General features: G+C 33.3%; 2 protein-coding genes across 4 annotated transcripts; one reads left to right on the plus strand and one right to left on the minus strand.

Annotated features, from left to right (window-relative positions):
* Nucleotides 1–33,505: 33,505 nt before the first annotated feature.
* Nucleotides 33,506–36,160, minus strand: LOC124362331 (low-density lipoprotein receptor-related protein 8-like). Of its 2 annotated transcripts, none has more exons than XM_046816748.1 (5): nt 36,073–36,160; nt 35,502–35,667; nt 35,195–35,428; nt 34,713–35,103; nt 33,506–33,889 (listed from the first exon to the last, which is right to left on the minus strand). In XM_046816748.1, the coding sequence occupies exons 2-5, from the start codon at nt 35,609–35,611 to the stop codon at nt 33,818–33,820; spliced, it is 807 nt and encodes a 268-aa protein (XP_046672704.1). In that variant the 5' UTR covers nt 35,612–35,667; nt 36,073–36,160; the 3' UTR covers nt 33,506–33,817. The 2 variants fall into 2 exon arrangements, with proteins under 2 accessions (XP_046672704.1, XP_046672703.1); XM_046816747.1 differs by having other exon boundaries at nt 36,038–36,155.
* Nucleotides 36,161–46,850: 10,690 nt separating this feature from the next.
* Nucleotides 46,851–54,827, plus strand: LOC124362332 (low-density lipoprotein receptor-related protein 8-like). 2 transcript variants are annotated; one of them, XM_046816749.1, is made up of 5 exons: nt 46,851–47,006; nt 48,258–48,429; nt 48,780–49,013; nt 53,885–54,296; nt 54,633–54,827. In XM_046816749.1, the coding sequence occupies exons 1-5, from the start codon at nt 46,964–46,966 to the stop codon at nt 54,705–54,707; spliced, it is 936 nt and encodes a 311-aa protein (XP_046672705.1). In that variant the 5' UTR covers nt 46,851–46,963; the 3' UTR covers nt 54,708–54,827. The 2 variants fall into 2 exon arrangements, with proteins under 2 accessions (XP_046672705.1, XP_046672706.1); XM_046816750.1 differs by having other exon boundaries at nt 46,885–47,014.
* Nucleotides 54,828–60,948: the final 6,121 nt, after the last annotated feature.

Genomic DNA, 60,948 nt, shown 5'->3' on the forward strand with positions numbered 1-60,948 from the left:
GGCGACAACTACAGGGAACGCCAGTCAGCCATCAAAGACGGAAAGAACACAGGAGCTAGAAAGCAAACTAGAAAACTTAACATCTGAATTTGCCAAGTTAAGCATGCGTCTTCTAGAACAGCAGGAGAAGAATCGAGATACACGAGGCCGCATGACTGAGAACAATAAGCAACAGCCAAGGGTTCAGTTCGAAGTTCCGAGGGAAAGAAGAGCACAAGATGGTGAACAGTATGGAAGGTGGAACCGAGGGAGAGCAAGAGGAGCCTACTCCACCTCGAATCGTGGAAGAACTAGTGACGGTCGAGTGATATGCTACCAGTGCAATAGACCCGGTCATTATGCTGTTGCCTGTCGCTCAGGAAATCAGGGAAACGACAGAGGGAACCACTAAATCAGGGAGCGAGTGGTTCCGCTAGAATGACAGGGAGCTCCCAACAACAGAGGATGAGCGTCTTGTGCCAAGAACATGAGCGCCGAGAATGGCATGACACATGGAGGAGATACAACCGAAATCCACGCCATGAGTATCGCCGTGGGGATTTTACCAACGCTATACCCAAGGAATTCCCTCGTCCCGAGGCCAGTACTGTTAGGACCGTGGGAGTATTGGAAATAAAAGGAAAATTAAATCAGAGGACAATGCCAATAATATTAGATACTGGGGCCTGTGTGAGTTGTGTTGATGAGAATCTAGTAGCCAACGTGAGAGACAGGATTAAAGCAGTACAAGGAATGAATGTTAAGACAGCCACCGATGAGCCGGTACAGATTTTGGGTAGAATAGAAATTATCTTAGAAATCAGCCACTGTGTGATATTGTTCCCAGTGTTTGTGGCCAAAGGAGTGGGTGACTGTTGTATCCTGGGTAACGATTTCCACCTGAAGTTTGGTACAACAATAGATTTCTCGAGGAGAAGAGCCCAATTTATAATCGCCAACGGAAGAAAAATCTCAGTAGATTTCCTCAGCGCGGAAAAAGACGCCAAGTATTTGCGTCCACCTCCAGACCCCTCGTGGTTGAAGCACATACAGTTTGAAGAAAGACAACAGATACAGGCGAGAGTAATATGTGATGATTCTACTGAACTCCCTCCAAGAAGTCAGAGACTCCTGAAAATTAAGTACGAAGGTTTGTTGCCCACTTTAGGAGTTATGGAACCAAAGGAAGGAATATTTAGAGAAAAAATCTGTTCTAGTGCCCTACGGATTGACTCACGCCGAGCCACCTAACCAAGTATTGGTGATGAATCTGGCAGATGATAAAAAGTGCCTACAAAGAGGCGAAGTGTTGCCAGAGGTCGATATGGCTCATTTGTCACTGCCAGAGAATAATGGTTTTTGTAACAGAGTATTAAATGATCCCCAATGTATGTTGTTCGCATGGATTCTTCAGGCCGATAAAAGAATAGGACAGCAAGTTAAATGGCTGAACTCGAGCCTCAGTGGGAAATCCGATGTATATGTAAAGTCTAATAGTATGTCTGCTAGAGTCCAGAGGAGTTTAAGTGTGATAGGAGATTTCGCCCATTGTTGCTGTGGAGTAACGACTAAACGACAGTTAAAACCTTTATTCACTAATCAATATTTAATGTCAAAATTTGAAAATAGCTTAAGTGAGCAAGTAACTGAAGCCTTTTCAGAAATAGAAAATGTCAATTTAGGTATGAAGAATTACAGTGCAGAAGTAGAGAGGACCTTCGCACGTGTCGTCGATGTTGGCGTTAACATAACCAAGTTAATCGATCGATTTCAGAAGCAGGAATTCACAAACGAACAGAGAAATGATCACAAGAGTTTTAGTTTGTTACAGGTGAGCGCGCACCATACAGTACGTCAGTTACAATTGTTACAACTTGTTACACGCCTAGAGATATTGAGTCAATGTCGAGAGGGGAAGATCCCGAATTCTATAATAACTGTAGATAAGCTAAGAGAGGATTTAACAAAATTGACAGTTGCATTAAAAGCGGACAGCTATGACCTAGCGATACCAGTGGAGGAAGTGTCTAAATACCTTAAGTTAGAAGTAGCTGATTGTGTAATTTCTGGTAACTCAATCTTAATAAATTTGCAGATTCCAATCAAGAAACTTACGTCCCAATGGAGATTGTATACCCCTTTAATAATACCTTTTGCGTGGAATAACCAGACTTGTACCATTAAGCAGGAAACGTCATTTTTTGTTAACAGTGAAGACAGTATGGTAGTGATACAGGGAGCAGCCTTGCAGCACTGCCTGCCGAATATTAATCCACTATGCTATGTCCCTAGATACGCCGGTGACGCTGTGTCCGGTTCATGTTGCCCTAGAAAAACATTTATGGGTGCGACCATACAAGAGCTGAGCTCACTATGTGTTATTTTCATGTGTGTCAGGTGACGTGCCACTTATCACCCAGATAGACGACTTCACCTATGTACTAACCCATATTGTTGAGCATTTAGAGTTTGTGTGCAGATACACTTCGAACACTACAGTTAAGATAACAGAGCGTAAGAGCCTGGGTGCACTACACGTGAGAGTGCCGTGTGATTGTAGCTTAGTCGCTGACTCCCACATTTTGGTTTCAGAAAGCTATCCGTGTAGACAGGAAGCGGATAAGTTAGCTGTGGCACACATACTTCCAGCTTCGTGGTCAAAATTAAAAACTTTGAAAATCACCTCTAAAATTAATCATGTTTCCAGCACTTTCGAGACACTGGACGAATGCTTAGACAACGAATGGCCTAGTCAGCTGCCGCACTGGAATTTATCTTTTTCAGAACATAGAAAGTTAGAGAGCCCGACGCTTAAGGTTTTGTCAGTGGAGAGGGACATGTATACATCACTGTCAGCCGTGCTGCACTCCATTTATTTTTGTTTACTAACCATAATTGTTGTGAGAAATCCCCATCTAGTAGGCTTAGGTATAGGAGCATTTGTGAGAGCAGAAAATGAAATATTCTCCCCGAATCAGGAACAATTTATTGTGGATTTATTTTGTGGCATTATAATAATATTGGTTCTGATTGGTTGTCGGTACGTCGTGGGATTATGGGTAAACTGGAGATCCATGGTATCGAGACGAAAAGGCGACGACATAGCGATGACCGCCAAACGTGACGTCAGAGACGATGGCTTGCCAAAGAACTTACCTATCACGGAGGTCGATGGAAAGGAGCTGAGAATCACTCTTGAATGGTGGGACCAAGTTCGTGATCAGGTATAAAGGATACCAGGTAATCGTTGTAACCATAGGTAAACTTCGAGGTAAACTGTATAACTGTGAACGTTATAGTGTATGATTAATAAAATGTATAAAATATATTATTTCAGGAGATTATTGTTATCATGAATTCGTAAACATGTAAGTCCAGTGTGTGAATGAAAATGTGGGGAGTGTGAAAGTTTGAATGAAAAAAAAACCGAGTGGCCACTCAGAGTGAATGTGAGTGAATATGAGTATTAGCTAATATAAGAGTTTATATCCCAAAACTGTTTATTATGATTGACTAGGTGAAATACATGTTCTGTTTTCAGCGGTACGTATACATACGCTAATATCAGCGTGGAATGGTTAGAAGTTGATTTTGACTAATAATAATTAAATTGTAAACTCATAATTATTCTGTAAATACAGGGGACCCTTGAAATAGTTTTAGAATTCCTAGATTAGGTTAAGACTTAATGTTTAAGAGGATTGGTACGTCGCAATGACATAATAATTTGTTAGTAAAATATAATTGCCTATTGTATTATAACACTGATGTAAAACATTTAATAATAATTTATGTTGTTCTTCCAGTTGTGATTAACGTAATTATGAATTAAGCGTTGACAAGTTAGTTTCTAAGATTGTAACACCGTATACGAAACCAAATGTTGTATATGGTTATGCTAACCAATATTAAGAACTAAGTAATTACTTTTGTAATTTGTTTGTAATTTGGGGAATAAAAATAATCAAGTATTAACTTGTCAATGCATACAAAGTAACTTATAAGTTGTTCGGGTATAGTTAGCTATTAACATATTCTTGTGTGGTATTGAGGTAGTTATGTTAAAAGGTAGTTAGATGTATGTAAAGAATAAAATTTAAGAGATAAGAGCTTTGTTGAAAAACGAAGTCATTTCTTGCTAAGTCTTAGAGCACCGGTGGGAAGTCCAGTAGCTCAGAGCCAGGCCGGTGACCCGAGAGGTCAGGTGACCAGAGAGGCCGGACGGCTACTGCTGACCACAGCTACTTTCGTCACGTAGACACTGCCGCTGTGCACAACTTCAGTTACAAAACTTTGTACCACCTCTTGCACTGTAAAATATCTGTATCCTGTAATACATGGTTACGCTTATAATGTCCTACTATAGTTTGTTTCACTTGTCTATGTTAATGAGTAGGAAGATGTCAAATATCTAGAATAGCCTTGTCGTGGACTTATAATTACAATTATTTAGTTTGGGTCCCTATAATAATATCCACTTTGTAAGGTTATTATCTATAAAAAAAGTGTTTTTGCAATAGTAAGTTATAGTATGGGTAGATAATAAGGATTAATGTACTAGTTAGTAATTTGGTAAATAGTTCTAATAATAATATTATCATGTTTGAATTGGAATATCGTCATTGTACTAGATCATAAGAAAGGGCAATATAGAGGATTAATATATTTTGTTTTGTATGACTCGCACAGAACAGCTGAATGGTTCCGGAATGTGTCATGAACTCATTTATTCATATACAATTATAATTTCTCGCTTCAAGTAATTATAAAGACATGTAAAGTTGATTAATGTATTTTTAATATATAAAATGTCGAATATACCTACACGTAAGGATAGATGTATAATATAAGGGAATGGACACCACCGCGGGTATTTAAGAGTAAGTTTCTATGAACTAATGTTTCTGTCAAATAAATGCGATTACACCAATAGCAAACATTGCTAACTAGAGTAGGTAGATAGGCTCTCGTAGGACAACATGTTTTTGTAGAAGGCAAACCTTTGTGAGGAACGATTCATTGCCTGTTGCTGGAATATCATTAAAATTAATAAACTTTCCCTGGAAATGTATTAGTGAAGCGGGTACCGATAGGAGCGAACGACTGAGGCTCGTGATCGGGCCGTCCCAACTTCAGAGACTTTATGTGTGATCGAGCCGTCCCAACTTCAGAGACTTTATGTGTGATCGAGCCGTCCCAACTTCAGAGACTTTATGTGTGATCGGGCCGTCCCAACGCCAGAGACTTTATGTGCCAGTGTAAATGACTGTCCCTGAGAAGTGGCTGCCGCAGTGTCGTTGTTCCCCATGTGTTTCCTCCACATCTAAAGACAACCCCGACCGCTAGCCACACTGTTAGCGATACGCGGCGAAACGTGAGGGTAGACGCCATGGTAACTTGTGCACGTGACCCAGCCGCCCAGCTGAACACAACCAAGGGACCAGCTGCCAGGGCCTGAAAGAATGAAGAAGACGAACTCCTAGAGGGCATCCACCCCAACAACCACCCTTAATTTGGCTGGGGGTGTGTGACGTCGGGGCCCATGTTCCCGCCGTCTGGAAGTACTGGAGGGGGAGGTCAGCAAGGTGAGCGCCCGAGGCGGTGTGTACGCGAGAGGACTCCGGCGCGAGTGGACGTCCGAGCTCCCTGAGGGCCGATCTAGTGTAGGGCTTAGCCTAGTGATGGTCGTGACGCGTGGTGTCCATGGGTTCGGGAGTGTTGTCGTTTAAATAAAGTTGCTGTAATCTGAGCTGCGTTTGATTCCTGAGTACACCCCCTTCGCCCCAGCTGAGCAGGAGGCGTGACAATATATTGACTAGTTGTAAGATGTTAGATATAGTTTGATATGCCTGGCTATTTTCAAATAATTGATAATTTGTATATAAATCAGATATTTTAGATACCTGAATTTTAAGTACCCCTAAAGAGTTCCGAGTTTAGCAGCAGTGTCAGACATAAAGAGGGATCCCACGGTGAACTCCATGTATCTGTCGCTCTTCAATACCCGGGAGTTCTGTAAACCAGAGGTCCCGATATAACTTGGCCTAGATTATTGTTGGCAAACAATCTTGAACATAGAGAACTAGAATTTACACTATACAAATACTGTCATTTCAAATCAGTTTTATGTGTATATTAGTTTGTGCATAAATAATAACTAGAGTTGAGATCACACGTATTCTGCATAAATAACTGAGGTTCAAAATTATGTGAATTATTGAATTTAGTTGAAACCTTTATATTCACAAATATATTCAAACTAATATGGTTATATTTAAGTAGTAACTAAAATAAATTAACATTATAGCAACTTCGTCAAAAAGTAAGCTTTCACCCGATGTTATCAAAGAACAATATGCTTCAATTTAAGATTTCCATGTTTTCCTCTGTGGGCCGTCCCCCCATGGTTGGTATGTCATGGTAATACCAAGAAACAATAGTTTACATAGCTATATGACACTGTGCAAAGTTTATAGATGTTATCTCCTATGGTTTTTAAAATATTAAGCCGTACCCATACTTTTCAAACACCCTTTATGTACTATCAGTGAAGAATGTACGTATCTTTTAACTTTACATCAAGACATTTTGAAACTAAGGAAAGTTCACTCATAAAACTTGAAATAGTTTAATTCATTTTGATGATTTTTATATTTACTGGATATTCAAATCATTATTGAACTCCAAAACTTATCATATGAGAGTGCGTGTGTTAAACTTGTTTCTCAAAAGGCATCCAAACACACTATATAAAAAATTTACACACTTAATAGTCACACGTAAAACAAGTTCACTACATAACGATGAGGTGGAGACATTCTGTGAAGCACGGAGTGTTAAAAAAAATAGGCGTTTAAACACAAAGAGGAAAACTAAGAGCCTTCTCAATATTCAGCGTATTACGAGAGATTTACGGTGTAAAGCTTTCATGGGGACGATCCTCAGTTCATTCATGCATTGGGAGGTGAACTGTCACATTCTCACAGATTTCCGTTATTAAGTCGTACATCATGAACAATAGATTTACTTCTGTAAAAACACTCCCAAAACCATTGATCTGAATGTAATATTATTATTTATATTAATTTTATTTAAATTAATTAGGAATTATGCTATATGCAATGTACCTTAGACCAGCATTACGTTCAACCAAAATTGGTAATAATGAATCATTATGTTTTTATCTTTGGAGATTTTTCAACTTCATCTTATTCTAGTTTTTCTATTGTAAATTTTCCTTTCTTTATCAAAAGCACAGTTTTTTAATATATACTTTTGTTTTAAAACAACCTAAATGGACATTATAAAATCAATTGAAGATTGAGAACAAAGGGACGTGTTCCTTGTAACTCAAGAATCTTATATGCATGTGAAAGGTACAGTTGGCTTTCTCTTTATCCAGACTTTTAGAAAAGGTTTTAAAAAGAATGTGTTCACGTTGACTGTCAACTGCTTATAGGTCTTTATACTTGTATTTCAAGTATTGAAACAAGAAATAAATAGTCATAAAACCAAACTTAGATTTATTACAATGTATAATTTTTATTCGTTTAGTTTTGATAAAGATTGCACAAACAAATTAGGTACTCTTAATTATATAACTAATATTCATTTTAAAACCGTCGTATATATTTTTTGCTTCGTATACATTTAATTAGAGTACACTGTAAATAATCAATTAGGTATTGGTTTACATAAGGTTAACCTCTTTATTATTAGTCATAAAAATTATTGACATGGTTCTTTCAGGTTTAAAACTACGTATGACCAAACAGTTTCTTAAAACTGGAAATTATACGGTTTTTACAAGATGCTCAATAATAAATGTATTGATTTTAGTGGCCGAGTATCTATAATATACTTACGACGTTCATTTATGAAGAAGGTGGATAAACAGATATAATGTGTCTTGTACCTTAATAGAGTCAATAAAATTATGTATATGTCACAGTTATATGTCATAATAAAAATGCTTAATTCAGGTTCTGGCCCTAAGTTAGGACGATAACTGAAGGTTTAAAATGAATGTGTTAATCAGCTAAGCATTACCAAAGCCTATCACTCGTGAGGGTAAAAATGTCATTATTGTCTGTCTAGCTATCTGTCTGTTTACACGATATCTCGCAAACGAACTGACCTGTAGACTTGAAAGTTTGAAAAACGTTTCATTTTTATATGAGCTACACTAAATTCTAATGGTGCATGCCACTCCATGGGATTTGACTAAGTTAATATTTTTACATCGGTAACCTTGATGGCAAACGAGAAACTAAGTGAATAAATGAATTTTTAAGCAAACTTAGTACAATCATAAAAGGTTATAACATGTTATATATTATTAATTCATAGAGTTAAAAAAAAATAATTATGTGGAGAGTCAATGTTCTTAATCCGTGTCAATCAAAGAATAAGACACCTAAGTCACATCCCTATCGTTCAGGATCAGCGGCAGCGTTGCCGGTGCCCTAAAGAATACCGAGAGTTGATAGATGGGCGATATTAATATTATTACATTTCTTGAATGGGGATATCTATCTAGATACACGGCATATGTTAGAGACAGAAATTCATTGTCCTCTTGGTCAGAGACCAGATCTTGTGATTGCAATTTCATTTTGCTATTTGAATAGGTAATTTTTATTGTATTACATATATAAACTTAGCGGATTTCCTATATGTTTTCATCGTCATTGTATTATGGGCTGAGTGTTAGAAAATCCCATCATTGGAAGGGACTAGGAAATTTAAATTCTCTCTGTCTGTCTATCTGTCTGATTATCCGCACGAAATCTCAAGAACAAACTGATCTATATACTTGAAAGTTTGCATTACGCTTCATTTTTATATGGGCAGCACTAAGAACGATGATAGTGCAGACCACTCCACTGAATTTAGCTGAACGTTTGTGAACATTTTTACATTGGTCTTTAGAGTAACCATGATAGCAAGGAGAAAATTACAGGCATCCTAACTACAACAATATGAGACTTCTACATGTGATGAGTTAAAATAAAGCTAATAGTATGAAAGGTCAATGTTAAAAATTGGGAAACAAGATTTGATTTCAGCGCGCTCTTGTATTTTAGTACTCTCCCTAGCTCACAGAAACTTTTATTATTTTAAGACTGTTGTAAAACGTAGCTTAACTACTAAGTTTATTTCTAAATAAACAAGAATGAGTTTACGATCATGCGTGTCCAAACGTGAAATCTGGCTGACCTTTCACTAAAGTTTTCCACTCGATTTCTCCTTTATAAGTCGGCGGGTTGTAAATACATTTATATATGATTGCGTGTATGTCTATCTGTCCTCAAGATAACTCATCAGTTTAATGAGAGATTTACAAAAAACCTTGGCGAAGCCTGTTATACGACACGTTGTGTGGCTTACTCCTATATTTAGTTTAAAAGAAATTATCACTTTAGTTAAGCCCTTTACTGGGTTTTAGAACTACAAACTAATTAATATATACTATACCTATCCTTATGCAGAGGTTTTCTAAGTAGAAATATTGTGTAAAAAATATCGTTGGTCATTCCTATTAATTGTGTTGTCTGTACAGAAATCATATGCTATTTTCCATTCCAATAACATTACAAAAATAGTTCCATCTAGATAAATTTATTCCTTTATTTTATTTATTTTTCCAAGAACTGAATTCACAGACACGTAAAATTCCGTAGTAACTTTTTAATTCCAAAACTGTAAATATGGGAATAAACGTAGTGTATAGCAGTCAGATACTTCTTTACCTGGATACAATTATAAAGTTGATGAGATTTTGGAGTGGTTTTTGGAGAGTATAGGCAATTTTCTATCTACTGTTCCTTTTTTAAACTTCAGGGAGACCTTTTTAGACATTTTCAAATATTTTTTTATTTTTATTTTTTGGTTTTTTGCCTATAACTACAATAGTAAAATAGGCAAATAATATATTTGTAATTATATAAATATAAAGTAATAACAAATTTAATCAATTATAAGTTTATTCAGTGAAAGTCAGACAAACATGTTATGTTCACCAATTAATGTTAAACAAGACACACTGAAGTTGAAACACAAATAGGAAAATCAAGTGGCAGTAAGGGTTCGAGAATTCAGCGCCTTACGGAAGATTTATGGTATAAACAGACAATCTTTAATTCATTCATTGTATTCGAATGTGTCATTAATAAACTCTTTCATCAAAATTTGGAGATTGTACTAAATTACTTACTGATTATTTAATTAACAGAATAAAAAATGTGTGTACTCAGCATATATTGTTATATTACAGAATATGTGACCTGCATGTTAACATACCGAAATATTATTATTCCATAATTTTGAAACAGAGTTATAAACACTTTTTGATTAACTCCTTATTAAATTTTTTTAATTAGAAAGTAAATTTAAAATTTATATAAATAAGGTAGGTGTACACTACGCCACGTATTGCATAACAGGATTTGTTGAGTTCAGTACTACATATTAAATGTAATGCTCATTTCATTGTTACAGATAGAACTGCGAACAATCAAAGACATTCTTAAAGATTGCAGCAAACAAACAAAAAAATTTGCCATCCTTCCGAGTGATAGTATTCAACAACACCCAGCAAAATTCCATAACTGGACATGCAAAATCATATCATTCATTCTTTTCAATGTATAAATGAAGTTTCATGCAAAATTTCAAGTCTACAGATAAAATATTTCTCCATGTATCTTGCCACATGATGCACTTAAAATTTTTCCATTAAATTAGGTTTCATATCAGTGATTAAATATAAGAGTATACACACCGAGTCACCATAAAATATATTGTATGTGTTAAGATAATTTAGCTTTATGTGTTAAATATGTCACATTTTTCAATCTCTTATTATGAGTGTAATGTCTTTCTTTACAGGTTTATTTACTCTACTATGTTTTAGTTGCTACCCTGGGTACTCATAAGACCAATTTTAAAATATTCAATAACTCTCAGCCAAACTCCATGGAGTGGCATTATGTTCAAATTCAGTGGAGCTAATATAAAAATGAAGATTCTTGTAAAGTTTCAAGTCTATAGGCCAGTTCGTCGTTTTCTAATATCGTGTAGAGAGACAGAGAGATAGACATTTTTGCGAACACTCAGGCAAAACAGTTTGTAAACAAGTGAAATTAACAAAAAGGTTGTAAAGCCCTCTTACGTGATGTGTATTATTTTACGTAGATCTATTTAGTATACAGTTCATGCAAATGCCAAAAATCATTTGAATTACTCAACAGTCTAGTTGGCAGAGGCCTTTAGACTAACGATTATCCAGAAACTTAAAGATAGTTCTTATGATTACGGGTATTTTCTTTTTAAGGCTGAAGTTATCCTAAGCCTTGAAGTAAAAGTCAGAGTTCACAGCTATGTCAATGACATCAGACCTCTATTGGGTTTCATAGTGTAAGCAAGAAACTCATAATATACACTAGTGACAAATACTCATAAACCTTGATCTATTAAGACTTGAGCAATTTAATTGTATGTATTATCTTAACTGTGCAAAACTGTTGTTGATGCCTCATCATAAAATAAATATGCAATAACATCAGGTCCGTCTGATACACTTTCAGCTTTGCTCTCTTACACTACCCTAAAAATTATTTCAGAAGAATAAAAATATAGATAGTTTTGGAAAGTTACTGGTTGTTGTTAAAGTACATATTGTATATGTTATATATACGAACATATATTAGAAATAAACAAATAAATTAAATAATATTATGGCAGATTTAGTTTGCAAATTTTACGTAATATGAAAAACAATATAGTATGCAGTATTAAAATCTTTATCATGCTCTATACATATACTTTAATTTATTATCAACTAAATAGCTCTGAAAATATATTTCTCAATCATATTCTTTTTTCCGCTCTTCTTGGAATCATTCCAATCTGTGTTCGTATTGTCCCAGCAAGCCAATAGCCAATACTGAAAATTCTCCAGAGAGCATTCTCGAGATTGGACAACGATGTAATCATTTTGCTCTAAACTGCTTCATAATTGGCTGACTAACTCAATACTGTGTTAACTTATAAACTATTACGTCAGTGATATTAAAGTATTGTCGTATAAACCTATATTCTAGTTATACGGGATAATTAATGTGAAATACTACATTTAAGTTGTTCGTTTGCTCAAAAGAATATGACTAGTCACATTACTGTTTAAATTCCAGTTAACCATATGATTATTCTTTGTTAAACACGTTCTGAAGCAAATTTATTGACTTCTCTAATACTTCTAATGATCTTCTAATCATTAAATTAGTCCTGGATTTAGACAATATGATTATAGGTAAACACCTTTTAAACCAAAAAAAATAAATAACTCATTTATGAACAAGACAGTGCTTTTCGTTTAACAGCACCATAATACATTTTGGTTATATAACCTTGGATTAGATCTTTATTTTTAGTTTCGTACCATCGTTTAGATTTGATTTGTTAATGAAAACAACAGGTTAAAAGGTTCCAAATATTGTTAACCATGTGATTAGAGTAGCAGTGAACTAACGAGACTGTAAGCTATCCACTCTTTTCAGGCTCTTGACTAAATGTGAAGTATGCCGGATCTGAATCCTTCCAGTATCGTTGCGGCATAGGGATTACACCAGATTTACAGGTACGCTTGTTTCAATCAATTAATATTTTAACTTTTCTTTATTTCAATTTTATTCTGTATATCTATTACGGATACAGTTTTTATACAGTCATATTAAAATCAATATGAAGCTATAATTATTCTCTCTCTTGATTTTAAAACTAAACAGGTTTGCAAATGCAATAGGCCAAATACCCGGATGAAAACCGTTTACATTAATTTGCTATAATCCTTGTTATTTAATCTTAACAGGACAATAATATTATGATCAGATACGTATTTCCTCTAAATATAATAGGCACCAAAAATATCCTTTCATCGACTGCTTTATTCAAATTGCTGTTTGAGCAGACAACCAACAAACGAACAGGTTCAGTTTTGATCTCTTTTTCTGTGGGCATTGCATAAGATTCTTTGCATCATGACATTTGAATGAAACAACATATTGAGACCATCCCCCTGCAACTATTTGATAATTGATTTAGTTTTTATTTTTTAAGCAGTTTAGAAAATGTATCTATAATTACTATCGTGAATGAAAATATACTTATAACTTGTTTATATAACCATCCTGGGACGAGCCCCAAGCGTTTTTTTCTTAATATAATACACATGTATTTTATGGAATGAATAATAGCTTTGCACCTATAAATCAAATAATCTGTTTGATGCCTTAAACACAGAATAATTAAAAGAATATAAAAAAAACAGAATTATGATAGTGTAGCATAACTTGTAAATATGTATATTGTCTAATAAATATTGATATAATAAATCTATGACATCTAATTGCTATCCTCCTGATAATTGATGGAAGAAACACATTCTTTTCTGTGATATTAGAAAACAGCAAGTTTCTTTCAAAAGTTAAAATCTAAGATTCTGTTTGAGAGGTAAAAGGTTTCTCAAGTAGGTAGGCCTTATTTTATATATATATATATATATATATATATATATATATATATATATATATATATATATATATATATATATATATGTGTAATAGTCGGATTGTGTCAATATCGACGAAGCATCGTTTCTCAGCTCCGTCAAGGGTAAAAATGTCAACAGTCAATGTAGAGGTAGTCTCAAGAGAGGCTGGTATGGGACTGCAATATCGGAGAGCTGAGCTGGAGTTGACATTAAATTCTATGCACTCTGTCGTAATATGTTTGTAGCAATAAAGGTTGGTTCGCCGCTTACTTCATACTTATATTCGGGTTTTAAATTTACCTCTATCTTGTATCTTTGTATTTCGTATGCTTTCATTAGAAACATTCAGTAAATTGTCAGTAGGTAACATCATTTAATTCGTAAATGATACCAATATGTGTTTATACATAGTAATATTTTGATTATAGTTCAATAACAATCATAGAAGTATTTATAAGTATTAACTCTGGAATTCACGTAACATAATTGAATCAAAATAAATAAATTCTGATTTAAATGAACTTTATAAAATTCTAGCATAACGCTCAATGGCACTTTATAATGTCATAAATATAAAGTAATCTTTACTTTATGGATTTAAAATACTTTAATATAGATATTCAAGGATTGTATTTATGCAATAATTATAATTAAAATTATAGCCAAGCAAAATTAAAGTCTAAACTTGTAATACGAAATATAGGAGTGGCATTTATATCGTTATATTAATTATTTGGACTTATAGTCATATTAGGGATCCTAAGAATGTCCAGTACAATCATACGGTAAAATTACAGTACAATCGCTTGATTAGTTTACGCGTGAATACAAAATAAACAAACAAAGGCTCTTTAACATTTATAATATTATTATAAGTTACAATATTTTATAAGAAACTTACTTAACGACCATTTTAGTAAGCATTTACAAATATTTATTATCATATGTTAAAGTTTCAATTATCACAACCTTAACGAGTCACTAAAAATATTCTCCTGTGGATCAAAAGTATCTATCCACTCACCAACACTTAACTAACTCTTAAACACTCTAAACTCCCTGCCTGTATTATATCTCGACCTTTGAAATCCCCTGGTCTCAGACAGTTACTGGCCTATGGAAACATTAGAATATTGGACCTCCCTTCATCTAAGGAGAAACGATTTTGCAGCTTGTGGCATTTAGATCCCCCAGTCTTTGAAAGATCCCGGCCTCGTATTGATTAAAAAGTCTAGGATACTGTTGCCTTTGAGAGTTCGTAATCTCTGGGAAAACTAGGTCTCAGAGTGCTTCCAGCCTTTGGCAATTCCAGGTAATAGCAGGTTCCTCCTTTTGGAAGTTAACGGTATCTGATATTTTACACACTTTAGATGTACTCGTATATGGCTGTTGGCATCTCTCAGCCTGTGGAGCGAGACCTCTAGGCACTCTCGACCCTGGTATCTCCCAGTCTTTGAAAGCTCTCCACCTGAGATAAATTACAGAGAAAATAATATTTTTTTAGGGTTGCAACACCAGTTCAACTTACACTATGGTTGGTTGACTTTTATTTTCTGTTGTGAACATAATTTACGTGTTTGGAATTAAATCTTTCCCATTTGCCCCATGTTTAAATGTAGGAAATAATTGGTATTTACATGCTCCAACTCTCCTTACGCTGCCATTTCACTATTTTATTAATCAATTCACAAGTGCCGAAAAACTATAATGACACTTTGACAATTATTTCTCGAGGAGGTGAACAGTTGTGACGTGCTGTGTGGCAGATGAAAACAGCTTCAGTGAGTTTGGTAGTCCTATGTTACATAATTATTGAACCCCACTCCATTTGTATACCTGCTCCTTGCCTCACCACAAAGTATTTTAATTTAGTACTGTTTCCTCGGCATCACGCAGTCCAGTTAGTCTGTTTCTGTTATCGTGATTTAGTTCTCTAGTATTAACAATACGCTTGTCTAGATATTCATTTTGGTTCATAACAAGCTGGGTTATTGTGTGGCCTCATTGCCTCATGGTGTTTAAATGCAAATGTTTGTTATTTTTACGTAAGAATTTTGTTTTTGGACTTGATAGCTGCCGAATAGTTGGTCCTAGATTGAATATAAAACGATTGTATCTATAAAATGATGATTTGTACATTAAATGTCAAGTAGCTTTATTAAACCTCCTGCTTATCTAAAATGTGTTTAAATACAAATGTTTGTTATTTTTACGTGAGAATTTTAGTTTTTGGAGTTGATAGCGGCCGAATAGTTGGTCCTAGATTAAATATAAAACGATTCTAACTGTAAAATGATGATTTGTACATTAAAGGTCAAGTAGCTTTATTAATCCTCCTGCTTATCTTAATAAATTAATACGGATTACTGACTTAGATTCAATACTCTTCATGTAATGACATAGCTTGTCTCATAACTCACTATGGGGCAAACTTAGTCACTACCCAGAGTCGAATCCACTTTATGTTATGCTAGAAATTTAAAATATTGCATAATTCTAGGTTAGTCAGTTTAATAACTAGAAATAACCTGAAGGCCAGCAATATCTTCATGGAATTTACTCTAAAAAATCAGAAGGGCTGACCAGTGCAGTCTCTTCTCTCTAGCTCCATCAAATCAAATCAAACCAAACCTCAAACCCTACAAACCTAAACCTTAAATCCAAATCCAAATCTCAAACCAAAAGAAGAGATCAGAGATGAGATGAGTTTTCAGATGATCTCATCTGAATCTGATATGATTCAGAATTAGATTAGAATCTAATCTTTAGATTTTGTGCTAAGATTTGATCTGTAGCTCAAATCTAAGAACAGATTTGAAAGATTAAATTAAATTTCCTACAAAAATAGGTTGTCACTTTTTCTCATATCTCTATCGGTTTAGCCGCAAATTATTGTATATTATACATATTAAACAATCAATAAAATAGGTCTACTTTAAACATCCCCAGATCTCTAACACTGAAATGCTGGGATCCCCGAATTCGACTAACAGCCTTATAAATGGGGCCTGGGCCCCAGCGAGCCGAAGGAAGAGTATATATATATATTTATATATATATATATTAATATAAACAGAATATTAGAAATATAAATATTATATATTATACAATGCATAATATGTATAATATAAATATTTATATTCTATGATGGTAAATTATCCACCTGATGTCATAAATAAATATAAATTATTAGCAGATTTCACATATTATCTTTTATTCTGGAAACACAAGGGGTAAATGTAAATACATCATTTATATGGAAATAGTTTTTAACTGTTAGACTAGAAATTAACATTTGAGGATGAATAAAGAATATATAAACATGAAAATTCTTGAATGGAAATCCACCTGAGTGTCATTAAACCCTAATTATTAGCAGGATTTCACAATTTATCTTTATCTGGAAGAGGTGTAAAAGCCTTTTCTGTATGATTATCTGTTCGCATGACATTTAGGATGAAATGAACAATAGACATGAAAATGTTGAAAAATACCTCAGCGAAGCCTTTTCTGCGCTAACACTGTGGCGTATTTCCTTTTTAAGGTATGATAGCCTATGTAAAAATATACAATCTGAACCGTTGCAGTAGATAACTGGTATAACCCTATGTTGCAAGCTACACTAAACATTATTATTCTTTAAGTATAATATGTATTTCCACCCTTTTCTGTGACATATGTGTAATTTCCCTCAGAGAGTAATGTAGCTTAAAAGTTTCAAGTGGTTATGATTGCATAAACCAAATGAGTGTGACTATAGTTAGTTCATGTTTTAATACATACGCAAGTATGTTATTCCTGATATTTACTTCCATTCAGTGCAGACCACTTAAAGAAAGAATTTTGAAGTTAATAGATAGAAATAATGAACCCAAACCTATCTCGAGCAGTACAAATATAATTGGTCTGACTATGACAAACTAGTTATAATTCCATTAAAATGTAATCGAGCAGAATATGCAGCTGGAACAAAGTTGTCAGGAGCAGCCCAAATTTTAACCTTTATATTACGGCTCATTATTGGGAAGTAGTTTGAAACGGATTCCTAGTAAATAGAAGTTGTTACTTCTCTGCATCTATATTTAAAATAATGTTCAAAATTAAAAGCTCTATTTCTTACTGATAAATCATGTTTTTATTAATGAGAGAATTTTAATCAAATGGATATATCTTCAAAATATACTTTATGTATTACATCCACTATATAAGAAATTAGTTTAACTTGAAAGGTAATATTAGGTGTAAATGCAAATTGTTGTGACAAAATTGTGCCATGTACATCTATGTTATCCAGTTCACGACGCTTCGCAACATAACTTGCACAGTACCATTATTAATGTTTTTCATGTAAAGTAGAGCGGAAAACTTTAATGTTAGTCGTAAGCCTAAGAAATAAGATTGTGCCACGTTTATCTGCTAAATACTCGTAAACGGAGTCCCTAAGCACGCTAATTCACTCTCATAAGTCCCTAAGCAGACGGGAAGCTTCAAAATCCCTCCGGGTAGATTGAGAGGCTTAAAAATAGCAAATAATAATATGATTAACGTGAAGGAAACAGGATATTTCCGGATATTTGATATCGTTCAGTGGTGCACAAAAAATTAGTAACACTACGTTTCTCGATCTTCAATCTGATCTCTTCTGTAGGTAAATAACTAACCTAAGACATAATTAAAACTAGGTTAAAATAAACAAGACATACCAGAGCGTTGTGACACGCGTAAGTCAGGATTCACAACCACCATGTTTTGTGTCAACTTCACTAACTCTAAAACATGTACTTAATAAAAAAACTAAACACAACGCTAATTATCAAAACTGAACTACAGATTATAGGTCACAATAGGTCTGCATTCATCGACCAACCACCTACGATTCTGTATCAAATACAATCAAAGATATACTCTAGATTTAGTATGCAATATTACCACTTTGACTTCGGAGCGGGTCATTGTCTAGTACAGTGACTATCATCAAGCATTATTACTGTAACCTTCCATAGTGAACGTGGTTATCATTTATTTAACATTTTATTTCTCTTTTGAAATACAAATGGTACTATTTTTTAAGCTCACTTCACTTCTTCTTATCTTGGACTTATTAATTTTTTAAACTTATTTATTTAGATTGCCTAAAACAATTCTTCATTTAAAGACATTTTTCAAAAAATTAACTAAAATCGTGTTCCTTTCATCCATTTAATAATGTCATCTTACAACTCCTAAATTATAAAACACTCGTCTGTATTTTTTACATCGTAATAACTAATGTTTATCGTATTAAATAAATTTAATTTTAATTTTAAATTCAGATATTTGAATAAAACGTTAGTTACGCAGATATAATGTTTTTAAAGCATTTTTTTCTAACTCATTGTAAAGACACATTTAAAAGCTTAGAGATGGGATGTTATGAACGAGGTTTAAACGTTTTTGTATTAAGTGACAAGCCGATAAACCATTAAACGTAAACGCTGTTCTTGCGCCATCCCTTGGATTCAATTATCTTGAGCTCTAATCTATATATAATCTTGGCGTTTACTATGGAATATTCATTCATCACGTTCCTCGTAATTATATAAAGGTCAAAACAAAAGTGTTCTAATATTGCTTTAACACGGGCATTAAGGGAGTTTTAAAATTGTTAAATATATTCTAACATTATTATTCTCTTTCCGACTAAATTTGAATCAAATTTTATGTATTTATGGCTTCACAATAATCCAACGAAAATTTGTATGCAATACGCTGATTGGCAATAAATCGCATCTAACACATTTGTAATCTAGGAACTTATTATTTATTGTGGTCGTTATTATGTACAAAACGTAATTAATAATAGTATGCACAAAAATCTCCGCTCACGCTAAATGGGTACTTTCTGGTACATTGGAAAGAAATAGATGCACATCTCTTCACAAAATGGAAAATACTTCATCTTGATGGTACGAAGTCTTATAGACTAATTTAATTTTCTAATAATACTTTTAGTGAGCCGAAACTTTAGACGTCTACAAGCTCAAACGTGATACATATTTATCCATTCAGACTGTACTTAGTTTTCATTTCATTATTCAAAGAACCCTTCGTATGAAGAAAATTAAATAATCTACAAAGAGTTTAAATAATATGAGAATTAAAAATCTAGGAAGGGTACTACCACACGACAGTGTACTAAAATAAACTCTTTTGTCTGACTTTTAATTTTGGCACTATATTCTGTTCCTATTAAGTTATGAACCATTTATTTCATCTTGCTATATCTCGTATAATTGTACTTAGCGTATTAACTAATTTATTTATTGTGCTATTTTCTCGTAGATATAATGTTAACCATAAGACCAATGTAAAAACTTCACTAATCCTCACACATGGTATTAAATGCACCATTATTGAAGTCAGTGTTGCTTATATATAAATGAAAAATTCAAGTTTATAGGTAAGCTTGTTGTTTTAAAGATCGGTGGACAGACATAAAATATATACAAACAGAGTAATTAACCTTTTCAGCCTATCGAGTGACAGGCTGAGCGATCGCGAATGTGTTAGCAAAAAACTTTATATAGGTACACGGAAAATTATTATATATTAAATTTTTAATTACTGTTTCAGTTCTGTCACATTAATACATACACCCATATTGTAAAATGTTTAAGGCTACGTAAAATCTGAAAATACGTTCCTACTCACAGATCATGTAGTTTTTTGGGGAATTTTTCACTGTATATGTAATGTGTCTACTGCTTTTAACATATAAATAAAAAAATTTAATGTAACCTATAAATCGAGCCAGACACATCTGACACTTAAAACAAACTGTTACAAACTGTATGATACTTATTACCTGTCACAGACAAGAAAACAATTTGATGTCATTTCAGGTTTTTAAAGATATACACGCCTATTTCAATTCAAATATTAAAACAATTCAAGAGCACGTACTTTTATTTATTTATAAACCAAGGTGTGAATAGAGACACGATTTACGCTCCACAGAGAATAATGTTTCCACAGAATCGGTTTATGACGTCAAACCCTGAAAGTTCTTTCAAACTGGACACATCTCTCTGAGGTATTTATTCCAGTTATTTACCTTCAGTAATGAGTTCTCAAATGAGATTACTCTTTGTGTTTCATGTACACAAGGTGTTACTAAGTTACACGTAAAGCATTGAAACGTCTATTCATGAACCTAAACTACTCTTTCTCTGTTATAAACATAAATTATACTATTATAACATAATATCCTACAGAATATATATTAAATGAACGTGATCCAATGAGATAAACAACGACTATTTGGATGAGCATTTCAAATAATTATAACCTATTGTATCGTTTATGAAAATGTATACCTGTATCATTTGTAACCATTTATGAATAGGTTTGACAAATACTCGGTGTTTATTTTATTGGATGATGATGATTTAAAATGTATTAACTTATGTAACGGCGAATTTCAAGTCCATCCAGCAAAGTATTTCTTAAAATATGTCAAGGTTTAATATTTTCAACCCATTTCATACCATTCCAGTTTAGACTGGAAAACTAAATGGTAGTTTAGTTTCCTAGTTTAGAACCTCCAGTGATATTTAGTATGTTTCATAATAAAATCAGTTATTTTATGTAGCAAATATATTTTATACAAGCAGTTTTTGCGGCTTCACACTCAATTTCTTATTGAAAAGCAGTGACACCATTGAAATAGTTTGTTTAAATTGTATTACCAACACTTCTAAGATAACTCACAGTAACTTAAATTATTTAAATCTCCTCATCCTTTGTAGATTGAGTTTGAAGATCATTGTTTTGGTATCCTGAACTCGTAGAGTAACCCAGTTTTTTATAAGTACCAGTGAAATAACTCGAATTTAACTCCAACATGCAAAGATATTTTATTAAGTTTCAAACGTTTTCACTAAAAAACTGCAGTGTTTTGAGCACCTTTGTATCCTGTGTATCAATATCCTTTGTAGATTGAGTTTGAAGATCATTGTTTTGGTATCCTGAACTCGTAGAGTAACCCAGTTTTTATAAGTACCAGTGAAATAACTCGAATTTAACTCCAACATGCCAAGATATTTTATTAAGTTTCAAACGTTTTCACTAAAAAAACTGCAGTGTTTTGAGCACCTGTGAAATTTCACTTTTATTTGCGGTAGTTTTTTAAGTTAGAAACATATGAAGGTAGTAGCATATTTTCAGCACATATTATATCAGTGTTCATATTTGACTGCTTCAGATGTTAGGCGAAATTGCTCTTGACTCTTATTAATCTTTGAGGGGACGGCTCGATTACTCCACTGATCGTTGGCCCAACGACCCTCCTGGAAGAAATGTAATTTGTACAGAGGGTCGTTGGCCCAAAGACCCAGTTTACAAACATATAGAGGTTCGATTACTCCACTGGTTCGTTGTCACAACGACCCCAATTGTTTCATTTCAATGTATATTGTATTCAATATAAGGTTGGCCCAACGAACCTTATATTTTTATTTACTGGTATAGGTTCGTTGGGCCAACGATCAGTGGTGTAATTGGACCATGAATTAATATTAAGCAATAATATTTAAACGGGGTCGTTGGGCCAACGAACCTAAGTGAAATAAATCGTACGATGTTCAAAAGAGGGCTGATTACACCACCAGGCGTTGGCCCAACAACCCACGCCGCTACATTAGCTCATTTCAGCGGCCAGAGGGTCGATTAGTCCACTACTTCATTCTCCTTCTCCTTATAAGTCCTCTTGCAAGGCAATGTTTTACTTTTTTAGCACTCCAGTTAATATGTAGTTTTAGTGTTGTTCTCGAGATACTAATGCATGTAGAAAATATGTCATAACTGATAAAGTAACCACATATTTAAATACTAAAAAATCAAATATATACATATTAGTAGGAGTATGTACTATTATATTAGTATTAGTACCCACAAATGCTATTATGAGATGACATTTTGTTTTTATCATTACCTGTTTAATATTTATATAACAAGGTTGATATAAAGTATAAGTGGTTTCATATTTAACCAAATATTATATTATTAAATTTCGTTGATAGTTACTGTATATTTTGCATGGTTAATAAGAAGTCGGTAAAATGTATTGAAATCCCGTAAACGTTGTTAGATGCGTATGTTTTACAAGTTTAGGAATAATTATAACAGTAATATCATATAACATCTTAATGCTATTTCAAACCCGATTATTTTTCATAATAAAATGTATCGAGAATTATTTTGCATCTTAAAAACCTATTATTGTAGGATTTCTCAGAGTCCATAATCCTTAATATCATGTGAAAATTAATAATTGTTAAACAGTTATAAATACAGTTAGAAGCGTTATTTACATATTTTATGGTGTTTGACATTTGACACAGGTTCTTAACATATTATTACACAAGAATTCAATTTTAAACGAACGTTATGTATAGTTCGATAGATGAACCACTTTCACTTAAAGATATTTTGTAATCATTTTAATTTGCAATCTTAAATCTTTGGAATCAAACAATTATAAAATACAAATAGCATAACAAGACACACAATGGAAAAATATAACACAAGATTTATACATAAATAAGAAAATATAGTATTTTTCGATTACTACATTGCCTGTGACATAAAATAATTAAGGTTGACTGAGGTTTTCAGTAGGACGTTATGGTGTTAGCTGAATTATTCAATTAATTCAATTTAAATAATTTCGATAAGATGGATATTCTTTTGAAATAATCTATAATGAATAACTTGTATAAACTATATCAGGACTCCTCCTTAATACAAACACTTATTCATTGATAAAGAAAATAATTATGCAATAAATCTACACTATTTAACGATGTGTTATTGTTTGACCACAATAAATCGGTCCTGGAAGTATATGAGATATAATCTAAGTAAAAATATATTTTAAATTATCAAGAATTAGTGCAGATGGTTTATACCAGTTTATTCATAAAAATAATTCTACGAAATATAAATATTTTATATTTTGCTTACGATACTTTGATAAATTTTCTTTCATGCATACAAAACAATCAGGTAATACAGTTTTATTTGTTAAGCCTGACCGTTTTGGAAGCAACGAAATATATAATTTTATTTTAAACATAGGTCTGTGGTAAAAGAGAATTGGATACAAGCCAAATATAAACATCAACTGTGATGTGTGTAAACTGTTGATGGTTTTTGAAATTTCAAGCAAAGAGAATAACAACATAATAAAAGGGTATAAGCAATTTAAAAAATATTACAGATTTTAAAAGAAAACTTAATTTTAAATTTAAGAATTACATCAGATTATTGGTTTTAATATCATACACATTGTACATTTCTGACTACTACATTTTAAACTCAATTTAATATTAAATCTGCTCAAATCAACAGTTAGACTAGTGTTGTAGTTTAAATTAATGAAATCGCTGATTTTTTTTATATACGTATTATAAGTAATATATAGTTCTTTTAAAAGCATTAATTAATAAACTGGCATCAACTGGTGAAAAGATTGCAATGCATATATAAAATTGTAATACTAATCTTAGAAATGAAATGATAGACGTTAATTTTTATGGAGAGGCTGGTCTCTTTCAAATCCTTATTCTGCTCTTCCTCATGTGCCATTGGCCTTTACGAGGATTTTAAAGATTATAAGGAGAGTCGATACAGTACAAGACCCACAGACTGGTTTAAAATCTTACTTCAGTGTATCTTGCCATTTGAAAATAGGTGTCGGTTTTGTTTTGTATTTTTTTGGAAACTAAGGATTTTAGGGGCTGACGAAGCCAAACGTATTTTTTTTGTAATTACGACATCTATCAACGGCAATCACTGATGTCAATTGTTATTCAAGACAATTATATGATTCAAAATATAGCAATGGAATGTTTTCAAACAATTGAAGTGGTTGTGCAGTTCCAGGGTTTATGCTTGAGATTGGACGAATGAAGGGAAAGAATTTTCAAAGCAGCCATAGTTTATGTTATTGATCTAAAATTATTATTATGCCCTCGTTCCCGGAAGCCAGCTTATCCGTGTAGCCTTACACTTACTTCCTGGTCTCTGTGCTGTTGTCTTGTCTTCTAAATCAATCTTCTCTTCTTCGTTTGATTGACAGAACATGTCGTCATCACAATTTATTGGTTACTAGGGAAATACTTCAGTTTCCTCGATAAACGGCTCCGTGAACTCGTGCACAAACGTGATGGAAATATTAAAAAACATCGAGATTTTGTATTAATTTTGTGCCTTTTTTTTCCTTTGGGATATTGGGGTGGATTCCTAGATCCTCACACGTCAACCTGAGCTTATTGTGTGCCCCTTTGATGTTAGAGGGGTAAGCCTATCTTCGTGCCCTTAATTAGGCTAAGAAGCTTTTCCCCGATACTAGCATCTGGTTCGTCGCCTGGTTGTTTATCACCGAAAAGAGCCCTTCTCCTTGCTCCCAGTCTCTCACAGTCCAGTATTATGTGTTTTGCAGTCTCTTCAGACTTATTGCAGAGTCTACACTCCGAGTCCTCATTTCGTAAACCTAGAGTGTTTAGGTGTTTCCGTGTCCAGTGATCAAGGCAATCACTTGCTTAACCCGATCCCTCCCCAGCCCCATCAGCCATCTGGTGAATCCGGAGCTAGAATCGGCAAGCAGTCTTTTGCCGAGTGCTTGTCCTTGGTGACTCTGCCACCGCAAGCGGTGTGTGTCTTCCTGGACCATAAAGTTAATAAATAGTTATGTGTTTTAATTTGTAATCAAGTCTATTTACAAATTTTGATTATAAAAATATTTTTTTTTCGTTTTCATAGTGGTTTCTCATAAGATAAATATATAAACATGTTTCCTAACGCTCAGGCAAATCACATGGCATCATCGAACCAATGTTCCTTATGCAGAAATGAGGATTCAAGCAAAATTTCAAGTCAATAGGTAAGTTAAGCCTCACAAACATTTATGCACCCACTCCCATTGCCATGCAGGGGATGTTGTCCGAAAAACATTTATGATCTTGAACTACGCCCCTTATCTCCAAGGGAAAGGGGATTAAATAAATCTCCATGTCAATTTTTGAATCCATGGGTCCCTAAATCCTCTAGGATTGTCGTAAAGAAATGTGGAGTTGGCCCTAGAACTTCGTATCTGTAGTTCAAAATTTGGACCATGTCAGTGTTGGTTAAAATCTAAGGATCAGAACACCGTCCAGCAGTATTGTTCGAATATGGATTTAGTTGGAGGGATTTACTATACTTGAAATAAGAAATAGGTTTATGATGATATATGTGTATGTGACAATAGTTCCACATAGTTCGGTGCCTCGTAACGAGGGTTGTTGTTATTATAAAGACAGTTTACTTTGTAATATTTTGAACAGTCTATCAGTTATACTCAATAAATACACATCTCGTTAACCTATATACAAGTTTTATTATTTAATAGGCATCAACCTAACCTTTTCCAGATCAGAAGGTTAAGTATTCAGGTCAAGTCGAGGACCAATATAGGAAAAGGTTTGGTTGATTTCTATTAAATAACAAAACTTGTATATAAATGGTAACGAGATGTGAATACAATTGATAGACTGTTCAAAATCTTACAATTTAGACAAAAAATTGTCTTAATAATAGCAATCCTCGTTGCTAGACACTGAACTATGTGAAAATAAGGCCACATGTATATTATTTTTTATATTACATATTTCCACTGTACTTTGCACCTGCAGCTCCGCTCTCCCCTCCACGTTTTACTACATTTCAAGAGCCCGACAACCCTAATCAAAAACACACCAAGAGTAGTGGTGTTCTTAATAGATGTTTCTCTACACCTATTTAGGTGAAATTTCACATATAATACGAAAAATACCATTTAAAGCAAAACTAGATGCTCAAAGATTAATTGTTATAGTAATTTGTTTAACAATGAAAAAACCTAGATAAATAATTTGATAAACATTGCAATTTATAGTCTGAAAAACAAAATACCACATCGACCATATAAATGCATTCACTGTAGTTGTAATCCGGGGTCAAAACCCCCAGGCGTTCCACTATAAAGTCTGTTTGTGGAATGAAAGATTGACAAATCAAGTTTGAGACAAGTCAAGTGCCTATTTTCCATTCAATTTTTGCTCCATGTTAAAAATAGAGCCTCGGATGAGCAGGCAGCATCCACTAGCGTGTCCTCTTACGTACGGGATGCTAGCATAATCAAGCAACATTAGATACCGCTAATAAAAATTACACAGACTCGATAAAAAAAACCCTCAAAACTAGCCTAATGATTGATCGATCGTCCGACTTGAGTAAAGGTTTAGACAAGTAGTAGTAATGGGGTTATAGAAGCGATGCGACAATATGCTTTTTCGAGGCCACATCACGCCCAACTCCGAACACAACACTAAAACTGTTGCCGTCTTCAATTTCACATAGAGGGTAACTACAAAGGTTTCTTGTACTATATTTAATTTACCTAAGGTTTACGCTGACACTCTAAGTAATGTTTGATATGATAAAGGTTGAATTTTAAAGTGAAACAAGCCTGTTTTATGTATTTTTTGGCTCGGTTTCTGTAAAGTAATTTATACACATTCTTGTAATTTTTCTTCTTTTAGCCGCCCCTTAAAGCTGCCGTCCTCGGTGGCCGCCTAGTTTGCCTAATGGCCACGATTGATTCTCCTTCTGTACAGGTCCACTGCTTCACTGTCTAAGTCATACTGGACAATGATATAGAGTAAATGTAAATAATGTACACAAATTTGAAGGTATTAAAAATTTCATTGAACACTTCTCGATAGTTGTTAAATAACCTTAAATACTAAAACACGAGCTATAATATTTGATGTGTTGTGCAGTTTACACCTCGTCGAAACGATGCTTACCCAATTAAATTCTTACAATGTATCGGGTTTTATGTAGGGAACTATCTTAAACAACAGATCTTAAACCGGAACAATATTGTGTCGGAGGGTTGCTTTCCACGGTTAGGCCAAAACAGTTGGTTATGACACAGGCCGTGTAAACCGAAGACCTAATCCGTTTACCATCTTTTATTATGTAAATAATTAACTGTAAAAGTAAACCACCGGGCTCAATGAAAACTGAATAAAATCATGTAAATGACTGCGACTTCATGTTACGGTCGACAGTTATCACTATTCTCATCAGCCATCACAGCGTACAAAGCTACAATGAAGACGCCAAAGAAAACGTTTAATTCACATTAAAACTATTAATAATTATAACAACGTTTGTCAATTCAAGTTTGCATGTTCAACTTGGAAAGAAACTGAGGAAGACCTCATCAAAAGAATAATGTTGAACTTATGGGAAATTAAAGCTCTAATAGTACTGTACTTTCACAGTTGCATGTGAAATTTGAATACTGTTTGCGACATCACTAATAACATTATATTTCTAATATATTACCACAAATTACACTATTCTACTTATAACTAAGAGTCTAAGAGCTGCATTACGTTTATAGATTACCTCATATAGAATACCCGGTATAAGATAATGTAATGCCTTCTCTCACATCCCATTAACCACACATCAACATTACTTCTTCAGAGGCTTCTATTTTAAAGTTGGCAACATATTCTCAATTAATATTGATAGTTATCTTTAATATGTACTGTAAATGTAGTTTATATCCATCTGAAGAAATGTACCTGATACACGAAAATGTGTAAATGCTTCAGAAAATTATACATTGGCTTTTTGAAGAGAATTGGCCAGTTATTTTACTTGTACAGTTGTACATGTATATGTATATGATAAAAAATCGATACTAATGTAGTTTCAATAAAGATTAAATCACGATTTTGCCGTTTATATAAAATTTTATATAAACATATATATATATATATATATATATATATATATATATGTTTAGTCACGCCAATGATGTAGAAGAAATTAGAACTAAAAATATATTAGGCCTACGTTTATATTAACCAATGTAATTTTTTCTTTACTGACAAAAAAAGTGTACAAGTTACCTCATACATGCATTTAAATAATATATAATTTATAATAATATTTATAGTTATATATATATATTTATATTTTATCAAATGTATTCACGCTCATAATGAAGATAAAATTACTACAGTGCAGGAGGAGCGGCTGCCGTACCGCCTGCCCTTGTTCATAGTGGACTAATCGGTCAGTGGAGTAATCGACCCTTTTCATTTGAAATGCAATGTTTATTTGATAGGGTCGTTGGGCCAACGACCAAGTGGACTAATCGAACCTCTATAAATTATAAAACGGGTCGTTGGCCCAACGAACAGTGGTGTAATCGAACCTGTATTCTACAATTTAACTTGTTACTGCAATAGGGTCGTTGGCCCAACGAACCATATACGCTATTAGTATTTGTAAGTAAATTTTGGATCGTTGGGCCAACGAACCTTGATTGTAAATTTACTGTTTAAATTTTAAATACGGTTCGTTGGGCCAACGACCCATTTTAGTTATGTTTTACTTTATGAAACAAATCAGTCCGATTACACCACTGATCGTTGGGCCAACGACCCTCTTATTTAAAACTAAACTAATGTTTGGATCGTTGGGCCAACGATCGGTGGAGTAATCGAACCAGACCCTTGCGCGTGTTTGAGCACTTCTCATTCAAAAAAATTGTATTTCCGACGATATGATTGCGTTTGCCTTCTTTCCCAAATCAATAAATAAACAAATCTTCGGCCATTGTACATTACTTCCAGTCTGATATTTCTGGTGCCATAGTTGAATTTGCTTTGCTGTCCCGATCAAGAACATTTATACATATACAGGTCTGAGAAACCTACTTTCAGAGTAATATGCCTTGTACTGCACTCCCAGAATCTGACTTGTAAGTTAGAAACATAATGAAATATAATTTGACTTGGTACTAACATAGGTAATGTTATTTAATAACAACACAAGGATGGTTTACTTTTTTAAGTTTAATGTCTAAGTCCTTAATTAAAGTTAAATAGATAATAATCAGCGTTTCTACAATCAATATTAGACATTTGTAGGAATTGTAGAGATAGTAATAACTCGGGTCATTTTGGAATGACCTGTAAAACCCGGCCGAACATTTTTTTAATACGGATTTTTAAACTATGTGCAAGAGATAGTTCAAAATACTCAAAGGAATTGCATTTTAAAATGTATAATCATAATTTCTATAGTCATATTTAAATTAAAACGCAATTACATTAAGCTATAGTTCATTAAAAACATGTCATTCTCTCTAAAGAAAATTATACATTATGCAAATAATATTTGAGTCGTTTTTCTATAAAGCCTTGCAACGAAATTGTCCCATGATATTGATTTAAATTCCCACAGTTCATCTGCAGTTCAGTGCAGTAATAAAGATTTTTTCCTATTTTTCTCTCTCGAGGAAAGTTATTTCAGAAACTTTCCCTGAAAATAAAACTTGAACACAACAGAAAATTGTATCACACTCATCACCTTAAGGTATAAATAAACCTTAAACTATTCACAACTATCGTTCTTTTTTTCAATATTATTAACGTGAATGAGGTTTCTTTATTTCCAAACGCAGTGAGTGCGTAATAATAGAAATTCCTTCAGCCTTGATAAGAAGGAAACGACTTTAGTCTGATATTCTATTTGCAATACCCTCATTATTCTCTGTTAAATGCTCGTATTTTATGTTCATCTGTATTGTACAGCTACCTAAACTTAACTGTTAACACTTTAACTAGTTGTTTAGTACCTGGAGAGCTACACGTAGTAGTAGTTTACTACTGCTAGGAGTGGTTATAGACAAGTTTATGTGATGTGTGCGCAATACTTTGCAGTTAACGACTGTTTACTTTAAGATGTTACCTTCCTTCAGTATAAAAATGTTTAGTTTTTGGACAAAGTTGTAAGTAGCATTATAATTCCGGCATTTCATTTAATTTCCTTACTTTAAATTCTTAAAACAATTATTAAGTGAGGAAAATAATGGATACCTCTACAGTTTGCATGAACTTCCTTTAAATCAAGGAATCATTTGTAAATAATCCTCAGACAGCGTATTCGAGACTTTTCAGAGGGTAACAGTGGTTTCTGTCGAACTTAAAAGTAGGATTGCCATACGAAAATTTTCCTTCCGTACTGAGTGTTAAAGAAAATATTAGAAACATCACTTTCTGTGCAGTCGGAAAAAATATATAATTCTCTTCACATGATTCCGTCGTCTTGAAATGTCAAACTGAAGATGCATTATTAGTTTACCACACTAATGATAGGACAATAACCCTCAATTTTAGCATGTTAATATAACTGTAATATTTTCAAACGTTTAGAAAGTCCTCATAATCTTGAGACCTTACAAGACAAGACATTGTATAACCATATGAATTTCTTTGTAAACATTTTAAGTTTTTTTAGTTACAATTAATGAGAAACTATTGTTATAATCATATTTACTTACAACCGTTCAATCGTATACTTCTATACCTTCAAACAACCACCACCTCTACCCAACCACCTACCTCTGTCCAAGCGTGGCTGCTGCTTGGACAGGTGACCGCTGAGCGATCCTGTCCTTGCAAGCGGCCCGCCTGCCCGGTCATTGGTGGTGGTTCGGAAGTCACCTTTAAGCCGTTGGTCCCCAGGTTAAATGTTAGAGAGGGCTTCTTAGCCCTAACTTCGCCTGGTAAAATAAGACATTCTTTGCTTTTGCTTTTTCACCTCTAAACCTTAAAAGTATCGAAATTAAGTAAGAATAGAGCTTAGAATTACTTTCAAAGTTCATTAAAAGTTTCCATTTTTCTTTCTCTTGATAATATGCTTGATATTAATACAAATGCCCACCATTTTAAGGTTTATTGTTTATGACTGGCTAAGAAACTTAGCTAAGCAATATACAAATACTATTTAGTTACCAAGTTTTGTCTGATATAAAAAGTTACGATGTAAGTGACCAAAAAAAGGTTACCGATTATAAAAAATGCGCAATCTTAGCGTTAAACTGGTTGGAACTTAATGATACAATGGGATTTAACTGCAGATTAACATAACTTCTCGACTAACACGTCCTTTATGTGCCCCTCTAGCAACTAACCAAGCTACTAACCCGACTATTGGTATAACTGAAGAGATGGCTTTCTAATATTTATACACTGGTAAATAATAATCTAAATCTAGAACTACGGTAAAATCAATGATCAAACAAGACACCAGTATCCTAGTATTCGTTGAGACAACTTTTAACAACGACTCAACTTACAAACGTAAAATCAACATATTAATAATAGGAGAATTAAAATCAACTTACAAACGTAAAATCAACATATTAATAATAGGAGAATTAAAGTGAAACTATTCTGGTAAACTGCCTCCTGCAGTTTGTGTCAGGCAGGGAGAGTTTAATTACATCTAGGCCGTAAAACATGAAATATGCAACCCGCAATACAGCACAAGGACATTTTATTGGTAGGTATTGACGTCATGGCATTTTTCACGGTGGAATAGAGGTTCAAGCATTGTTTAGAGAGACAAAAATGTACATTTGAGTATCCAGCCAGTCTTATGGCGTTCTTGAGTTATATATTAATGGATGATTAAATTGGTTATGTTTTAATTATTGTTTTACATTATATTAACTTAAAATATCACCTTATAAGCCTATTAATATCAAACGTAATTTTCTTTTTTAAGCCAGCATTAAGCATGGCTTATATTGTGGGAGTTTAATATTTTATGTAATTTTACGCTAATATAAAATTATGTATGATTCTATATTCTTAACTTATGTATATATATATATATATATATATATATATATATATATATATATATATATATATAGATAAAGGTATTTTTATATTACTAAATTACATTATAAATCTTTCCACCTTCATTCCAAAGTTCAAATTAAAATAATAGATGTATTGGTTGAGTAGCTGAAGCATTTCTTTCACTTTAGTTGCCTTTAAGTAACTTTAAAGAGTTTTAGTTTAAAATTAATCTACTATTATCTTAATTCATTTTTAAATTGTTACTGCTTCCAAAGTTTACTCGACTAAAATATTAGGAATTTATTTAAAATTTGCTTCCAATTCAGGTTACAAAAACTTTACGTATACATATTAGTGTACTACAAACATCATTGGAAAAACTTAATTCTCATTTATAACTTCATTTATACGAAATCTGTTATTCAAAAGAAACAAAAATCATAAAAAATAATGAGTATACATAATTTGTATTCATAACTAGGTCATATGTTATGCCAATTGTATCTTGAGTTAGATCTTAACACAAAAAACGAAACATATGCAACACAAATTAAACATTTTCAAAGCACTCGTATAATGACATGCCTACAGCAATATTTCCAGTAATTTATGGATATTTATTTCATTAAGATTCCAAAACTGTAACGCATCAAGAATAAGAATATTTAATGTATAAGATGTTTTAAAACTTATACAACAGTTCATTGATATCTTCACGTGTATAACACTTTAGACATTCATTAAAATCGATAAGTATGAATCCATAACATGGGATTTTCCTGATTGATAAATTTTGAATAAAGGGTTATAGAGAGGTCATAATCTCTTCGTGTCAGTATTCAAAGCATGACATTCTTATTAGTAGTAAATGTAATCTTCCCTAGAGAGCCCAAAGCTCATTTGAAAGGGTTTTTTTATGATCATTATAACATAAATATGCTTTACTTCTTAAATAAATGTAGAAGCGGTACGAGACAGTGTGGGATAAAATATCAATAAATTGGGAAATTATCAATTGCAAAAATGTTATCACAGTGCTATTCGACGACCAGGCCTATGTAAAATGTACAGGCCTATGCCCTATGTTGGTTGGACATATCACATAATTAGCAGATTCTGTTGACTGATGCTAAGTATTACCCTCATTAAAATACCTAGTTTTGAATTAAGTCTTACAAGAAGCAATTATAGTAATTTACAAGGATTTTGTTGTTACAAAGTATAAAGTTATAAAGCACTTTGAAAGGGGTTTATTTCTCTTCTTCAATAGTTTTTGTAAATGTACAGGTGGTAAATGAATAATAGTATGAAACAGATATTCGTACAGTAAAGAGAATCATATAACTTCTTTACCCGTTTACTACCATGATTATTTATTGGTTTTTGAAAATTACAAATCGAAGTTTTAATGACGATTACAGGTTGTAAACACCTAGAAACTTCTTCCAGCCAGCCATGCGGAGAGAACCTTATGTAAGGAATGCCGCAAACTGTGAATATTTCAATGGCATGCAGCCTATCATACTCGTACAAGTGAAGTATCCTATCATGTGCACATTCCATGTGAACTGTTTCCTTCCATAAGGTCTGACTGAATCACTCGTAAATTCCATACAGGCTAGAACAAAATACATTTTATACTTTATTACTCTGAGCAATACAGTTATTGTTTTAAACTAATTTACAACAAAATGTACACGACATCTAAACAATATTCAACGACATACAAATTCAACAATACGTGCAACTAAACATCAGTCTTAGTACTGTGTTGAATAAAGTAGTAAGATAATTAAATTTAGCAATTTATGTAAAAAAGGTTTCTCAGACCGGTCAAAAAAGTTGTGGAGTGGGTGAAAATGTAAATTTAATACATACGTAAGGTTTGAAAGTCTGGTATGGAAGGACAAAAATAATAGTAACTCATTAATTCAAACCCAGTTTTAAGTTTTTCAGTATAATTTATAATTATAATAATATATCTATTCCATTCGTAAGACATAAGATAGCCGTATTAAAAATGTGTTACATATAGTACAATGTGCATGCATACATTTAAGAGAAACAATCCAATCAAGTCTGATCTAAATCATAGTTAACAATAATATGTGTGTGTGTGTGTGTGTGTGTGTGTGTGTGTGTGTGTGTGTGTGTGTGTTTGTGTGTTTGTGTCTGTTCAAAGGCTCACATTATATCTTAAAACTTTAAACGGGGTGTTTTTTATATGGCTCACGATGACACGCTAATATTTTTAGATAGTTATATTATAGTGAAATTAATTGAAATAAATGGACAGATTTGTAACAAAAATTTTAAACACATCTAAAAATATCATGAGTAAATGTAAAATAATGATACATTCAGCACTTTCTTTCAGTAGACTTTGGTAATGACTCGGAATTTTCTTATAACATGCCTTTTATAACATCTTATAAACTGACCTCCGGGAACATTAGCAATGGGCGAGCAGTTGAGTTATCCTCTGTAGAAGCTGAGTAGAGAGTGAATCTGTGCCGATACACATCGTTGCCCTCCCAGACGCAACTGTCGTCGTCATGCGGTATCCAGTAGACTTCATCTCTCTGAGCTCCGAGCCCGTACATTACTCTTGGAGCCTGGACATGCCTCTTTAGGTATCCACCGTCGTATCCGCTTGATGTTACGAACCACGTGTCGTCGCCACTAAAAGCGGCCAGAAAGTAGATTCTTTGTCGATACACGTCTATGGCAATGTCCCTAATACTGCTGATTTTTGGGAAGATATCTTTCTTGTATTCCTTACCTTGAAGATTAGCGGAATGTACTTCGTTGTTGGTCATCCAGAAAAGACGTCTGTAACAACCCTAAGACAAGTTTTCTTTTTTAGTATCAAAGTTACAGTCTTAAATTTATTATTTACCAAGAAAACGTCTTACGCACCTACCCAACATAGGGATCCACCAAGAGTTTGTTCAGATGTTTCTCGATGTAACAGCACCTGAGGATGATCCGCTGTTCAGAGCCGTTAAGACAAGCTTGGTGGATTACCAAGATTGGTCCACTCGTCCAGTAGAGGACTTCGTGAACCCAGTCTACAGCCAAGGAGGTGAAGCGGTACTCGTCTTCAGGATCTGCTATAACGGTGTAGTTTTGGGTGGAACGCCCTTCCAGAGGTGTTCTAAGCATCGTAATTTGGGTTAACGGGACGAACTCTGTAGAAGTTAAAAACAGCTATGTGTCCTTAAAGTTACCTTATTATCTGCCTATAAGTCATCACATAAACGTCATTCCGGGCGAGATGGTAGTCAACATCCTTGACCATGTCCTGCAACAGGATCACGTTCTTGTAGCCTCCGGCCATATTGTACAGCCTCACCCCATCGTGTGTAACGATCAGGAACTTCACCGCGTTTGCAGCTAGAATGGACACATTCCTATTTTAAAATTATATCTCAGTAAATCTGTAGATCATTTTAATTTACTTTGATAATAGATGTTACACTTTATTTTTATTTTTTGTCCTGCAGTATATGTAGTGTTTTACAATTGACTATTATTTAATTAAAAATACAAGTATATTATACAAATTATGTGGTAAAGATGCCATTTTTACTGTTTTATGTTAGTTATGAAAGTAAAAATAATGTAATTGTTTCACTTAAGTGCATTAACAGTTTTAATATTAATAGTATATCTATTATAATGTAAAATCTACTGTGGTGTTAACTAATTAAAGAACAAAGCTGAAACATTAACAGTCACAGATGTTGCCAAACACCCCAAATACCAAGGATTAAACCCGTGATTACAACACAAACACACCGCATAACTATAAGCATCAGATGTTGCGGCTCTGTTGCTAAACACCAATACAGTATTAATCCAAGCTAAACACGTTACTGGTGTGAATTATTAGTCGATAAGCTACTAAAGATAAATCACTCTGATAGTGTTATCAGTAGCTCACATATAGTATTACAATGCATCAACACTATCCGTTACGTACGGATATTTAATATTACGCACTTTAAAAGTAAAACCTTTAATTACGGAGAATATTTTACAAAGTAATAAACCAAACAGTTTAATAATTATAATCTTATACAAAGTGAAAAATATATTTCACTTTTAAGTCAGTATATATATAATCATTATATCCGTTTTTAATATTTTTAACGCAAATGTGTCATTTTTAATTGATTCAGCTAGTGCGTGTTCAATAATATTATATTTTATTTATAACATTATTCAATTGATAATAAACCTATCGGCACTCAATTATTCTGAAGAATGACGTTTTTAACAATTAGTTTTATGTTACAGCTTTAATAATATACAGAATGGAACATTTCTTTATTGCGCATATTCTTGAAGATCAGAGCAAATATCATAGATGTTTATATTACAGTTAGTGTGTTTAAAGGTTTGTATGTCCTACATTGATTAAAGTCCTGGATGGTGTAGGTTAGACGCTCCTGCAGCCATTTGTTTAAGTTTTAATTTCTTTTCTGGAATTCCTCTTAGGGACAGAATGAACGCTCCTCGTCATGACGGATTCTTCTCAACTAATCTGAGATTATATTAATTTAGGAGGAAGTTGCTCCTGTGTTTGGTGTTATAGGAGTAACTATCATCTGTTCTTGCTTCTATTGTAAAGTCCTGTAACATACAGGATTCTCAGTTCCTTCCTGAGCTGGTGTTATAGGAGTAACTATCATCTGTTCTTGCTTCTATTGTAAAGTCCTGTAACATACAGGATTCTCAGTTCCTTCCTGAGCTGGTGTTATAGGAGTAACTATCATCTGTTCTTGCTTCTATTGTAAAGTCCTGTAACATACAGGATTCTCAGTTCCTTCCTGAGCTGGTGTTATAGGAGTAACTATCATCTGTTCTTGCTTCTATTGAACTGAGAGTCCTGTAACATACAGGATTCTCAGTTCCTTCCTGAGCATGTGTCCAATGATCGATATCATTTTAAAACAGTCTTGAAATATTTCGATGTCGCTGATATCGATATTCTCGATCGACAAACGTTAAATTCTGTTTCACTTAAGCATCTGTTGACTTAAGATAATCTCCACAGTGTAGCCGAAATACTTCAAGACTTCAGTTGGGTAAGGAGTGTTAGGCTCAGTATTATGCAAGAAATCAAGATGTTATTTACAACATGGCCGCGTAAGCCTAGCACCTAGCAACTAAAAATAATCTGTCTACGTAATAAACATTGACACTTAGAAAGAGTGTGACCAAATGAATATTTTAAAATCTTTTGACGCAAATGAAATGTTAAAGTTGTTTTGACCCACATAAACAGTATAATCCAGCCAAATACGTGTCTAAGTGGAAGGTTCTGGTGTAATTGTTTTTTCCTGATTTATATTTCGGGGTTGCTGAATACTATAGTCTGTATGATTTAACCTGTCTCCTGGACCCTCAGCTACCTGGAACTGGCCCGGGCCATTTTCCGGCACTCTCAGCCGTCAGCAGCTGTTTCCTCAATTATTCATCAACTAGCTTCCACACTAGATAGGTTCCAGGAGGCAGGTTACATCATACAGACTGTAATCTAGTTTCCCATGAAAATGTATGTCGGAAAAAATCTAAAATATAACACATGAAAAATGTAACTTATGTGTCCTGTAAGTTGTAACTGTAAGTTTTTAACTAATTACATAAAAAATTACACATTTTTACCGAAACAAGCTCCTTTATTCATATAAAGAATATAATATTTCATAAAATTTAATTATTTTTTTAATACCTATATGCATTGCGCAAGGACGCGTCCATTGTAAAGCAAAATTGGACGACTAAGTGTAAAAGGAAAACCTGCATTTTATTAAGCAATATTTCTTAGAATATATTCATTTAGGCATTTACTGTTCACACTCTATAATGCTATTGCATTTTAGGAACTTTACTCTGTCGTTGTGAATTTTTTGTGTAGACTTACATTGGTTTGATCGGTGGAGGGGAGTGGGGTGAGGTCACCGCGTGGTAGGCTTTTTATATGTCATTGTTCGTTCACTACCAGGACTATTTAATTATAGAGTAAAATGTAAAATTCTGGTGTATCACTTAATAACTTTTTCTGTGTTTTCGGGCTTTATCAATACCTATCTGATATTTTCCTATAAAATTACGTCGTGAAACGTAAAACTTTATTTAAAATACACCAAAACCAGATTTTTTCTAGTTGTTTGCTCAATACTTAAACACTAGCAACAACCCCGAAAAAATCAAACAAACCAAACAAATTACACCATTACCTTCCAATTAAAGATCTTTTTAAATATCGTTTGACTATTATTGCTCCCTCCATTCATGTGGCCTTAAAGGTCCAAAACAATAGATTATTTATGGAAAATTGGGTATTAAAAGTTGGACTACACTTAAAATAAATCTTTAGTGTCTGATATCTTTGAAATTGAAACACACAGTCTACTCGCATTACCTAAAGTCTTGTTTTCCTAATTTATAATAAATTGCATGACCTTTGTTATTTTCCATGACATAATACATTGCAGGTGATTGGGTCTATTTTATATTTTTAAACAAAAATGTTATATAAATATTTATAAGTCTTACGTAACGTGAATTCCTTTTTTTCTTTCTCAACTTTACACTTACGTAATTCAATATAATGGTGTTTTATTTCTCTCATCTATAAAAATACCATTTAGCGTTATATTTATTTTTTTTTTCAGCAATATATTATTTTAAGGTGTTTAAATATTTTATACATTAATACTTTATAAAGTTATATATAATTAATACTATGGGATTTAAATTCTTTCAAGCTGCATAAATATTTAAGACACGTTATCCTCTTTTCACTGAAATGGATAATAAACCATTGGAAACGTTATATTTGAATATGAACAGTAAACTTCCAGTATAAATAAAGTAAAACTTAGTGTTGTTAAACCATAATGAAGTTTATTCGAGTAAGATTAAAAAGTGTTGACTCTCCGAAACTATCCGTTTACCAAACGCTTTGAATCTATTAGCGGAAAGTTGTTTGCTACTAAAACGATATTAAAGTTTCTTCTGGAAGTTGCGAAATTAAAATTGTTAGAAAGCAATTTCCAAACAGTAATATTAAGAACTTTCTTTCTTCTCCCGCACACTGGCTATAGATCAACGAGGTTGTTTACAGTTTGAGTTAAATTTCCTTTTATTACGCGGCGGAATTTGTTGCTTTCAACTTCGTCTATTTATTCGGGCTATGTTCCTGAATGGAAGTTCTAAGTTAAGAATCATTATTGTTTCATTTATTTTTAATAAACTTCCTTAATATTTTGTAAAAATTATAAATATTATAAAGATTACAAAAACTTAGTTATCAGATTTCACCCCGTGCATTCAGAATTAGAGACTATGTTCGAAAATTTCATTAAAGCGAATGCGCAGACAAATCGAAGACATTTAAATTATATATAATTTAGATAATTACTTATTTAATTACATCTAAATAACATAAACACTCACACTAGAACATAAGAACAACCGAATCGGTGAAGGAGACCTTGAACATCCTATACTGCTATAATCGTTCACAATATATTCTTTACAACCTTTCTTGCATTGACACAATATAACCTTTTTGCAATATAAGAGGAATAAAGGAAGCGTTATAACAAGGTTATCTTTCTATGAAATTTCACATTCCTTAGAAGCTTATTATCTCAAAATGGTTAAAAACAGCATTTTCAATGTCAAGGACAATGACCTGTATACTCCATTAATACAATAGCGTACTTCACAACGCAATTTCCTAACCACTAAACGATCCCACTATTGATCAATAACAGGGATTAATTTAAATTAAATTACTTGGTATTAGTAATTCCAATTTGTTTTGCACGATGTTTGACCGATTTGAATGTTTGTTTTAAAATATATATTATTCTTGAATTGTTTTGTACTGTAGAAATGTATAGAATTATTATACTTTAATTTGAATTTTTTGTTTTTGTTTTGTTTTGTTTTTTATATTATAAAATGAAAATGTTTTGGTGTTGTAAATATTAAGTCTGAATAATATAAGGTACACTTAGATTATCTTTAAGTCTAGTTTTATAGTTCCTTTACTTTCTTAAATATTTCGCAAGTCAGTCAACCACAACACACGGTCTTCGGACCATCTTTTATGCAGTTTTTCATTATTCTAATGGAATTGTTTAAGAAAATAAAATACCAATAGTGTACCCTAAGGGATATACGAAAGAAAAGTTATTTTGGCATTTTCCGGAGACCACTATATTTTAATCTAAAATGAAAATGATATGGCATTATGACGATCAGTTATTGTTTTCTGCCTCCCTAAAGGAAGCGATGTCACCGAGAAGGAGGGCGCTCTGTCTCTATCTACTTTTTAGGCAATATAAGTAGGTTTAGATCAGGTTATCATAATATGTCACTATTAGTACCAAAGTTAAATACAACCTTTACCAGGGCTCACGTATCTGAGGGATCTGAGCTTGAATTTGGTTACTACTCGAAAGATGTTTTTGTTTCTTGAAGTACAGGAAGGCACCACTGAAGCTAACTTTTCCGACGACAGATCACGTTGGATAATCAGGCACGTGATCTGAGGTCGGATAACCACTGACTGAAAATGGCCCTGGCCATTTGGGTGCGGATTTTGGTGGCAACCTCCGCTCTTCTGGCGAAAAATAAATCCTAGAGATAGTACCTGAATTCAAGCTCACATCACGTGAGAGCTCGTTTACTTTTTATATTTATAATATTTATGTATGTATTTACCTACTTATATAGCCTAATGACAAATAGTAGATAAGGGCAGAGTGGCCTCCTTCTGGGAGGTAGAAACAAGGACCGATCGTCATTATGACATGTAATATTCAATGTAAGTCCAAGAACGTCTGTTATTTCTAATAATGTTGGATTTTAGTTCCCCTGTAACAAAAGCTCTTCCAAAAGTAGTAACCTTCAATAATTCCAAAGAAACATATATCTTTAAACTAATCACATAATTTTTTTTTTATTTTAAGATGAGCAAAATAATATATAAAGTTCCTGTGTTGAAAATATAATAGGATTTCAGACATTTGTCATCACATGTTCCAAAACATTAAATTTTAAGTATTGGAATTTATATTCTTTTTCAGGTATCACAACACCTAAAGAAGTCCCTTCAGCCTTTCGTTTTCCATGGTGTGTGCCGCATGTGCTGTGCTGTGTGTCTATTTTGTGTGGTGACATGTTTTTCCCTCTTCTAACCATTATGAACGTTTAGATAAATGCTTGATTTTTTTAATACTTATTTTTGTGTTGGAAAGCTTAATTTTAGTGGATTAATTATACATGTATCACCTTTATATTTCTTAATCTTAGATTTTAAGATTGTACGAAACCTGAAGAATAGGATAGACTCTAACTCAAACTTAGTAGTCTTTTTTGTAACATATAACGATATCAAAAATGATAAATCTTTTTTATTTCAAATTACCCATTATACACTTAAACAAAAAATCGGTTAATCTGTTATTTTCTCTTAAAAGATCGTACTAGTATTTATAAAATATGGATAAGGGTTAAATCTATTCTATTTAGCCTACAGCAGGCAATCACATTTTTAGATAGGTTTTAGATAATTACAGATATCTTGCATTCATCGCTTAATGTGTAATGACATCCTGATAGCTAACCTGATGTAATAAAACCAGTACGATCCTATCACCATCATTGACTTATACAACTGATCGAAGAAGGGTCTAAATTAAGTTAAATCTAATTACGAAAGGATCCAATGAAAAAGAAAATCGAAATGGGCTGAAGCATACTTTCCGCCATAAGCGCTTAATCTTTGACAGCCTAGTAGTTGTTATATGAAAGATGGTAGGGAACTCATTTGAACGTTTCTTATTGTATAAGAAAGATTGTTCTAAAAATTGCAAATCTTTACGGTGTCCTAGGATTAAGATCTTTTGTAACCGACAGGTCTGTTTCAATTCCTACGAATTTCAATCCAAATTTACAAATTTGATTAAACATGTTTTATTTAAAAGTATTACAGTAAGATGAATTTAAAAATTCCTTTTTTTAGATAAAATTCCCCGATAAATTCCTTTCCCAACGATGTTGTCGTCTTTTTGCAACTATAGTGAGACTTTTTTCTCTGAAGTAAGCATAATATATCAAAATAGAATTTCGGAAATTTTCATAACTAACTTTTCATGTTACAAAAATAAGAGACTATGTATTCCCTAGTGCGTGTGACTTGTGTCATGTAGTGTGCTTGTTTCTTTGTAGTAGCTTTATTTGGATTTATTCTCGCCATGGACTTAGATTGTAGATGGTTTGTTTCTTAACGTACAACTTGTTATTTTGTCAAGTTTTATTCTGGTGAGCTAATTACCATACGTTTTGCTCTAATTGTTTTTGCAAGATTTAGTCTTCAGATTTGTTTGACATCTGATGAAGAGGATAATATTTCAACACTAAAACCCTGACAGAGACATTTCCTGTACTCAAAATACATGGTGATTCAAAAAGAATACCACAACTTTAGAAATTTATAATTCTGCAGAGAATAAAAGGAGAGCTAAGCACTATCTGTCGGCCAATTAATGAAGTTCTAAAGTTTAATTTAGTTGCTCATTTGTTCACTTGAGGCACTGTTAACAAGGTGTCGTCAGTTGATGCTAAGATAGCGATTGCTAAATAGAAAGCTTTTTGTGTTATTGAGTACGGCAGAAGTGAATCAACGACAGCTGTTCAGCGTGAATTTCGAACGAAGTATGGTGTTCAACCTGATAGGGGGTGTATCAAACGTTGGTATAAACAGTTTATAGAGAACTAGCGACCCGCCCGCTACTTCGTTAGCGTTTTTTATGATTTCTTACGATTTTATTTTGTTTTCAACCTCTTATATCAGAAAGATAGATGCATGTCACAGCTGACTTCATTGTACATGCGCCGTGCTGCGCCTCCGGCCAGCCGGTACCGCCGCAACCGCGATGTCCCTGCATTTTTACTTAGAACATTATTTTGATCTATCTCGTAGAGGCTAGCTTTTGTAATATAAGCGCAAAAATGTTTTTATTTACGTCTTGAAATTATCAGTAGTTCTCTAATGTATGAAGCATGTTATCATACATAGTGGACCCGGCAAACGTTGTTTTGCCACATAAACTCTTTTTAAAAATTATTTCAGTAAAATAAAATGAATACATTATTATAAGTATGTGAGGATGTAGTGTATGAGTAGTAGAAGTATGGGGCGCTGTAAACGATGACGGAATATAAACATAACAAAACACCAAAAAATTAATGTTTTTTTTTTTTATTCATAAAAACTTACTCTGTATAGTTACTGATACCGCTAAAAGTATACGATGATATTATTATAAATAGCGGTCGCCCGCAACTCCGCCCGCGTGGATGTCGGTTACAGCTGCAATAAATCTACACAGGAAAACCACACGGTCAGCAAAATGATTCCCAGGTCAATTCACAGACACTGACACTAACATCGACGACGCAGTCATTATCCGCAGCCTGCACAGATTGTCTTTCTGTGGATGTTAAAGTTGTTAATGATGAAAATATTAAAAATGTAATTAATACTAAGTTTTCACTTCTGCCGGCAGTCACGGAATGCAACCCGTTGTTTTAGGATAGATAACTAAAGCGATTATTATGGATCTTCTCTATAAACAACATTTGACGTTAAATTATTTTCAGGTAACAGCATATACTAATGGTCGGGAGCCCCGACCCATGATAGGGCAACGTAAAAACCCCATGCGTAAAACATTCTTTTCGTTAATCAATTCCAACTAATTTGAATTTTTGGCCCTGGGATTTGTTTATCGTTAGTGCGAAATAAATTTGTACTGGAAATTGGAGCCTTTTGAAGGGTATAGACAAATCAGTAGGGATCATGGGTGTTCTTATTCTATGAGCCGATTCACCAGCTGCAGGGCCGGTGATAATCTTCGCTACTATTAAATTATCGTTTAGCTCCTTTATAAAAAGTCTCGTGCCATTACACATGTTGGGGGGCTTAAATTTCTGAGAAGCATTATCGGCGTGCCAACTTTTAACGACAGTTCATGAGGTGGTAGCCCAACGGGGTTCAGAGAATTAAAAAATTCGTGGGGTAGTGCACTGAGTCCTCGATGTTAGTGACGGTGTCTATGGATTTATAGCACTTAACTTCACCCGGTACTTTCTGCATAATTAAATTTTTTATTTCGTTGACTGTTTCATTCCTGGGGAAAAACTATTGCTCTACATCATAGCCAACGAAAATCATGTTGATGTAAGTTTTCGATGTCAGGATATATAGCATATATCAGACTATCTAAATTATGGACTATTTGGCCTAGAGACTCATCCAAAGTAACCGCATAATCGGTGCCCAAATTTAAAGATGGAAAAATTCCTTCTCCAAGTTTCAGCAACTGTTGTGGAAAATTTCTATGCGTATTTCCATGTAGATGAGCTCTCATATTGGTGCGCAAATTCAAATGTTGAACAGATGTCCAAAGGTGAGACGATTTTAAACATGCCTTCATAATATCTGCTCGCGTACCTCTGTTGACGACTGGAAACGTTTGTCGGAAATCTCCAGCAAATACAAAAGTGATACCACCCATGATATTAGCAGAGCTTTTGGTGACGCCCACTTCGCAGCGCGCCGTGCAGCAGAAATCGTAATATTTTAATTTCGCCATAACTTCAAAACCAATCGTCCAATTTTAATCATTCAAGGACCAAATATTATCTACATAAACTGTACTTAGTGATGAAATAATTTATTTTGATAAGGATTAATAGCATGAGTAAAATAAACGCGTTTAAATGTAGTCCAAAAGTAGTTCAAGATTTTTAAATAATAAAAATGGTTGTTGTGCCTTACTCGACATAGATAGATATAGTGTGTCGCGGACTTGTATGTAGATATTTATAAGATCTACAATTAATTAGAAAATTTTATGGTTCTATCTATTATAGTTTAGGCAGCGTACGCAAAATAAGTAACTTTTCTGGTTGATTTTTTACACCTTGTGTCCGAAAAACTCAAATATCTTAAGGAACACTATTTTTTTGCCCAAAATTAAATTTAGCCTATGTTACTCGTTGACAATGTAGCTTTCGAATGGTAAAAGAATTTGTTAAATCGGTCCAGTAATTTTTGAGCTTATTCATTACAAACATGCATACAAACAAAGTGTTCCTCTTTATAATATTAGTGTAGATGGGTGTTTGTGCAAAGAGAAAAGTTTTGGACGGCCGCGCACGAGTCATGAATATGTAGCACACATGCAGCAAGCATTTGTTCGCAGCCCAGGTAAATCGACTCGAAGAGCTAGCAGAGAGCTGCATCTTCCACGAACAACTATATGGAGAGTCCTACGAAAAAGATTATTAATGAAAACCTTATCGTCTGAAATTGGTTCAAGCCCTTTCTGCAGCTGATAGGATTAAAAGAATCGATTTCTGTGAGGTTATCCTTGCTCTAATGGAAACAGACAAATTCTTTCGTTTACTACTTTCCACACTAACGGGAAAGTTAACCGGCACAATGTCCATATATGGGGCACTGATAATCCGCGGGAATAATTGAACATGAACGTGACTCGTCTAAGGTGAATGTTTTCTGTGTAATTTCAGCCAATACACAGCTTTGGTCCCTTTTTCTTCGAGGGTGCTACTGTAACTGGACTACAGTATCTGGAGATGTTGGAGAATTGGCTGTTCTCTCAGCTCGAACAAGCAGCACAACAATTCATATTTCAGCAGAATGTAGCGCCACCACATTGGAACTTATCTGTCCGTGACTACCTGAACGTCAACTACCCGAAGCGATGGATCGGCCGCCAGGCAGACCGAGACAGAGCACTTCATCACTGGCCTCCAAGAAGCCCTAACCTTATCCCCTATGATTTTTTCTTATGGGGGTACGTTAAGGATATGGTGTTTCGGCCACCTCTCCCAGCCACCATTGTTGATTTGAAACAAGAAATAACAACAACTATCCAACCTGTTACGCCTGATATGCTACTGAGAGTGTGGATTGAGTTTGAGTATCGGGTTATTATTGCTCGAGAGTCTGGGGTGGGGGTCATATTAAATATCTCTGAACTTTTTTTGAGTGAAAACTGTTTTAATACTCTTTGTAATGATGTATTACTGAAGGTTCTATTATGTGTCTTCCATTAAATACAAATTTTTAAAGTATAGGAAATGTCTCTGAAATTGTATTTTATTTTAATAGTTCATGCCATGGAAAATTGCAATGAAAAGGATATAAATAAAAATAGTTTTAGAAAAACTCTGACGCTGTTTTAATAGACTGTTAAGTGACTGCGTGATATTATTCTACTAACTGAAGAATCTTACACGTAATATCTCTAAACAAAGGGCATTTATCTCGTCACAAAATCTGAAAAGTGAGTAAAAATATCTTAGTAATTTCCTCGTATTTTAAAAAGCGCCTGGTAAGACTTCATACGGATATTGCACCAGTTTTAGCAATGAAAGGTATTAAGAGAGAGAATTTTAAAACAGAAACACTTATATTATTGTGCACGATAGTGTTATCAGCGTATCATCTATCGTGAAATGAGATCTCTTCGATATCAGTTAAATATATCATTTGGCTACTCGACCATGTAGCACTTGCATTAACATAAGAAACATTTGTTGTTTATTGTCCAGGGTGAAATAACAGTATACAATGTGGTGTGTGTTTGATGTTGCGCTGCTTACATTCATTACTGGTACTAAGGTTGTTACGATATTTCTATTTTATTATCATTTTACTATAATTTACTTTAAACTCTATAGGTATTTGAAATATGTAGTACTAAATTCTGCTAAAGTTGAATTTAAATTTAAGTCATAAATCACGAATAGTTCTGTTTTAGGCTTGATATTATGTTTATCTTAAATATTTTTGGGATTTTGTATGTTAATTTTTATTGCTAAGACATCAAGAACTAATAAAATTAATATATGCATATATCTCTCTTAACAGTAATACATTCATACATTATCAGGAGGTATATAGTAATTATCATACATAATTTATATTGCAGTAATCGTTGCTTGCCAAGTGTAATGAATATAAAAAATATGAAATATGAAATATTACTGAATATGAAATATTACTGCATTAATAATATTGAGCAACTATAAAAAGTACAAAATGTGAAAAAACAATGTTTTAATAATAAAAGTCAGTTAAATTTCTCTCAGACAGCATTATACATAAATAAAAGATAAGCTTTCTATGTTTAAAAAATTAAATATTTCATTTGAGGACTTTTGAGAATATACTAAAGTCTATTCCTTTCTCAATTTATTACTTAACAGTATGCCGAATATATATGTATATATATATATATATATATATATTTAAGCCATGAAAATTTTATTAAAATCTATGGTAATATTATGGCTGTTAGCTATTCATACAAAATAAATGTTAATATTAAAACAAACTATAACTTGAACAATTTATGGTAAGTGTGAATAAGTTTCCATTGTTTTAAGTTTAAAATGATCCACAATTTACACACCTGAAATGAATAACATCAGAGAAATTGAAAACGAAATTTACTTACTCGAAATTTAAAGTTTATACCATCAATTATTAATTATTTAATAGGTTTCTATCATTAGTAAATATGAAAATTATATTTGATTAAAAGTAACTTTTTATAAGCCTACAAAAAAGTTCCAATGTCGTTTAATCGGTTTAACTACCAAATTATCTTTATTTAGTCCAAAAGTGTTTCAGAAAATAATTGTGTATCAACCCCTGTTTAGGCACCATACAAACATCTTGGTAATCAGCATAGCAACCTCTGAGAATTGATTAAACTCAAGAACATTTTGTGTTGGACGCAAATTAAAAACCTTAAATTAGTTTTCACATTTTGAGAAAAATTAATTAATTCACTTTTGTGTAACAATAATAAAGGATCCTCCCCAAGCAGACCTTATCATTTACAATGTTTTGTCGACAGCGTCCCATGGAATCCAAGTGCTGGTGGTTAGCAATAAAGGCGTCAGCGTTTACAACACGACCTCTGGAGAACAAACCTCCTTGATGATGGAGAACGAGCAGATGATGAAGGAGGTAGATTATCACTACGCCAGAAAAGAAGTGTTCGCCCTCACAAAGCGGCAGATAATAAGGTGCGTTCATTTGTTTCGTAATGGTTAGTATAACTTGTTCATCGAGAAACCACATGACTTGCAGGTTTGAGTTGCAGGCAAGGTGTGTGCATCATTATGTTTCTGCGGTACAAGTTTGTTATGTCGTGATTTTTCGTTGGTTCTTATCCTGGCCCAGTCCTGGATTTTATGATTTGTATTTTCATGATTTTACTTAATTCGTTGTTGTCAACTTTGACTTTTTTGTGTTAATTGGAATGTATATAAATTGCTAAATATAGTAAATATGTGGATATATAAATATTTCTTTATTTAATACTTTACTATATTTTTTTTTTTCTTGCGAAACACTAAACTCCTACAATTTATAGGTGCCCTCTGACTATGACCTCCTCTTACGAATACCGGCCGGTGGTATACAGTGAGGACGAGTACAGTTTCATGTCCATGGCCGTGGACTGGGTGCACGACACACTCTACTGGACTGCCGGCCCCGTATTCATGATTCACAGGTCTGCCATTGACGGCTCCGATCATACCGTCATCTTCCGCGGCTACTACATCGAGACCTACCACAAGAAGATGCTGATAGACCCTCATGCTGGGTAAGTTTCTCCTACAAGAGGTTCAAGGTGTCATGACTTTGACCCTGGGGTAGAGATTCAAGACATTCGCTTACTGCAGGAACGTCTTCAGTATTATCGCATTCGTAATAAATCAAATAGTTCTTAATGTTGTAAGAGAACCTCCGCTACCTTTTCAGCAAATAAGTCCAAAAATCTATAGTTTAATTACCTTTAATTTTCTTTGAAAAACGACTGATTCAAAACTTAAACCATACGTTTTCCAAAAAATAGTACTTTATTTAAACGTTTATTTAATGTTCGTAAAAACTATATTATAGAAATAGATTATATAATATGTAAGTCTCGCATGGTTCATTCTATCTCCATTGTCTTATTCAACGAGATATCAATGGGTTTTTAATTTCTTAGCTTTCTTAAGTCAGTTTTGAAGAAGTTTGCGTCTCAAATGTTCCTTTTTTCAGGTTATAGAGTTGTTAGAAACAAGAATATGGTCAACACATGTATTACTCATCCCGTGTAGTTACTTTATGGAACAATTCATTTTATTCTCTCTGCATGAAAATATTTATTTCATAATGCATATCTCTTCCATTTTGCAAAATCTATTTAGTCTATTATATGTATATCTATACAGATAACCTTCCTCTTACGTGCGCCATCGAAAATCTGATGCTTTTGCATACTTAAATCCTGACATCTGGAGTCATGTTCGTCTGAAGGGATCCAAAAGTAGTAGATGAAGAAGAACGAAGAAGCTCGAAACAAATCCTCTGCATTATTTTGAAATCAGGGTTTTTCTTTCCAGACTCTTTTTGGATCCCTTCAGACGAACACGACTCCAGATTTTAGGAGTCAAGTCTGCAACAGCGTCAGACTTCAGATGTTACACGAAGAGGAAGTTGAACTGGAGCTAAATTCAAGATTCGCATCGAATCAGCCCTTCCCAACATAGCTTATTTCTGTGTACACAGATAAGATATAATATACAAAGGGACATGAAATTATTTTCCATTATAATGATATTTGGAATCAATTTAATATGGCTAGGAACAACCCATTAAAATGTAATATATTAATTTGTAAACAGGTCTACACAATACAGAATTCTGGCACAAGTAACAATTTCAGTTGACAAACATATTAGGTTCCATAGAATTTAAAGATATCACTTACTAAGCATTTTTTTCTAATTATAATAGTCTCGACTACAAATTATCATGTTTTAGTTGTTTACCAAAGATAAACCTGCACTAGTACTTTTCAGCGTGTCGCCTTCTCCTCATCTAATAAAATGCAAACCTGGAAGAGTGGAAAAATATAATGGGCTAAGTGACAAAATAATTGAAAAATGCACAGTTTTTTTTCCCCCGAAAATTACGTTCTATGCAGCAAGGCGTGTAATCTATATAACGGAGCTCCAAGTGGGACTGTTGCTTCTTGAAATAGTTTAAAAAAACAATCCACTCAAGATAGCATGCGCGCCAAATGCTAACTTCTTGGCTTTCTATATAGTGAGGCCACAGTGCGGATTACCGCAGGTCATAGCGTTCCTGGCAACTGTATGAACGTGTTTTGTTTGCATTTTTGTTAGCTTTTTATTGTGCTATATTTAAAGATTGTGATTAGTCATCGATTCTAAGTACTTTGTGTGCAAATGAGTGATGATGGGAAGCCTGAAAGGCAGGAGGAGGAAAAGGTGAAGGATCTTGGCAAAACTGCTCGTAAAAAAGAATTGCGGAACTGCTGTGAAATGGGCCGACCACTGCCATACAAAATAAACTAGTGGAATGCAAAAACCTACACCACCTTGTAAATGTCAAGCATATGTTATTATACGTAATCTAGTGTATATATGAAGGTTTCGTAGTTTATTCATGCATATAAAAATTTAGGTAGGTCATGTTTTCGAAAGTTTACAATTTGAGGTTATATTGCGCGTATTAAGCCTCGCAGGGATACGCATTGTTAAAAAATGGGAGTAAAGGAAATTGAAGAGTCTGGGGAGAATTAACGGTGCCAAATCTGTTTTTGTTTTAATTTATGCAACTATATTGTGACAAACTTTATTTTTAGGTTGATGCTGCAAATGCAAATATTTACTGACAAAGTTAGATGATGAAAACACAAAAGCTGAAGTTGTTTACGACTTTACAAAAAATATCTGATTGTGAAACAACGCAAAATTTAACTTACCTAATGGGGCTTAATAATCCTGTGCCCTATTAATCGCGCGGCGCAATAGGTGTAGTTGCAGAATCAAGCCACAAAGCAAACAATTATATTCACTCAGTGTTTCTTTTTGATGGGTTCTGGAAAAATTTGTCAAGAGTATGTAAAAAAAATATTTCAAGGACTTTTTGCTGGGTCACCAAAAGGCGTATTGAAAAAAAAACTCTGGTTTACTCCAAAGGTGGGAATTGGAAAACAAAAAATACACTCATGAAGACAAACCAACGAATTGAAAAACAACCACTGTGCAAACTCTTCCCAGACAAGGAAAGCCATCTATTCTTAGGGCTAGAGTAACAAGGAGTACTTGAGCCACGATTATACTGAATAAAAAGTAGATTACATCGGGCTTTTAACGAGAAATATCCCGAAAAACCAAGTTGGAAGACAAATTAAGTTTTTTTTAATGTACTTAAACATTGAATTTCCAAAACTATCATTATCGCCAGCCACGAAGTGCTAATTGTGGATTTATACTAGCCTCAATGAAGAGCAATTCTATGACCAGGTAGTGGCAAACATACGACTGTGTTACATCTTCGTAAAGCAAGGGAAAATGCAAGAAAAAAAATTCTGGGAGACTCAGGATCACAAATAATTTGCAAATCATGCCCAGTAGCGCTGTTTGTACTCTTAGTATGGACCTCCAGCATGTTTTCTCACTTCCAGCTTTAACCCTATACGTAAAATGTATTACTCAAACACAGCTTACGTAGTGTTTATATGTTTGTGTGGATACATATCGGAGGACAACAATTGAAGTTTTTATTTATATGGTCGTACTCGGAGGGAACAGACGCGACTTAAGCACAGCATGTAGGCACTAAGCGTTGGGTGGGGGGGGGTGAATGTTTGTGGAGGGGGTTGGTGGTGGGTCGGTTTGGTAATTGGATTGTTCAGGTTGGAAGGTTTAGGAGTTATATGGTTGGGGGTGGAACGCTTTTTGGAAATGTGGGTTGGAGGTAGGATTGTGGATTGTTTTGGTGAGGTCGGATCTGGGTTTGTTGGTGGGGAGGGGGACTTTGGATCTTGTTGAGATTTGGGGAATGTATCGGATGGGTGGAGGGAAGGGTGTGGGCTGTTGTGAAAGTCGTGGGGATTGGAATTACGGGATGGATCCGTGGAGCTGAGTGGATTTTTGGAAAGGTTGGTTGTGTTTTGGAGATTGGGGGGGGTTAGTGGATCGTTTGTTTTTGGTGGGAGGGTGGATGGAGGGATTAGGGATTGGTTGGAATATGGATATTGGATTTGGGGGTGTTGGTGGATGGTGGAATTTGTGGGAAAGTGGAGTGGTTGGTGGTGTTGGTTTTGGTGGATTCTGGGGGGGGTGGTGGGATCTGGTAGGGTACTTGGTTTTGGATTTTGGATGTTTGCTTGGAATAGGATTGATGGTGGTTGGGGATGTTGGGTGTGGTGGGGGTGTGGGAAAATGGATGGCGAATGGTGGTTGAGTGGTTGGTTGGAATGGCTGGTGGTTTTCGGGGGGAAAAAAAAATGGATGGTGAGGAGGTGGATGGGTGGGTTTGGGGATTGGTGGAATTGGATGTGGAAGTTGGGTTGTGTCTTTGTGGTGGGTCGTAGTGTGAGGAATGAGTTGGATTGGGTTGGGTGGAAAATGAAATTGCCTATCTGCCATACTAAAAGCCATTCGTTGCAAAATAAACCAAAAACTGTAAATTGTATAATTTTGGAGTGACAGACTGTTTGCAGATTAATTATAAAAACAGCAATGCCTTATTGTACGTTTTTTGGTTTTTCCACCCGCAGAAGGTTTCATGCATGAAGGTTGAACAGAATTATCTACGTTCCAAGGGTCATCCTTTTTAAGTTCGTGACCGTGACTTGCCCAAATAGAGACGAGTAAAAAGGAAAATCTAATTGCGAGGAACTTTAGTATTTACTCAAGAGTTATTATTTCTGCAAGGGCATTGAACATTTTAATTAGCTTCTTTAATGGAAAACAATGACATTTATTTCTTCTATTTCAAAGGCTGCATGATGAGAACACTCTCATTACTAACATGTCTCAGATTTCTACTGTTCAGTGCATAAACAATAACAAAAATCCAAACCCTGGTGGGTAAGGTGTTGATGACCCTGTAAAACAATTATTAATAAACATTTGACAGAAATGAACTAAATTAAAGTTTTAAGAAGGGAATTACCATAAGAGGAAACATTGGCTCTTTATTTTGCAATTAGAATGTAAAAAAGATTGACTGAAGACAAGAAAAGGATATAAGAGAAATGATGGGGGTATTGAAAAAATGAAAACAATGAATTTTTTTGAAACTCGTTGAATAAAATATGTGTATTACCTTATAAAATATTATTTACATGTCCCATATAAAGGAACACTATAATACTCACATAGACCATTATAAAAGAGAAAACTAGTAGCTGTGATTTGACCCGTTTTACTTTTTGACAAATGGAACTATCTTTTATTATTCCTAATCTAATGATTCATAAACAAAACTAAGACTTTCATCTTCATCATGTAAATGGTCGTTTGTTACTACGAGAATTAAAATTCATTCTACCATAACTATTATTTTAATTTTGATTATGTTTCCTTATCAAATTCTTCATGTCTCAAAGCTTTGTTTTTGTTCGCTTGGCCCGTTATTATGTCTTCCATCTCTTACATGTTCTTTCAGGTTACTTATATGGGCAACTGCCAGTCAGATTTATTCCACCAACTTGGACGGCAAAAACATTAAGAAAATTGACTTCCCAGAAGTCTTGGGTAATGTGAAAAGCCGAGTTAAAAACCTGGCTCTGGACGTGACGAGACGCAGGCTGTACTTCTTGGCGGGTTTCGAGGACGACGACGTGTGGCTGATGATGTCTGGAAACTACGACGGCTCAGGTTTCCGAAGACACGATCCTGTGCCCAGGTATACCTACGCCATAGCAGCCATGGGTGACGACCTCTACTGGATCGCCAAGGAGGTTATGGAGACTACTTACTCGCCAAGGGGCTTCAAGAAACATCACACGTTGGCTCTGTACAAGGCCTCCGTCCAGGCACCCGGGACCTCCGAACGAGTCTTAGATCTTCACACAGGGGTAAATATGGCATATTTGAAATATTATTTTACCTTGCAGTTTTTAAATATATTGGGACACCTCAATGAAAACAGCACTCCATCGTTGTAAAAATCGTACTGGCTTCATAGGAAGAATGACATATTTTTAAAGGCATTACTTTTAAGAGTTAAACAGATTAACAATTAATCAGATTTTTTCCAAGCATGAATAGCTTTTCTAAAAGGTATAATTATACAATACCTAATATTGTCACTATCTTTAGAATAATTTAATCTATTACAATATTGATAATTATTTCAAATAATTGTCTTATATGTTTCAACTAACAAACATTAAAAATAAACTATTTTTCAGGCTGTGTGGAACATGAAAATTTGTGATCCAGAATTCCAAAGAACATCCAGTAATATCACTTCAAGATCAGCCTGAACAAAAGAGAAAACAACATTATACAAAGGCAAATTATTCGAAAATTGCGTAGTATCTTAAACATTGATTGTGTTTTACAGAAGATTTTTATATTAAATTTACAGCCAGATGGTATTTTTACTCCTGCATTTATTGTAAAATCAACATTTATTTCGGAAAGTAGGTTATTTTTAATATTAAAATGTCTAAGAAAAAGGGCTTTTATATTAAAGAGTATTTTTAATGTTAAGTGTTTAAAATGAAAGTAGTGTTTTATTATTAAACATTATTCTAAATTTAACACATTTTAGACAATTAAAACTGATTTCTCCGTACATAAAATGTTAGTGTCCGCCTGATATCTTGAAATATTATTGGCCCGGCAGATTCAATTCTTAGGGTTCGTAATCCTCATATGTTTCATAGTTAACCATAATTTGGTACTCAAGTATGTAATACATTTTAAAGTCCTATCTCATAAATATAAGTTTTTCTTTACGTTTATAGTCAATATGCTGAAGCAATGATCATTGTTATCGAGTAAAAATTGTACGTATTGCTTTAGTTGTAAATGGGTGACTAATTCTTTTTACAATTTAAATTTACAACTAAATGAACTTAACGTGCATTACGTGATAAATACACATAATTAGAAATTTAAATTGAATATGTCGTTACGTTTAATAAAACTATATACTCCACCACCGCGAACTTTAATTTTTATATGTGCTCTAAAAATGTTCATATCACTAATGTTTAGCTATACATGAATGAAACAGTTTACTCACTTATCTAATGTTATAGTTACTACTGTATAGAAATATTTTTTATCGAATTGCCTTAAATTACAAACATTTGATGTCACATCATCAATGGGAAGTATAACAAACGTCAATACTATGAATATTATACTTTGTTACAATAAGAACAGTTAAATCAAGAAAAATTCTTACACTTTAATCTATGTGGTTCAATAAAAATAAACGCCGCTGTTTATGAAGTTTTGTCATAGGAGAAGAAAATCTTGGAGTTAATTCCAGTCTGTTTCGTAAATGCACAAAGTTAACACAATCTTTTTGTTCTCAGGTCATGTACTTTCCTCAACTGGAGGAAAAACTTTGCACGTATATCAAGGAAAGGCGTATTTTTCTGACAGGCAATTTAGCACATACTGGGTTTTCTTATACTCTGTTAATACCCAGTATAATCCCTTTAATTATTATTTATGAGTGCTATGGTATTAAATATACTTTTTTTATTTTAAACTACGCTAAAAAATATTTGTTTAAATAAATCAAGTGATTTTTAAACCCAATAGCATTAGTATTACATATACAAATTATGCTATTGCATTTTAATATCAGCGTGCAAAGATGATTTGAGTAGAATGATTACTTTTTCTATAAAATTTAAAATGCAATACTTATTAAAATCTTTTCCTAGATCTTGTAATTTTTTTAAAATTTATGATTTTCATCAATAAATAAATTTGATTTATAATTTTGCCACCATTTCCAAAATATTAATATATTTTAGCTACTCCAAAACTGAAATAGTTTGGATTATGCTGAACTTTCTCAATCTAGTTTTATAAATTTTCTCTAGATAAATCTGTCACTATCAAACATACAGTTTATTTTAAATGTCTTGTAATTATTTTATATTAAAAATATGAGTATTGTATTTATTTTCATGATTTAACTCCTTTGCAACTTTACGTTTTCAGGATAAATGTTTATACTCAAACAATTCGGTATCCTTAGCCCAACACTTCGAACCCTTGTTCACTCACATTTGATTTTAATTTATTTTCTACTTAAAGCATATTATGTATCAAATTTAATTTAAAGTTTTTCATAAATGTTGAATGTTACGAATTAAATATTCATTTACTTCTTTAAACTTAAGGAACCGATATTATTTGTTTAGTCTTTATACTTATCATTCCTTTAGTTTTTTATATTCTATGAATTTTATTTCAGAATATACTAAAAAACCTGGTACCTGATATTTTTATTAAGAATGAGCCGACTACTCGGTAAAGCCGGCTATCCGGCCACTATCGTACTCGGCCACTAGTCGGCGATTTCTTGGCAAAGATCGTCGACTATCCAGCTTCTTACTCAGTATGTATTTGTCAAAAAATGTAGGGAAACTACAAACAATATCTTGATTTATTAATATTTTTGTTTTATATTCAGTGTTAAACATTTTAAATGTAAATCAAAGTAACCTTTTATTTGGTACTAAAGTTAAAATCAGTTTCTAAACTTACTTTCTTGAAAACAAAGGTATCTATTACATTTATGAAACAAAAATAATATCTTAGTTAACAAACAAAATAATATAATATCGTTTATCTTCAATAAACATTTATTATTATTTATTCTTATTTAAATAAGAGTGTCGATTTTTTGTAAGTAATAATTTTGTAAGTAATAATTATTAAACCAAGATTGCATGTACCTACATCATGTACACTCAAAATAAAAACATATACGGCTTAATAAAAACAAAACAAGACAATAATGTACTTACATTATTTACAACCGTACGTACATTAATGAAATCGAAGTGACAAACAAAAATACCATATTCTCGTTGTATTTCTTATTTACTTATATTCTTTTACTTAAAGGTAAATTATGATGTAAACAGACTAACGTTTCTTCCGTTTTTTGCGGCAGTCAATTTATTTTTGTCTCGTTTATGTTCGTATGTTCTAAGAACTATTAAGGCTCCACCATTGACATGGGTCATCATTGTTCTGTATTACCAGTAACGCACAGTAGTACTGCAGTTAATCTTTGCCACTGCCGCTCCCTTTATCAGTTATGCTATTTTTCAGAGATTCTAATAAAAGTTGAAATTCAATGGTAATGAGATCCTCTGTTTCGAAAAACTATTGCTTATATCTTGCATCCAACAATGAAGCAAAGTTAAAGACTGTTATGATCCACGTCGAACTTACTTTTCAGTTCATTTTAGCAGGGCTTTCATTTCCATTATTTCTTTGTTTTCAAGTTTATTTCATTGAATTTCTAAATATTTTGTAAGGATTTCAGATGAGGTATTAATTACTTCAGACACTTAAGAGCAACTTGAACTTTTAATCTTGGTAACCTCTTCAAATGGCTTCTGCAAGTTAATGCTTTTTTCGTGTATACTTCAGTAAACAAATTTCTTAAATGTTTCAACCAGGTATAAAGAAACATACCGTTTTTGTTCGAAAAGGTGAGATATCATATTGTATGCAGAATTCCATTTGGTACATAAGTCTTAGACAAGCTGGTGGTCTAATAAATCCAATTCTTGTTGGAAATCGCGTAAGTTTTCGTCGCGATTATATCGCGCTTATTTCGGCTATGGCATCATGTTTCAGAGCATTATTGTTTGCGAATTGTAGAGAATGAATAAAACAAGGTACTCCCTTAAAAACTGAATCGTCGATTTTTTAAACGTTTCCGTCTTATTTCTGCCCTTATCACCTATGCAGCAGCACGAATTTCGGTCAAACCTATATCCCATAAAGATGGAATTTTTTCTAAGCAGTTTTTTATATTATAGGCAGTGTGTTTTTCAGGGAAATGTTTCATTTAGAATACTGCGTGATGGTATTTGAAACTCTCGTCAAATCGGTGAGCTGTAAAACTCTAAAAACCTTCTTTGTTATTTATATTTTTGTCAGTAGTGATTAAATTGCAGCTGCACTCATCAGTTTTTTTTCGTATTTCAGATTTAATCTCTTCATAAAGTTGAGGAATAATGTTCTTTGTGAATTACTTTCTGCCCACTATGATGTGTTTCGGTTCAGCTTTTCTCATCAAGTTTCTAAAACCAGTATTTTCAACCATTTACAATGATTGGTTGGCAAGTGCAATCATCTCACCTGTTACAATATTGATGTCACTTGATGTTGATTCTTCATGTTAACCTTGTACAGTAAAACTATCTTCAATATTGTGTTGGCTTTTCTGACATAATTGACCTCTGATGGCACTGAAGTTGACGGAGTAGGCACTGTTGTAGGTATTTCTTTTGTTTAGTTTTACTTCGATCTACAGGCCGCTGGACTGTAACCATCAGCTGTTATCAATTACTGGTAAACAAGAGTCAAGTGATTATCGCTCCGGACGTGGAAATTGAACCTCAGAGAAACAATGTTAGTAAATTGTAAAAACGAGGGTTTTAATTTTATCTTTGTAACTTAAAAACAAAAGGGGGGAGAATTTTATTTTTGCAACACAGGCAATTGAAAATGTATTTATTAAACATTTATGGAAACAAGATATACAAAAATATTTTAAAATTTAAATAATGTTATCAAAGTATACCGGGTGAGTTTTGTAAAGTGATCCAATAGCAAACTTTTTAATTACACGACTTAGCACCACACTTTAAATTTGGAACTTGCTCAATTTTAAGTTTCACTCAGGAATACACTTTCAAATTTTTTTAAGATGGCCGCCATTTTCCAATATGGTGGCCAACTTTAAAATCCTTTATGTAACACCCTGTATTTTATGTTTTTTTTTTTTTTTTTGCTTCTACTCTAAAAAATAAGACATTTTTGCTATTGAGAGTTTTTCAATATCTCTAATGGTTCATGAGCTACGTGGACTGGATGTTTTCATCATCAATTGAGCTGCACTCGTTGCGTATCCTTTCACGCAAGTCTTTGGGAGTTGTAGGGGGCGTGTGGTGCACCTTATCCTTTATGGCTCCCCACAGAAAAAATCCAATATAACTAACATTGATTAAACGTGCTTTAAGAGTTCACGCCACTGATGATGAAAACTTGTGGTTCAAAGAGTTTTTAAGCAAGGTTTTAATTCGGTTTAATTATTGAGCTTCGTTTACAATAAAGAAAATAGCATTTTATTTTGAATTAAATTATAAATTTTTATTTTATTTGAATTTGATAAGAAATTTAAAATTGTTGTTCGATTTTGTTTTGAAAGAAGAAGTTAACTTTAATTTAATTTATTTCATTTGGCAGGAGAAAGCCTCTTCTTCAGAAAACCTTTACAAGAGAAGTTTTCGTATAAACAATTTGGTATTAAATCTAAATGTTCATAACTAGATAAAGGATCTTTATTCAATGCCGATTTCTCAATAAACTATTTTTAAAGTGATTTTATAAAGTATTCTCCTGCGTATCTACCCTAATAAATATAAATAATTAGTTTTGAAACTGGATAAATAATTGCAGTTATGCTATTCAAAACATTATTTATTAACTTGAGGTTTTCTCTACAGTCCCTAATTTTATTATCGTTTTAAATAATTCATAGTCAATAACAAACTTTAAAATAAAGAGATGTGTCAGAATACTAGTTCGTGTGAGAGGATTCTATTAAAAATATGATATTTAATACAATGTCATTAATACTCACAAAACGTGTTCCCATCACGAAATTTTTTATCTGCGTCTTCTTCAACTCAGAATCAAAGAATAAATATTTAGAATTGTAAATTTTATACTAAGTATTAACAGTCTAATACAGCCATCTGACTAATTCAAATTCGTACATTAAAAATTTATATATTTAGTGTATGTAGAATAATCATTAATAAATTACAATACCAACTGCATTACAACGAACCAACTAGTATATTACACTATTGTAAGCTCATTTAAATAAAGCCAAGGTAAGCCACTGTGGAGACTAAGCGGGAGGTACTATAATTCTTCAATAAGCCCTGCCATAAATCATCTCCCGCCTGCTATAGTGGCTTAGTTATTTATGTCGGGTACTGCTGCTACCATTTCTATCATTTTTGTTTCACTAAAACATATAACTTGATTTACTTTAACACATTATTCATTATTAATTTAAATTTTATTGATAAATTGCTTGCATCTAGCGATTGGTAAGACATTTCCTTGAATACCCTTTGAAATTGGCACAAACATATTTGTTGTTCGTAGACCATATGATAGTTTTCCTGCTTCACGCCGAAACAGTCTTGGATACATGTACCGCAACTTAGAGGTATGTTTAAGTTCACTATCTAATAGGTATAAAAATCGATTTGCGGGCGGGTCAATACAAATTTTAAATAGGCTTTGACTTTTTTCTCTTAAGAACTTTTAAAAAATTACACTAAAATACTATTGACATTGTTAAAACTACCCTTGTAACATAAACGCTATTGGCCAAACTTTACCAACCTTTACTTCCGTTGTGTATTGTGATTACTTCAAAATTTTAATTGAGATTTAGTTGGGACTATGTAATTTTTTTCTTGATAATTCATT

The sequence above is a fragment of the Homalodisca vitripennis genome, chromosome 5 (genome assembly GCF_021130785.1).
Source record: "Homalodisca vitripennis isolate AUS2020 chromosome 5, UT_GWSS_2.1, whole genome shotgun sequence".
Lineage (NCBI taxonomy): Eukaryota > Metazoa > Arthropoda > Insecta > Hemiptera > Cicadellidae > Homalodisca > Homalodisca vitripennis.

Coding starts and splice junctions, on each gene's coding strand:
- LOC124362331 (XM_046816747.1), bottom strand. CDS start 36,089: ATGCTTATAGTTATGCGGTGTGTTTGTGTTGTAATCACGGGTTTAATC. Junction 35,104..35,194: donor TTGGTGGATCCCTATGTTGG/GTAGGTGCGTAA, acceptor GGGTTGTTACAG/ACGTCTTTTCTGGATGACCA. Junction 33,890..34,712: donor CATTGCTAATGTTCCCGGAG/GTCAGTTTATAA, acceptor ATTTTGTTCTAG/CCTGTATGGAATTTACGAGT.
- LOC124362332 (XM_046816749.1), top strand. CDS start 46,964: ATGTGGTGTGTGTTTGATGTTGCGCTGCTTACATTCATTACTG. Junction 48,430..48,779: donor ACAAAGCGGCAGATAATAAG/GTGCGTTCATTT, acceptor TACAATTTATAG/GTGCCCTCTGACTATGACCT. Junction 54,297..54,632: donor TCTTAGATCTTCACACAGGG/GTAAATATGGCA, acceptor ACTATTTTTCAG/GCTGTGTGGAACATGAAAAT.